Below are 71,381 nucleotides of genomic sequence, written 5' to 3' on the forward strand. Positions count from 1 at the left end.
GGCGTCTTCAATGCAAAAACGGTGGTTTTATTGAAGCACAGGGACAGGACCTGTGAGCAGAAAAGGCTGCCCTGGGATTGTGAAGGGTGACTGAGGATATACTTTCGAGTTGGGAGGGTTTTAGGGACAGCGCAGGCCTCTGGAGTATTTTGGAAACAAAGTTTCCAGGATACTGAGGGGACTAGAGGGGGCTGGCTATGGTTAGGAAAAGGTCATTTATTACTGTTTAGGAGAAACTCTGTCATGAGTCCCTTTGCATGTAGATCAGTGGGCCATATTTTGGAGGATGATTGCCAACTTGTATCTTGGGGGTAGAGATAAAGGAAGTTTCCACAGGAATTTTTAGATGGTAAAGCAGACTGACAAGGATCCTGGGGGCTTGGGGTAAGATTGTCCTTTGTCCTTAGGGAGGCAGCTAAGCTCTCAGAGGGAGGTCATTCTGCTCGTTTCAAGGACGAGTCAGTGGGCTGTCGGCAATAAGGAAATTTAATTTTTTCTCTTGTCTTTGTTTTCCACATCAGTTAGGTTCTTCCTGGAAGAACCTTCAGAAGGGTGCCTGTGCGGACTCCTGCTCCCTGACATGGTCCCCTTAAATGTAGGTTCCACCAGGCCCCCTTGGCACAGCCTCCCACACTGCCTGGCTAACATTTGCATGCATCTCCCAGAGGCCCCAACCCAGCTCAGGGCTCTTTTACACCCCAGTCCTCTGGGTCTTGCATTCCAGGATTTGTTAAGCAAATACATCTGAGGTCTGTGGGCAGCCCGGGCTTCCTTGCTGGGCCTGACCGGGGCTGGAGGTTATCCACACTCCAGCAAGCAATGGGGCTCGTTTTGGGGTTTTTTTGTTTTGTTTTGTTTTCCTGGGTGGACTGGAAAAATTGAGGCAGAGATGTCTTTCTCACGGAATGTTTTCATTGAGGCATGAACAGCAGAACGATTCAGCCCTCGTGCCGCCCTCCTACTGGGAGACGGGGAAGGAAGGGATATCTGGCCTCCTGTTTCCTCCACAACCACAGCGGGACTCACAGGAGCACAGGGCAGCCTGCTCAACATGGCAGCAACCGCAAGCCTTGGGGAAATTTGAAGGACCTCATGCCTGATGGGCTCTGTGAGGGATTCCGGTGAGCAGCCAAGAGTCCAGTGGTTGCAGATCAAGCCTTTGGTCCACTAGGAGAATTCAAAACAAAACAAAACAAAAGAACTTGGTCTCTTGACATCACACAAGAGAGGAAAGTGCACTGCCCCCCCACCAAGTGTTCGACCTGGAGACTAGATCCTGGGATGCCAGGATGGATGCAGTCCCTCTCAAAGAAGAGGAAGGAAGGCCTAGAATTCAGCCAGCCAGGAGGAGGAAGTACTGTGGGCTCTTCAGAGCCCATCCATGCTGGTGTCCATCTGTCTGTCCAGAGCAGAGTAGTAGAAGGGCTGGAGTCCACTGAGAAGCTGAGAGGATGTCTAGGCAAAGAGTGCTTGCCCAAGGGAAGCATGACCTCCACACCAACAGGCTTGGTAGTGGGCAACACCTGGTCCCCAAAAGGCCTAGGGTAAGGGGGATGCATCTGAGAGCCTTGAGGAGAAGGCTCTACCTTGGGATCATCACATTCTCTCCCACTCCAGCTCAAGTTCTCTCTTGGTTCACAGCTTCCTAGAAAAAGGACAGAGAGTCATCATTTCTAAGTCCCTCATCGAGGACTTTCCTCCCCATATTTCCACTGAGAATATCCACAGCTTCCTATATGTCAGGCAGCCCCAAGCAAGGAGCCAGGCCCCATTCTAGCCAATTGGATGCATGGAAGTTGGAAATCTCAATTTATATCAAAAAATCAGTTAGCAAATCCCACTTTATTATACAAGGGTTTTGTTTGTTTGTTTGTTTGCTTATTTGTTTTTGCAGATGGAGAATTCCATCTGCAGAGCAGGAGTTGAAAAAAGAGTGTTTGAAATGTTATTCAATTTACAAAAGTCTGATTAATATTTGGTTTTTTCAGGAAGAGGAAGGAAGTAGAGTGACCTCTTGAGTGCTGAGTGTGGTTGTGTAAACTGCAGACTGCACAAGGAGACCCTGCCAATACAGAGGGGAGGCATCTCACAGAAATATTTATGCCACAGGTTATTTGTACAGTTTGGTGTCTTTGTAAACCATTCATACAGATGTCTAGCAGGTGGCAGTCAATTGTTTTAACAAAATCAGTATGTTATCACAATCTTCCAGGAGCTGGCAATCAGGTTCTCCAGGAAAGGATACTGTTTTCTTAGTGCACAAAACAATATATGGGCTCGTGTTGGCCTTCACTATGACCAGGAAGAGGTGGGTGGGGTCAGAAAGGAAACTGGGTGGGTGGAGCTCAGAGGTCACTGCAACATCTGGGCACAGAGCAGGTAGTGTCTGGCTTCCAGGGTCATCCTGGTCAATTCCACACCTCAGGGTCGCTGTATTCCTGGATCCAGCTGGGGTGAGGCCTGTAGGTGACCCAAACTGTCTCGGAAGTGGAGAGAAGAGAGAAGTCGAGTGGGCAGGGAGCAGACCTGGATGTAAGATGCCAAGAAAGCACATGTGAGGAGTAATGATACAAAAAGGGGACAGTGGGAAACCTTGTGTTTCAAGGCCTCTTCTACCTGCTGGGTGACCCTGGGCAGTCATTGGCCCTCTCAGGGAAATTGCAAGAAGACTCCTGCAGACTGTACCTCAGAGAAATGCTGGCCTGGGGACCTGTCCATTCTTGGATAGTTTTCAACTCTGACTGTGTCATTCTGTGTAAACCTTGTAATAACTCCCTAGCACCAAAAAGTCCAGCTTTGTTAGCATGGTCCCTAAGCCAGCCTGCATCCTATCCCTGCCATGTCTGCCCATGTACCTGTAAGTGCACCTCCAGGCCTCTCCCTGCCCAGACAAAGTAGACTAGAGCCTGTGACATCTGATTCACTCCAAGGCTCCTTTTACCCTGGGAGGCTGTATTCCTTAGTGTTCGACACCAAGATGTTGGTGACAGACAACTTGGATTCAGATCCTGGCTCTGCCATCTCCCTACTCTGTGACTTTAGGCATGTTGCTCACCATCTCTGTGCCTCTATGCCTGGATCATAATAACTACTTAGTAAGTTTTAGCTATTATCATTACATTTCCATTTGAATAGGGGGAAATTCCACAGTAACTCAAAAGAGGAGCTCTCTAGCTATAGAAATGGTAGAAATCAGAGGAGTCTGACAGACTTGGCAGCTCTTGAGAGGATTTGAGTAGTAATTAGCAAGAGGGACCTCCTCCTTTTCCATTTAGAGCCTGTAGGCAGTCGCTGAATTTCTCAATCTGTTTTGCCAACCAACACAAGGCCTGTTACACAACCTGAATCAGATGACCACAGAAGTCTTATGGGAGGAGAGCCAAGGCTAGCAGAGGAAAGTCAGGCTGACACACATTTCTGAGAGCTAAGCCTAGCAGAGGAAAGTCAGACTGACACACTTATCTAGCCACAGTCCAGGGGCAGAGCGTATTTGGCATATCTTTTGGTCCTGGAATGAAAGGGACAGGGAGCAGACTCAACCCCAACGTGTAGCCTAAGCAGAGCTATACCAGACAACCCACAGAACTCTGGCAGAGTAAAAGAAACATGTATTCTGGAATCCACTGAGATGCGGGGGATGTTTGTTATGTAGCATTATCAAACAGAATTACTGACTAATACAACCAGGATCAGAGTATGATTTTGAACATCTGATTTTAAAAACACAAAGGGAGGGGCTCCTGGGTGGTTCAGTCGGTTAAATATCCAACTCTTGATTTTGACTCAGGTTGTGATCTAGGGTAGTAAGAGAGAACCTTGCATCGAGCTTGGCATCAGGCCCGATGCTCAGCATGGGGTCTACTTGAGATTCTCTCCTTCTCCCTCTGCCCCTCCACTTCAATGGTTTTCTCTCTCTCTCTCTCTCTCTCTCTCTCTCTCTCTCACAAATGAATGAATGGATGCATAAATAAATAAAAACATAAAATCTTTAAGAAACACACAAGGAGAGAGAAAGAGAAGGAGAGAGATATTAATGTATGGAACTTCTACCCTATAGTTGTTGTGTATTTTTTTAAGATTTTATTTATTTATTTGATAAAGAGAGAAATCACAAGTAGGCAGAGAGGCAGGCAGAGAGAGAGGAGGAAGCAGACTCCCTGCCGAGCAGAGAGCCCGATGCGGGGCTTAATCCCAGGACCCTGGGATCATGACCTGAGCCAAAGGTGGAGGCTTTAACCCACTGAGCCACCCAGGTGCCCCTACCCTGTAGCTTTTATTCTCACTTCTTTCCTCTTTATTGGGAGGAATATCCGCTGGAGGCCAGAAGTTGCACAGGACTAGCCCATGGATGTGACAGTGTCTCTTGTGATTGTACTCTGTTAGGAAATAAGCAGATTTTCTCTCTTTCTGGATCTCTCCTTCTCTATACCTAACCTTTCTGAGCTTCTCTTTTCTACTCCCTACCCTGGTGTTTGAAGCTCAGAGCAGTGAATTTGCATGGAATTGCTTAAGAACATTAACTGGTAAACTGCTTCCAGGCAGTTTCATAATCTGTTCTATAAAGGAACACCGCAGATGGCATGTGTGACCTACTGACAACAGGGTTTCCCACAGCTGTGAATGTTGTTTTGTTTGTTTTTATCACAGCCTGCTTTTGTATAAAGTACCTTGATTCCTAGAAGTTTATCGACCAAGGTAGCTTTGGCTGAATTGCAGTTCCACCACTCCGATGCACAGGTGGAGTCCTGGCCCGGGAATGAAGGGACTCGAGCCTGGGCCTGGCTTCCAGATGGCACTCCCAGCCCCGAGGAAGTTTCCTCACCCCCACAGCAGACCTGCCTGTGTTCTCCTGACCAAACTTGACCTTGAGCTCCTAGAGACAGAGATACGGACACTCAAAAGTCAAAGAAGTCTTGGGGCTGAAGACCAAGGAACGGAGCGAAACTAATCCCAGGATTCACTAATTCCATGACCCCAAGGGGACTGCCAACTGCCCACTGGATTACAGGATGGGCACCTTCCCTCCCCATCATTTAATCCAAAAATTGACACATGCCTCTGCCCCACTTTCTACGGTAGCTCTGGGAATCTCCTTCCCACCATACTGCTTCCCCCAACCCACCAAGTACCTACTTGCCCAGACCTCAAAGTGGGCCTGTGGCTGCTGGGGTGAGACTCTGACCCTCATCTGTCTGACACATCTCTCTGCCCACCTGGGATAGGAACAACACGGAAGGATGTCACTTAGAATGATTTGGGCATTTTTCTGACCAATGGAGGCTTGAAGCAAAGTAGATAGCTGTGTGGGTCTGTTCCAGTCAGAGAATATTTTGATAATCCAGTAAAATTGTTGTTGATTACTCCTGGCTTGGTTTGTGTTTGAAGCTGGCATTTTTCATCTGTAAGTGTGTATGTATGTATGCATGTCCCTTTAAAAAAGTAGTTCAGTAAAAAATTAAGACTTGGTTCCTGTCTTTGGTCTGAAGTTCAATTTTGGGGTAAACTCTTAAAAGGTGGGGATCAAGGGGTGCCTGGGTGGCTCAATAGGTTAAGCATCTGCCTTCGGCTCAGGTCATAATCTCAGGGTCCTAGGATCGAGCCCTGCATCAGGCTCTCTGCTCAGCAAGGAATCTGCTTCTCCCCCTCCCTCTGTTATCTCTCTCACGCTGTCTCAAATAAATAAATAACATCTTAAAAAAAAAAAGTTGAGGATTTAGTTCAATTTGCTTTCTCTAGAGCCCAGAAGAGTGGTTGGTACTCATTAGGTGCTCAATAAAAGTTAAAACTTATGGAATCAATAACAATGTAAAATAACCAAAAAACTACAAGCAACTTACATTGGTAAGGACATTTAGTTGTACCTTGGCAACAGTTTGGATCTCTTGAGGGTCACAAGGTCACACATCTGTCTAGCTGGTTTTTAAATATGAATGTGAATTCAGAAGCTGAGAAGTCCTAGTTAACCTCTGCATATAACACTAATATCTATGAAATTATTGAGTGTTAATTACACATCATGCATTCTGCAAAACAATTTACATGTTGGTCTCATTAAACCTTCACAATATTATCCCTGTTTTACAGATCAGGAAATAGAGGCTTAGAAAGATCACATGTCCTAAGCATGATCACTGAGTAAGATTATGGCAGAGAAGGGAATATATGCTGGGTGGGTCTGATTCCAAAGTCCAGCTCCTAACACCTGCTCCTACTGACTCTTCCTTGACCCCTTGTAACCTTCCTGCAGACTCTTCCCAGAGCTTTTCAAGTTCCCCATGGAACTTGAAAAACATTAATCATGCTCACTGCACTTTGCCGCTTGTTTTTTTGGATCGTGGATGTCTTGGGAAGCTTATTCTGGTGCTACTTGTCTTTTGTTTGTTCTTCTTAAACATCTTGCTCATCCAATTGGAGTCTTCAGCAGGGTTCCCCCTGGGCAACAGATGAAATAAATAGTTTGTTAATGACCTGTCCTGTGTCCTCCACTATCAGGGCCTGCTCCAGCTCCATAGACACACCAATGCTATGTCTTTTAACCCTGGCTAAGCCCCAGACTTCCCACAATAAACATTTGTATTTATAATCAATGACCATTTATCTAAGTAACATCATGCTAATGAGTCAACTGAAACGCAACTGAAATTTTGTAAGTTATAAGTCAATGCAATAAAGTTTAAACCCTGTGAACAAAATGCATAGTATATGCCCAAGCACAAAATTTTTAAATTCATGAAAACTCTTTCAAAAAGTTTTATAATTAAAATTGTACTTAATGTGAGAACCAGGTATGTTTTGATATATTTGATACAATATAGAGTTGGAACATCAAAAGGACCTGCTCTGCCAATAGGTGCCGCTGTGGCCATGGAGAACCCCAGCCACAACCAGAACTTCCCCAAGGCAGGAGGGATGAGGTTGAGGAGGGGAGAGGTACTCTTTGACCAACCTTCGGATCTCCTGCTGGTGTCTTCCATTGGCTAACCCAACTGGAAAGAAGCCAGCAAAGGGAGCCTGGGTAATGTGACCCTAAGGAACTTAAAAAAATACCAGTCCTGGGGTACCAGTCCTGGGGTACCTGGGCACAGTCAGTTGAGCCTCCAACTCTTGGTTTCGGCTCAGGTCATGATCTCAGGGTCATGAAACTGGGCCCCACATGGGGCTCTGCACTCATTGCAGAGTCTGCTTAAGACTCACTCTCCCTCTCTCTCTTCCCCTACAAAACCCCCCACGCTTCCCCACCCTCATACTCATGTGCTATCTAAAAAAATAAAAATAAATAAATATTTAAAAAACAACAACTACCAATCTTCAGGCCCTCTCAGAATGACTGTGAAGGTAAGTAATGGAGAACATGTCACACAACCCAGACAATTGATGAGTATTATAAAAAAAAGACTTTCTGAGGACAATCTATAACATAGGAATATTAGCCTGCTTATTGTGCTGATAGAAAATAATTTGTATTAAAGGAGGCCTTTGACAGAGTCCCACAATTCATTCGGCCAGGAAATGGCCTACTTCAGGCTAGGATGCAGCATGCCTGCTAGCTCCCTTGAACTGAGACACCACCAGAGAGTAAGACATGAGAGGTGGGGGTGCACGTTCTCCCACTGCACTCAGAGAAGGGGCATTCCCCAGTGAGTACAGGAAGGAGCTGACGAGAATGACACTGTGAGCACAAATAGCTCATTTCCCATTCATTGCCCCCACTGAAGACGAGAGAAATGTAAAGGGGTGGACTGTAATCACACAAACCAGAAAAGGATCCCAGTGTTGCTATGGTAGCTAAAAAGAAGGAAAATTTCATTTAGTTGGGCCCTCCTCCCCCGGCCAAAGGAAAGAATGTGTCCCTAGTTAAGGAGAAACTTACATTATGTGAGGCTTGCTGGTGGCTTCCTTCACATTAACCAAAGGCATGGCATCTTTCAGATTTGAAGAGGCAAGAGGAGCTATAGTCAAAAGTAAAAATAGAGGAGACGAGAGAAGGTGACAAAATCTTGCCCATTTCAACTCATCTGTCACCTCCAAAAAGCCTTTCTTAACCCCCCAGAGAAAAGTGATCTTAATCTCTATGAGTACTTCCAACACTCTGTGTTTGCTAGTAATGTAGTACTTAATCACTAGTGCTGTGTTTTTAAGGTTGGTATCTCTGTCATCCCCTCAGCTGCCGGGGAGATTTCCTGAGTGAGGAGCTGAGAGCTGTTTAACTTTGAAGCCTCTAGAGCAGTGCTTCTCAAACTATCTGTAGACAATACCAGTTTTAAAGAACCATCTTTTTAAAATCTTTTTTTGGAATCCAAATGGACTAGTACTTTTGTGACATACAATACAAGGAATTAGTAGGAAAATGACCAAGCTCTTGGATGTCATGGCTATAAACATTTCTAAATGCTTACTTTCAACCTCTGTACTCAGTTCATTGTGAATTAGTAACAAATAGTCTGGGGACCAGCATTGGCTCACGGAGCACTCTTGGAGTAGCTCTGCCCTGGAAGAGCAGTTATTACAATAACAAAAACCTTCTGGTACAGTAGTTCTCAATCACAGTTCTCAAAAGAACCCCCCGGAGGGCTTATAAAAAGATAGATAGCTGGGTCCCACCACCCTGAGTTAGTAGGTCTGTGGTAGGACCTGAGAATTTTCATTCCTAACGAGACCCCAGGTGTAGAGTTTGCTGTAGGTCAGAGACCAACCTTTGACAATCAGTGGATGAAAAGGTAAGAACAAAGGTCAAGAACACTGCCCCCTTGTGGTGGCCTATCCTCAAAACAGGTAGAATGGCTAAAGCTAACTGCTGACTTTACCAATGCACCCCCCAACGCAATAGTTATAGGCAACTAATGAGTTGTTGAACACTACGTCAAAAACTAATGATGTACAACAATAAATCTTGGAACACTGCATCAAAACTAATGATGTATTTTATGGTGACTAACAACACACACACAAACTAATGATGTTGGCTAACTGACAACTACTATGCTGGCTAACTGAACATAATTTAAAAAATAATAACGCAATGGTTGTCACTCCCATGTTGTGGCACACTTGCTGAGGGGCTCCAGACATAAGGAAGGTGGGAGAAGCCAGAAGGGTCCATACCTTGGGGCTGTTCTGGGCCCAGTTCCTCCACAGGTGGCTGTCCAGGTGACAGTGAAGGAGAACACAGGGGCAGTGTTTGAGATGTCCCCACAGATGAAGACCCCAGGGATGGCCTGGGTGACAGAGGTGACTGGGAGGGTGGGGATCTTGGCGGTGATCCAGTCGTTTGTACCCTCTGCTGTGGTGGTGATATATGAGACAGCACAGGTGTGGAGCTGAGTGGTAAGGGCACAGCTGGGCATGATACAGGGGGCAAGTCAGCTGGAGAATGTGATGGTGATGAGGCCAGTGGAGATGCAGGTGACTGCTCAAATGAAGAGACAAGTGGTGAAACAGGTGATTCTACAGGCCACTCATGTGTGGATTCAGGTGTCTGCACAGGTGAGGACACAAGTGGACTGTGGCAGCTCTTTCCTTCCCCTTCAGGAGCCCACTGTGTGTGAGGTTGTGTGGATTCTTCTTGCTCTGTTTGGAGGCTTGACTGACTGCGTTCAGGGCACTCACTGCCAAGGGCAAGTTCTATATTGCAGTATACTTCCACACGGGGGAACATCACTCTCTTGGAGGGAGAATTGAGGTAAGCAGCATCTAGGAAAACAATGGCATTGGGTCACCGGTGGCATTACGAGCCCCTGGCATCAGCATGGCATTTTCAAAAAGTGATTTCACAAGTTATTTTCATAAGCAGGATTAGTGCTTTTTAATGGCCTTTGCTTACTTACTCAAATTTATATTGAGTATTTGATTGTGTATTGATTCACTTATTCGACAGATGTTTATTGAGCATCTATATGTGCCAGGCATTATACCAGGTACTGAGGAGTGAGGGAGACAAAAACAGGTGTGATGGTTCTTGGCCTCTTGGAGCTTACAGTCTGGCTTGGGGACAGGCATTGATTATCCAGATAATCTCATTTTTACCAGGACAAGTTCTAGGTAAAAAAGGAACATGATGTTATGAGAGAGAGGAAAGCAGGGAGGACTTCTTCAGGAGGGTTTCCCTGAGGGAGCAACATTTGTGCTGAGATCTGAAGGGTGAGTGAGGGTACAGGGGGTGTTGGTGTGGGATGGGGAGGAGCATTTCAGACAGTACGAACAGCACACACAGATGCCACAGGTTTGAGGGAGCATGAGGAAGGCCTGAAAGGTCAGTGTGGTTGGAGCAGGGGTGGGGGCACTGTGGTGGGAGATGGGGCTGAGGAGGCCACTGGAGCCCAACTATACTTGTAGAAACCATTGAGGGCCCTTGGTTTTCACAGAGACCATGAAAGACCTACAGGCAATGGGGCTGCTGCACTATCTCTGGTTTTGACAAGATCACTGTGACTCCTGTGTGGAGACTCACTGAGAAGGGCCTAGAGGACCCAGGGAAATGTATAAGGCTGCGGTGGAGAGGTGTTTAGGGCTTGCACCTGGAAGGAGAGAGAAAGAACTAGAAGATTCTACTTAGGAGGTAAAATAAATGAGAACTGACAATGGATTGACTGGGGGGAAGAGAGGAGGGAGCTGGCTTGCACAGCCAGGTGGATGCTGGTGCTGACAGGGTGAACAGGGAGAAGATGGGTTAAGGGAGCAGTGAGGAGGACACAGGTTAAAGTTTGTTTGAGGATATGTGGATGTTAGGGGGACTTAGAGATATCCAAGGAGAGATGAGAAGTGTGGGCAGTCAGATATATGGGTTGGATCTCAGAGAAGAGTTGAGGGTTAGAGGTGTACATTTGGGAATCCGTCTATGGATGGTCACTGAAGCTGTGATGGTGGCCATGGAGGAGGTTGCCTAGGGAGAAAAAGCAGAGTGAGAAAAGGAGAGAGCCAGGACTGAGTGAGGAGGGGGAGAGGGGAACCCAGGCCAAGATTCTAAAATGGGAAAGACTGGGGTAGACCTACAAGTTTCTGGTAAGGATCCATTTGAGAAGTGGGGATTGGATATATAAAAGAGAGATGAAATAATGGATAATTCAAGAGTGCTGAGGTGGGAGGGGGTCTGAGCACAGGTAGGGGGTGGGCTCTAGGCAAGAAAAGGGCTGCTTCCTTTAATGTTCTGAGAAGGAGGGAGACAGAGCAGGCTGAGTTTGAATATTTGGTAGTACAAAGTTGAGAAAACTTCCCTCTGTTGGCTTTGTGTTTCTCTGTGAAGTTGTTTGGAGGAAAGGCCTTCTCCTGGTGATCAGGGAGAGGGGAAGTCTTAAGGTGGTGACTATGTTGCCAGAACAAATACAGCACAATCACATTTTATGTAGAAATTCACAAGCTAATTCTAAAATTCATATGGAATTATAAAGGACCTGGAATAGCCTAAACAACTTTTAAAGAAAAAAAAAGGAACAAAGATGGAAAACCAAGACTACCTGGTATCAAGATTTACGATAAAGCTTCAGGGATTAAGACAGTATGATATTGATGTAGAGACAGAGAAATAGATCAATTGAACAAAACAAAAGGTCTAGAAATAGACCCGTGACATACAGAGACAACTGACTTTACTCAACAGAAAAAGCATAGCCTTTTAAATAAACAATGCTGGAACAGGTAGTCATCTAAATGAAAAGGAAAAGAAAGCTTTGTTTTATTTCTTGAGCCATATTAAAAAATTAACTCAAAATGAAATATAGACACAATGAAAAAACAAAAAGCTATAAAACTTCTAGAGGAAAACAGGAAAAACCTTTTTGTGATCTTGAGTAAAGCAAAGATTTCTTAGATAAGACACCAAAAGCATTACCCATAAAGGGAGCAAATTAATAATATGGGCCCCATCAAAATTAAAAACTCCTTTTTAGGAGACTGTTAAAGAACTGAAAAAAGAAATCACAGACCAAGAGAAAATATTTGCAAATCATATTTCAGATAAAGGGCATTTATCAAAAATACATAAAAGCTCTTAAATAAGAAAACGACTCAATTTTTAAGCTGGGCAAAAGAGCCCACTGAGGGGTGCATGGGTGGCTCAATGGGTTAAACCTCTGCCTTCGGCTCAGATCATGATCTCAGGGTCCTGAGATCAAGCCCAGCACCGGGGTCTCTGCTCAGCGGGGACCCTGCTTCCCCTTCTCTCTCTGCCTGCTCCTGATCTCTCTCTGTCAAATAAATAAATAAAACCTTTAAAAAAAATAAAATATAAAAGAGCCCACTGAAAGAGCTCTCAATGGCCAAAGGAAATCTGAATATACAGACTTCAGTTAATAATAACCAACATTAGTACATTAATTGTCAACACTACACTAAACTATGTACCAAATTTTATACGTACCATACTATAACTTCTAACAAAAATAAGACATAATAATACGGAATGTGGAGTACATAGAAGCTCTTCATGCTATTTTCACTTTTTTTTCGGTAAATCTAAAATTATTCTTAAAAATAAAGCTTATTATAGGTCTGGGTGGGAAATGATCAAAAGAATTGAACTCTTCAACAAAGATGATATATAGATGGCAAATAAGCATATGAAAAGATGCTCAACATTAGTCATTAAGGAAATACAAATTAAAATTACAATCACATGCCATCACACAACTATTCACATGGCTGTAATTAGGAAGACTGACCATTTCAAGTGTTGCTGATAATATGAAGAAACTGGAACTCTTATGCATTGCTGATGAGAACGCAAAATGGTACAACCACTTCAAAAAACAATTTGGCAGTTTCTTAAAAAGTTAAATATACCTTTTGAGTATATGCCCTTAGTATATATTCCAAATAATTGAAAAATAAGACATTTGGAAACCTGTGCTAAGAAGAAGAAACAATTCAAATTGTTCCTCGGTAAAGAAAATGCGGTATGCACACAGGTGTATGTCTCATGCTACAAAATGGATAAACCTGGAGGACATTATGATAGCGAAATACACCAGTCACAAAAAGTCAAGTACTGTGTGATTCCATTGATATGAGGTATCTGAAGTAGCCCATCTCCTAGGAGTAGAAAATAGAGTGGTGGTAGCCAGGGCCTAGGAAAAGGAGAAAGGTGGAATCACTGAGTGATGGGTATAGAGTCTCAGTTTAGCAAGAGAAAAAAGTCCTGGAGATTGGTTGTACAGTGTAAATATACTTAACACAACTCAACTGTACACTTAAAAATGGTTAAGATGGTGGAACCCTTGGCTGGCTCAGTTGAAAAAGCGTGAAACTCTTGAACTCAGGGTTGTGAGTTTGAGCTCCACATGGGGTGTAGAGATCACTTAAAAATAAAAAATCTTTAAAAACTGGTTAAGATGGTAAATTTTATGTTATGTGTTTTACCTGAATTATACATATATAATTGTATATTACATGAGTATAGATTAAATGTACATCCACCATACCATCTAGACATTCCACTCCTCAGTATTTACTTAAGAGAAAGGAAAGCATAGGTTCATACAAAGACTCCATGAGTATTCAAAGGATCTTTATACATAATAGCTCAAGCTGGATGCAAACTAGATGTCCATTAATGGGTGAGTGGAGAAATGAACTGTGGGGTTTTCATAGATGGAGTGGAATGTAAAAAGGAATGAACTATTTATACACGCAATAACATGATGAATCTCAGCATGATTATACTGACTGAAAGAATGCAGACAAAATCAAGCCCATACTGTAAGTCCATACTGAAAATTTCTAGAATGACAGAAAGTAAATTGGGGGCACTGAGGGAAAGTGGGAAGGGTCACAAAGGAGCATGAAGACGACTTTGGGCACGATGGATAATGGTTCACTCTCTTGATTGTGGTGTTGACTTCACAGGTTGTGTGTGTGTGTGTGTGTGTGTGTGTGTGTGTAAGTGAGAGAGCGGGAACTTAACAAATTGTGTGAGCGAGGAAGGAGGCAAGAGAAGGAAGAATGCCAGGAAGGAAGGAAGGAAGGAAGTGGGGAGAGGGAGGAAAGGAGGAAGGGAAGGGAAGGAAGGGAGGGAAGGGGGGTAGGAAAGAAGGTCTGGCCAGGCACGCCTGGATGCCAGATGGATAATTTTAGACATGACATCCTTTGAGCTCCAACCTCACTCAACGCCCACATCCACATGTCTGTGTGGGGAATGTGGATTTTCAAGCATACCAGCAAGCAGTGCCCTTCCCTTTGGCAGGAGGCTGCTGCCTGGGGAGGCCAAGGGTGGAGAGGGAAGCTCGCCTGGCAGCAAGAATAATTAGGCAGATGTGAGTCCTGAGAAGGGCAGAAAAGGGGGATGCCAGGATGTGAGCTGAAGAATTCAGGGTGACATCTTGCAGGTGTGGCCTTCTGCCAGAGCTGACCCCCATCCAGAAAGCAGTAAGGTGGGAGGCTGGAGCGGACTCCCGTTTTTCTGTTCCCAGATGGCAGGTGGGCATTAAGAGTGTGGCTCTGGGCACCAGCCGCAATTTCTCAGGATGCGTCATACCTTCTGCTTGCATCTGGTGCCGAGAGGAAAATCCAGTCCTACCAAACCCAAGAGGATTTAGGGGTGGGGCTGATGGAACCTGCACTGAGAGCCATGCAAACACTGGCAATTTGGAAGAGGAATCGAAAATAGCTGGTAGCCAGGAAGAGACATCTTCTTCCTTATGAGTTGGGTCCGTTCCTGCTTGGAGTGATTTTAGGGCCCTGGAAAAACCCACCATCCTCCATACATTGCCCTGATTCTTCAGCAGATGCTGAAATCTCCTATTAGAGTCTCACCCTTGGGTTTAAGACTGTCATTTATACAACGACGTCCACATCAACTAAGGGGGGAAGGGTGGGGAAGCATGAAATGGCGCTGAGAGAGACCAGAGATGCTAAAGCAAGGCACTTTGTAACTTACCCACCCACTACCCTCCCCACCACCCTGGGCTTGCCCTGAGAGGAAGAGAAAGAAGTTCTAGGAGAGAGACAGGGACATTTGGTAACCAGGCAGCCAGGTGCAGAGGGGTCTCCTGAGGCAAAGAATATGTCCCAAGTCCCAGTTTCAAATCGGGGGATCCTCCAACCCCATGTCCCCAGTATATACCACGACTGAGGAAAGAGTGAAGGGGCTTCCCAGCTGGGGGTGGAAAGGACCTCGGGTCCTTGCCAGCTCCTCCTCTTCCTGAGACTCCGTAGGTGAGACCCCATCCCTACCCTCCACTGACACTCCTCATGTGGTCCCCCTTTTGGGCACTTGGAGCTTAATTTTCACAGCTGTCACCCATGTAAATGTGTAGGAGGTGGGGAGCTGTTCAAGTAGAGTCAGGGTCAGGAGGAGTCTGTCCAGCAGAAAGGCAAGAGGAGGGCCCTGTCTCCTAGATCAGAGGGTCAGTGGGCTGGATTGACTGGGTCCAGGAATAAAACTCTGAGGTGGTTCCATGATCAGCCCTATTATACAGATGAGAAAACCAAGGTCCCAGGAGATGAATCCCTGGTTCAAGATCACACAGTTAGCAGGTGTCAGGAACCAAGATTTACCTTTTTTACAGATTAGGAGCCAAGACAGAGAGGGCAGGTGATTTCCCGGAGTTCACACAGTCAAGGGGGATGAGAATCATGGCCCAGGCCTACTTGCCTCCAGAACCCACATTCCTTCCATCCTTCCTCCCATCCCCCAACCTTGTCCAGAGAATGGCCCCACCTCGTACTTACTCAGTCGCCTCAAGTAAGAAACGGTGTCTTCATACCCTCGGTAGTAATAGTTGTGCAGGATCTGCAAGGGGGGAGAGCAGGACAATGACAAAGGCTGCAGCAATGGAGAGAGTGGAGTCCCCTCCCCCAGAGCAGCTCCTTTCATTGCCTTTGAGCTTTATTTTAATGGATTTTTAAAATGAACCCATCCAGTGTCCCATCCCTCACTATCTCCTAAGAAGTGGGGAGCAGTTATGATCTTGTGTCCATTAATGGGACAGGTCATTAATGTGTTAAATCATTTACAGCTGATCATCAGCTTCCCCTGGGTGGGAGAGGGTGAGATGTTTGTAGTAGAACCAGAAAAGGTGCATGAGGGCCATATGAAGAGCCGAGTTTAAATCCCAGTGCTGTTACTTTTTAGCTGTGCGGCTCTATGGCTGTAACCTCTCACAGCCTCAGTTTCTTCACCTGTAAAATGGGAACAATGGTCGTATCTATTGCAAAGGATGCTAGGGGGTTACATGAGATATTGCTCACAAAGCTTTTCCATAAAGGGCCAGAGAGTAATATTTGGGGTTTAGAACACCACAGATAGTCTCTGTCTCTTCTTCCCGTTCTTCTTGTTCTTGTTCTTGTCCTCCTCCTCCTTCTCCTCCTCCTTCATCTTCTTCTTCTTCCCTCTTCCTTCTCGTCCTCCTTTTCCCTCTCTTTCTCCTACTTCTACAACTATCTAAAAATGGAGAGCCCATGCTGAGCTCACAGTCTATATGAAAACAAACCACCTTGAGAATGAAAGTCGAGCACTGATGGTGAGCAGAAAGTCAAGTTCGAGAGGCTCTGATGAATACAATGTATTTATTCTGTCTTTCTTGAACTGCCTGTTGGTGGATTGCTTTTATGAGAGTAAATAGTCATACTCTTTACCAATAAATTAGTGTAAGGCAGATGCTGGATCGTAAACAATAATTAGAATGTAAGTCACAAAACTGGCTTAGAGGAGTTATCATTCAAACAACAATTGCTGAGAACCTTCTATAAGCAAAGTCCTTTGTAGACATAGTGAGTGTAGTCAAAGAAATAAGTAAAACTTAGTGCCTACTCCCAGGATCACACTTCTTGCCAAAGAAAGACATGCATTTTGTAAAGACATGTAGACTTAATTTTTTTAGAGCAGTTTTGGAAAGGTTATGATCTCAGGGTGCTAGGATTGAGCCCCGAGTCAGGCTTTTGGCTCAGTGCTCAATGGGGAGTCTGCTTCTCCCTCTCTCTGTGCCCCTCCCCCTCACTCGTGCTGTCTTTCTATCAAAATAAAATAAAATATTTTTTAACAAGTAAAATAAATAAAATTGAAAACAAAACCCAAAACACAAGCCCCTGGCTGGATTTGGCCCGTGGGCCATGGTTGCTGAAGCCTACATTGCACGTCAGAGTGGGAAAGTTCCAGTAATGTCCTACCAGCAGTTCTGACATCATCTCCTTTTATAGGGGAGAAAATTGAGGCTGGGAGCACTTAAGGGCCTCATTCAAGGTCACACAGCTAGTTAGCCACAAATCCAGGATGCAGGTGTAGGAGGAAGTCTAAGGAGGCACGGATAGAACTGCATAGATCCTGTTGGCTCCCCTAGGCCCTGTCAGCTTCCCCCTGTTCCCCTTCCTTCCAGGCCCCTTGTCTCACCAGTAGGTCCGGCGGGAACAGGGCATGGGTCATCCTGGCGATGTTCTCCAGGGAGAACTGGAAGGAGCAGTTGAACATGCGGAAGTCATGGAAGATGGCAGGGCAGTCCCGGGGGCAGATGTCTTGCTGCCCGCTGAAGGTGGAGATGGTAATGGCATCGGTCCAGAAGGAGCAGGGCTGCATGCCCGTGAAGCCCCCGTCGATGTAACGCTATGAGGCGGGGGGAGGCAAAGTCGTAAATGCTAATGGGATCAAAGAGGTCCTCTTCCCTCTTCAGGGAGTCCAACAAGGAAATGGGTCCCCTGGGACAAGCCTGGAGACCAAGGTCCAGGTGGGTGCATGGTGTGTTCACAGTGGCCCCTGAACTCCCAGCCCAGGGCTCTGTCCTTACACTGTCTCCCCTCAGCCATCTCGAAGGTTCTGAGCCCGGGGAGGGAGGGGCATTCGTACTCTGGATAAAGCAGGAGCACATGATCCCCTGCCACAGCTCCCCATCCCAGCTGCTCCTCCTCAGCCACTCAACTGCTAAATGCAGGGCAGGGGGAATGGAGCCTGTTCCCATGGTCTTTCTAGAAGGTGAACACATGGTGGATCTGAGCAGGTTGGGCAGTTGGGCATTATCCCCTCTTCCAGACCGCTGTGAGTCCAAACTGCCTCCCTCTATTGAGGTCGGGTATCCTCAGCACTTTCCAGAACACCCCCAACCATGGTCTGGCCACCAGCCACCACATAGCCCTTCCCTCTTGGGGCTTCTGTTGCCTCAGCTGTGAACAAAGGACCACAGATTCTGAGGTTCTAACTCTCTGGGGTGCCTGGGAAGCACACGGCTGACATAAGCAATATGTGCTCCATCTCCTAGCTGAATCCTGATTTCTGGACTCATTTTCTCATTTTCTCTTTACATAAAATGAGGAAAGGGGATGTGTTAGATATGCCTACTCAGAGCGCGGTCTGAGGACCAGCAAACCTAGCCAAAGCTGGTTGGAGATAGGCAGGGTCTCTGACTCCACTCCAGGTCTAGGGGATCAGAACTTGCATTGTTTTACAAGACCTACCCCCTCCTCAACCGGTGATTCAAGTGCATTAGCCTAGATGACTTTAAAGGTCACCATCATTCACAGTTCCAGGTACCAATGTCACAGGGTCTGTATTCTATGCTCTCTGTCAAGTACGGGAAAATCCAACAAGGCTATGGAGTCCTGACTAGCCAGGCTCAGTATTGGGTTGGTGGGCCCAGAGAAAAGCCCAGTGTATGGAAGGAAAGTTCATCTGAAAGCCCCAGAAATCCATCTTTACTGGGAATTCTAAGTAGAAAAACACAAGAGTATTACCAACTCTTGGTCTTCCCACTGAATTCTGAGACCACCCCTCTACTCTCCCCGATGTGGGGCCACAGGGCACTCCTGGGTCCCTGCTCACCCTCTCCCATACTGAAGAACTCACCACGCCACGGTAAGTTGGGGGGATGAGACCACAGTACACAGGGACAAAGCAGCCGCAGTAGAGGGCCTGTAGGGAGAGAACCCGCGGAGAGTGAGGCTCTTGTGGCTGGGTGGGGAGGGCTCACCAGCAGGCCTCTGGGCCACCACCAACCTGGTCCTTCTTAAATCCAAGGCAGAGGCACCGCCCTGGGGAGCCAAGCCCCAAGTTCAATTCCTGACCTGGCCCCAAAGAGCTGGGTCCTTGTTTACCTACTTGGTAGTCTGGACCCATGTAAAGAGACAAGGCAGCCTCAGTGACCTCCAGGGTCCCTTCTGGTACCATATCTCCATGAATCCAGCGGAATTCAACAGCCATTAATGTGTGTGTGGCCAGGGCCAGGCTCTGGGACCAAAGGAGAGTGAGATGCGCCCACTTGGGAATGCTCGACAGGGGAGAGTAAGGAAGAAGGTGATGGTACACAGGGTGACAAGGGCTAGGATAGAGGTGAACGTGGGCATTGCGGCCTCTAAGGAGGAGCCCCCAACCCAGGAGAGTGTGGGACAGGCAGGTGTTGAAGGGAAGTTCCCAGGCAGAGTGACTAGTTTTGTCAAGCAGGTGAAGTGAGCTGGGAAGGGGAGAAGGGCTTTCCAGGCAGAAGTCACGGCAAGTACAAAGGTCCAGGGGTCTATTTTGTGTGTGGTTTGCTCTGGTTGGCAGAAGTAAGAGCAGGAGCTGACAGGAGGTAGAAGGGAGAGAAAATTCTCAAAGAGCTGAGTGCTAAAAAATGCAGAGGGACATGAGGTAAGTTGAGGAGGTGTCCGTGCCTACTGCCCATTCATTCCCCCAGCTCCCAGCGTGGGGCTGTGAGGCTGCATGGCAATGGTCTTGTATTTGGGAGACAAGAGGGGAGTGGGGATATGGGAGGGAAGTTCATGCCACTTAACACTTTTGTCCTGAAAGAAAACTGGGCATATCTACAACACTTGCCAACAATAATAACTCACAACTAAGATTTATATTAATGAGCACAGAATGGTGCACAGAGCACCTATGTGATAATGCATTTGGTGATAATTGAGTCTTTTTATCAAGAGCCATTGGGAAAGAAGGTACAGAATGAAGGGCTGGCTGGTTCCACAAACTGGGATCTACTCCCTGGTCTGCCCCCACACTCCTCCACAACAATACCCGGGCCCTGCCCCCACCCCGGGGCCCCACCCCTGCACCCTGGGCCCCACCCCTTGCCTCAATGAGCTCTTCCTTGGATGTGTACTCTGAAACCACGACACTCTCTCCATCTGTGAACCGGGTTAGGGACACGTGGAGCTTCCCTGTGGCAGCCTTGTAGGAGTCCTCGGGCAGGACCCTGTACAGAAACTGTCGCATCATCTGCACCATCTTGCAAGATGGCGACAAGGGCCCCAGGAAGGATTTCTTCACCTCTGCGACACCGACGTTGAGGACTCTGAGATACTCATCTGTGGAGGAAGCAGAGAAGAGAGGGCAGGTCAGCAGCCCTCCACCTTGTCCTACACCCGACAGAGGAAACCCCAAGACTTCTGAAGCAGGGCTGGTCTCAGGGATCAACCTATCATTCTGCACACATGGAAAACAAAGCACAAGAGAATTAAGTCACCGCTCATCAATGGCAGAACTAGAGCCAGCCAGGGTGCCTGGGTGGCTCAGTGGGTTAAAGCCTCTGCCTTTAGCTCAGGTCATGATCCCAGGGTCCTGGGATCGAGCCCCGCATCAGGCTTTCTGCTCCATGGGGAGCCTACTTCCTCCTCTCTCTCTCTCCCTGCCTCTCTGCTTACTTGTGATCTCTGTCTGATAAATAAATAAAATCTTTAAAAAAACAAAAACAAAACTAGAGCCAGCCATCCTGACTGAATACAAAGGATCAATCACTTGCCTACCCCACATGGTCTTTCCCCAACTTGCCTGGAAATCTACCACCAGACTATATTCTTTTGGGACCTCAGAGGGGTTTTTTTGCCTCATATGAGATTCCTATTAAAACACTGGTACAATTGAGGGACGCCTGGGTGGCTTAGTTGGTTGAGCAGCTGCCTTCGGCTCAGGTCATGATCCCGGGGTCCTGGGATCGAGTCCCGCATCGCGCTCCTTGCTCGGCAGGGAGCCTGCTTCTCCCTCTGCCTCTGCCTGCCTCTTTGTCTGCCTGTGCTTGCTCGCTCTTGCTCTCTCTCTCTCTGTGTCTCTGACCAATAAATAAATGAAAAATCTTAAAAAAAAAAAAAAAAAAAAACACTGGTACAATTGAAAGCCTTCACCAAGGGACACCCTGTGATCTTCTGCTTGGGGCCCACCAAATCTGTGGGCAGGGAAAGGGGACTGGCCCTGAGGCAGGTCCCCTACAGGGATGGGTGACCTGTGTCCTGAAACCCTGGTCTCCATCTTCCCTTTAAAGCCCCTGGCACAGTCCTGAGGGAGAGAAGGCCGAGAAGTAGGGAGCACAAGCTAAGCCAGGCCAAGCTGCAGGTGTCTCCAGGACTGGGAGAAGAAGCTTCTCCCTCTTTCTGAGGGGAGCACAGCCAGGTCACATGAGGGCCTACATGTGCCAGGTGGGGCTTAGAGGGTGAATGTGCTGCTCAGGGGATTGCAGAAGAAGGTGTAACCTGTCCCCCACCCACTACCCAGAATTCCCCTGGGGAAGTTAGGGCCGTAAGTTTGATGAGAATTTCTCTCCTGCTGGATCTCATAGCAATACTATGAGGTAGGCATTTCTAGCCTCATTTCACTGATCAGGAGACTGAGGTTCAGAGAGATAATACAACTTGCCCAAGGCCAACCACCTGGTGAGTGAACAAAGTGGGATTTTAACCTAGAATGTGTGACCCCAGAACCCATACTCCTTCCACTACAGGCCCACTATAGGCCCACTATGGGCCTATACCTGCTCCTTGCCTGTTGCTGCTAATTCCTACCCTGTGCAAGCCCTCTGGCAAAATTAGAAGCTCTGAAAAGGACTGCTAACTTTTTAAAATGAATATTTAACTGTAGAACATCCTATGAACTGAAGAACTCTCTTACAAGTAATGTCATGTAGATGGTTATTTGGGAAGTGATGCAGTCATGAACTCTCTGCCACTGGAGGTAATCAAGCCGAGGTCAGGCAAGTACCTCAGTCAGAGAACTTATCGAAAGGATTCCTGCATAAGTGTGAAGATTCTTTACATCATGGAGATTCCGGGATTCTTATGGGTGCCTGACAATATATCTGGAGAGTCATCACTGCGAGCATTATTTTCCCATTTACAAATAGAGCCGCTGAGGCACAGGAGGTTAAATGATTTGCCCAAAGTCACACACAGCAATTTGGAAACAAACAAAAGCCAGGGCAGTTCTCCTCTTCCGTGTTTTACAGTTCACAGATGATTCCTCCTTAACCCTGGAGATGGGTAGGATGAAGAGCTTCACCGTCATTTTACAGATGTAGAGACTGAAGCAGAGAAAAGCTAAGTGCCTTGCCCCAGGTCAGACAGCCTGACAATGTTTGTTCTGACTCTAAATCCCACCTTCTTTCCCTGAACTTTGGACTGATCCCAGAGTCTGAGAAAGCCTGGGTTGCCATGGTGACCGCCTCCCCCCCACCCCCCCACCAACAATCAGAATCACAACTGCCTATGTGTAGTAGGGACAGACCTGAGCAAGACAACATAACATCTTGGCTTTAACCCTGTTACAGGGGAGGGTGCTCCCGGGAGGTGAGAAGGTGTGATTTTAGCAAGGTTAGCTTTACCGTGTCCCAACTTGTACCCACAGTGTTTTCCCTCAAGGGAAACGGATAGCCAACTCACCATCGTTATGTAGTTACGAAGCAACTGAGCATTTGGATACCAAGGGCCTGGGTCACTGAGTTCTCGCCCCACAAGACCAGTGAGGATGGGGAGTCAAACCAGGGTGGGGACACGCCGTTTTGGGAATTCTTAATGAGCAGCTTGAGTGGCCTTGCATGGGTTGGTGGCCTTTCCCACAATGCCTCTGAGCCAGAAGCACCTGGTTCAGCTCATCCCTCTGCACTTGTACTCCCCACGGGAGATGCTCGCTAGGATGGATGGAAGGAGATTTGTTCCCATTCATTGCACAAGAAATACATGTTCCTTGGGAGAAAAATAATTTTTAAAAATGCAGATATGGGGGCGCCTGGGTGGCTCAGTTGGTTAAGCATCTGTCTTTGGCTCACGTCATGATCTCAGGGTTCTGGGATCGAGCCCCACATCAGGCTTCCTGCTCAGTGGGGAGTCTGCATCTCCCTTTTCCTCTCCCTCTGGCCCTCTCCCCCAGCTTATGTTCTCCCTTTGTCTCAAATAAACACATAAAATCTTTTTTTTAAATGCAGATATGCAAAAAGAAAAAAACTAAAGTGTCTTGGAATCCCTTCAACCAGAGATCAACATCTCATTTACGTCTTTCTAGACTATATGTTACTTACCTATAAGAATATTTACATGAAGTCATACGATATATATTATTTTGTAACTTGTTTTTTTAACCTATTAAATCATGTCTTTCTACATCAATAAGTGCCTATTTATAACCCAATTTATAAGCAGCATGGAAAGCTATTGTAATGTTATCCCATTATTTGCTGAGCAGGTACCCAGGAGGGGTTGGCTATGTAGTCTGTTTCTTTGCTTTTCTAAACAATGCTGCAGGGAATAATCTTGTGCTAATTTTTTTTCTCCCCTATGTCCTTAATAATTGTACTCAAGATAAATTCCTAGAGGTGGGAATGCTAGGTCAAAGGCATGCATATTTTGTCTTGTACTGCTTGTTTTAATCGTGGCTTTTATATAGCATCCATTTACAGTCCGCTCTTAGCTCATCAGGAGTGGTGATGGGTGACAGGGACAAAGCAGTGGCCAAGACAATAGGAATAGTATAGACATCTCCAGGATATTCCCATTGGAAAAAAGTGGTGCTGTCGAGAAATTAACAGCCCTCTAGCCAGGATCATGTAGTCAGAGAGGGAGGGGACAAGAGATTGTCTGACTTCTCCCACTCAGGTGCCCAGCTTCACATTCTCTCCTGCTGCTCCCTGGGGCTGTGGAGCAAAGGCTGCCTTTAACCCTAGCTCTCCTTGCTCCTTTTCAGGTCTTTCCCTGTGCCTCTGTCTTCAGAGTCTCCAACAATCCCTTTCTCTGTCTCTCTTTGTCTCTTCCTTCCTTCTTTCTTTCTTTCTTTTCTTTTTTTTTTTTTTCAAGATTATTTATTTATGTGTCTGGGAGAGAAACCACAGAGGGAAAGGAAGAAGCAGACTCTCTGCCAAGCAGAGAGCCTGATGCAGGACTCGAGCCCAGGTCCCTGAGATCATGACCTGAGCCAGAGGCAGATGCTTAAATGTGTCTCTTCCTTCTTTCTCTCTCTTTTCCCAGCCAAGAGAGAAGCAACTAATCTTCTGGTTAAACAAGACTCTGTCGGTAGAAAGTCAAGTGTTAAAGCATAGCAATTGCTGGGTTCTGGGAGAAGGGATAAATTTAGCTTGCTTCTTTATGCATCTCTGTACTTTCCAGCACCTTCTCCCATTTAAAGGCCTCCTTCCAAGCTGCAGGCTGCCGGGCTCTGAGACACAGTATCCCACACTGACCACAGCAAGATGGGATTTAAAAGCAGCACCACGGGGGACTCGAGGTTGGCTCTCCCACCCCCAACCCACGCTTGCTACATACACTTCTGCTTCCTCCCACCTCCTTTCACACCTTTTATTATCTAAGTGCGCTCTGTCTCCTAAGCCAAGAAGAAGATTCTCTGGGGGAAGATCCTTATGGTCCTCCCCTCTCTAAGTCCTATCACTGTGCTTTGCCTAGGGAAGGCCCTTCAGAAACCTTTGTTATAAGCTGGGAGCCCCTCGGTGGCAAGGACGGACCATACTCACCTTTGCCTACCAAGCCTCCCATGACCCTGGGTGGGTGCCCAGTGTTTGTTCAATAAAACCTGACAGGGAGGAAAAGCAAGTGATGGAGGTGTTCACAGGGAAGAGCTACTCAATGTCATTACCCAGTAAAAGCTTGAAGGCAAGATCATCCCAGATAGATGAATAGATAACCAGGCCAACTGTGTTGGTACCTGTGGCCAATTCATCAAGTTTAGGAGCCTATTGTGCCAAGAATTTCAATAGAAAAATAAGTAAGATCCAGGACTAGGAGATTTAAAGGGCATTTGGAAGCCACTCCAGGTCTCAGCCACTCAGAGAGTTTTGACTCTTTTCTGGGACCAGACCCATTTCACGGAACAAGCTCAGGCTGTGGAGCCAGGGGACATGATTGAAATCCCAGCTTTGCCACATACCATCTGGGCCATCATCAGCAAGTCAAAATAACTTCTTCTGGTCTCAATTTTGCCACCTATTAAATGGGAATAATAATTCCTTCAGTGGGTGGTTAGGAGGCAGATTGGTGTTTTTTTGTTTTGTTTTTTTTTTTTTAAGCGCCTGCATGTAGTATGTGCTCGCTATCAGTCAGGTTATGTCAGTAATTTTCCTCGTGACCATGGAAAAGTCTTTTTGATGTTTCTGGCTTTTGGCTTTCTCACCTGAACAGGAAACAGTGATTCTTGCCCCATATTTTTATTGAGGTGTGCTTAGGCTTACTTGGGGACGCAAAGGAGCACAGTAAATGGACTGTAGAGATGAGCGTGTCCCTCTGTTTCAGACTGCAGTGGGGTGATAGGCTGGCTGCCATGCAGTAAAGGCACTGTTAACGTCCGCACTCCCTCCCTTATCAACCTGGGGGGCCCTACAGATTTAGTACGGAAAAGGCACAGGGCTTAGAAATATCACAGAAAAGGAAGGAAGGGGATTAGATATAGATTTGTCTTATTATCTTATTAATTTGCTTAAGCATCTAATCTCCTCCACCCCCCTGCCAACATGGCATCATGAGAGCAAGGATGGTCACTGTCTTATTTATCCTTTTGTCCGTAGTTCCTAATATGGTGCCTGAAACATGGGAGGCACTTAATCAACACGAATGCCTGCATGAATAATGAATAAATGAATGGACCTCAGGAATCACTGAGGTCCAGAAAGAGAAGCAGCTTCTTCAAGGTGATCCGCGAATAAAACAGCTTCTCTTCCCCTCCTCCACATGACCTCCTGCTAAATGGAGGAAAAAAAAAAAAATCCTAGAAAGATGGGCATTTGGCAGCTGACAATTTAAACTGCTGGGGAATCTCCTTCACAGGGTGCCTGGATGGGGTCTGCGGTGGGGGAGAGATGTGCCCTGGAGGATGGGACTACGTGGCCCCAGTCTCCCGCGGACTGGTAGCCTAGCAACAACCTCTGGTTCAGCCAATCACCGCCTGGCGCCCCCCTTCTCTTGCCGCCAGCCCGGCTCCCCGACAGCAGGAGCGATAAGCGCGGCGGGGGGGTGGAGGCCGTTAAGCAGGCGTCGCAGCAGCCCCAGGGGAGACAGCGGAGAGCAGAGCTGAGTTCCCAGGAAAGCCCTGCAATTCTCAGAGTCCTTGCGTGGAGCACCTGGGAGTCTGCTCCTCCTACCTGGTCCCTAATTGCGGGCTGAATTATAGGCTGCATTTCCCTGTGGGTATATCTTGACTGCCCAACTTCACTATAATAATAAAAATTATTATTATCTTAACAACAGTCTTTTACCCAAAGCGGGTTTTCACACTTACATTCTCAGTTTATCCTCACAGTGACAGTGAGCCCCCGACAGGTAGTGACCTTCGCTTATTCACCATTTTATTTCCATACCCCACACTGCAGGGCCATTGATTGGAAAATAGTTTGGCTTGAAGCAGCAGTGTTGCCACGGGAAGACCTTCTGGGCCAGCGATTTTTCGGGCAGGGAGCCCTTGTTCCAAAGAAATCACAAGTGGAAATCCAATACATAAGACAGCTAAAAGCAGAGCTGTTCTAGGTTGAAGCCAAGTGGGGTCTCAGACCCTGTTGGGTCGCCCCCATCCCACCCTAGGAAGGTGGTTGCTGAAAGCACCACCTTGAAACTCCTAAGATTCTAGAAGCTTAGGTCAAAATATGAAACCAGACTAATTCTCTCCTTTTGCAGATAAGAAATCAAGCCCAGGATGAAGACAAAGCTCCATAAACACAGCTGGCTGGCTGGGTGGTTGGATGGATGGAGAAATGAATCAAGGTGGATAGACCCTAAGTCACACAGTCTATGTTAACAGGAACTAGAAGAAAAATGTATGAGAAAACTTGTATTTTTCTATTCTGTTCTGAATGCACATTATAGGCTTTAGCCAAAGGCAAAAACAGATCTGATCTACAGTAAATACTAAAAACAAAACAAAACAAAACAAACCCAAGCCAATACTCTTCTATGGGTGATAACAATCTTTCACACAGACCTTTTTCTAACCCTAAGAGTTTACTATAGAACTGGCTTTAAAAGTTCAAATCGGTTTATATCAGGTTGCCATGGAAACAACAGTGCCTCCCACTTGTTCTTCACCTTGATTCCTATCAAGATACCAGTGGGACTCTTTCCAGCACTTAGGGCCTCACCCAGCCCCTGTGTGCCTCTCCCCCAGAATCCGGACACCATCTCCCCAACTTTCCACTGAAGGATCTGTTGATCACCTTGAGAAAAATCAGGCAGAGAGGGAATGTATCTAGAAGGTTCTCTGGAACCTCAGAATGTTCTGAGGGCCATTGCCCCTGCTCTGTTCTCTCTTTTTCTTTGGTGAGCCCAGAAGTCTCTTCAGGATCCTGCTCCAAGGTAGAAACCAACATTGTCCCCTTTCTAGGCTCTGGCCTGTCCTACCCGTCAGACTCTCCCTTCACTACTGAGGGGACCCCAGAATAATGCAAGAGCTGTGAACTAGTCACTCTCTAGTCTTAAAAGCTGTTTTTGTTTTGTTTTATTTTGTGTGGGGGTAGAGGGGAGGGTGGTCAAGAGACCTCCAAGCGAGTCTCTGCTCTACAGACTGAAGGCCATCTCTGAACATCTCCTCATTCGAGATATGCTCAAGTTAGGATGCCACCACAGAGGAACACCCATGCTTCCATCTTCCAACACCATGATAATGAAAGTTTGTTTCTGCTGACTGGGGACACTCACTGCCCCAGCTGTCTGAGACTTCGGATGGTCGGCTCTGTTACCAATATCTCTCTCCACCTATGTCACACATAGAAACCACAGTGTCCTAGTCCTCCGTGCTGCTTACTGAACTTACCATGTTTGCTACCACTTCCTGGTTTCTCCCTGGTGCTGGCTCTATGCAAGGCTCAGAGGCCTCACGGTCTCATTTCATCTTCAAGATGCTCCCTTGAGGGTTATCTCTTCATAGATGAGGAAACAGAGGCTCATCAGTAACTCGCCCAAGGTCACACAACTGGAAAACAGCAGAGCTAGGCCTCCACATCCTGAGGGCCCCAAAACTGGTGTTCTTTCCACCACAGCTGGCTGCCTCTGTGGGGGACATGCCCTCTGTCTCTCCGAGCCTGTTTCCCACTGTGAGGCAAAGAGGTGGTTCCATGAAGGCTCTTGGGATCTGCCTTTTCAGGACTTAGTTTAGGCATACCTCCTAAGGGCTCAGATGTCCCTGGGAGACAGGAAGACTCTTTTTAGAGCAACAGAACCCAAATCACGTCTTCAAACATTTGCTCTTCTAACCCCACACCCAGAGCCCCTCCTCAGGACGGTCTGTCTCATCTCTCTTGGTTAAACACAAGTACACAATCCTACTTACTACCCTTCTACACACATCTCTCTTTTTCTTTCTTTCCTTTCTTCCTTCCTTCCTTCCTCCCTTCCCCTTCCCTCTCCTTTCCCTCCCTCCCTCTCTCCCTCCCTTCTTTCCTTCCTTCCTTCTTTCTTTCTTTCAAACCATGCAGACCTCACCCTTAAGCCCAGCTTAAGATCTGGGCCTCCTCCTTGAAGCCCTCCCTGCTCACTCCCACCATTCCCCCTCTTTTTCCCATTACTTTCCACACCATTTATCTCAGGCTGCCATGAGTGGCCTGTCCTGTTTCTCTGGCTAGCTGCATCCCTTGAGGACAGAGCCTGCATAAGAAGACCCTTCTCCCCCATGATAGCCTCGCCCAGTGTTCAACGATTAGTAGGTATTCAAGAATGAATAAATAAACTATTTAATATCTCACAAACAGAGACTATTTGTTTGGTTCCCAATTACAGCCCCCACACTTAATTCAGTACCTGGCACACTACAGTAAATGAAGGTATGCTGAATAAATTAATAATGAATATTTAACAAAATTTAAAGACTGGCCTGGAGAGGGACATCAAAGAGTGTCTTTTCTACTGTGTTGTTAGGAATCTTTCCAAATGGTGGTCAGAAAGGCAAAACCTTCAGTGACTCAGCCGGACCTAGAATTGTGAGAAAGCAAACCACAGAACAGTTTTCTCTGTCAAGCCCAATCCTGATCCCTATCAAGGCCCTGAGCTGGAGCTAAGGAGGAGAATTTTCCTTAAGCGGTGGTTTTATGAGGACAGAGTTGGAGCAATGGATCAAATCCTGACTCAAAGGAGGTTTGGAGGTTTATCATTTGTTTGCCTGTTTGCCCTATAGAATCAGAAATGGAGCTCACCAATCTTTGCTGAATTTACTCCCAAAGTAAAGCAAGGAAGACAATACTATCTTAGTATTAAGTGACCGGGTTTAGAAATGAGCCACCAAATGCAGGGAGGGATCCTGGATTAGATCCTGGGACAGAAAAAGGATGTTAGTAGAAAAACTGGTGAAATGCATCATGAATAGTAACGTGCAAGTGTTGATTTCTTAGTGTTGACAAGTGTACCATAGTTATGAAGATGCTCACATTAGGAGGGAGCTGGCTGAAGGACATGCCAAACTATCTGTATGATCTCAGCAATCTTTCTGTAAATCCAACAATACTCCAGAATTACACATTTATTATAACTGAAGTAAAAACAACAAAACAAAACAATAAGCACAGATGACCACAGCTGTCAGACACACAGAGCCTGCCACTTAGGAGGGGCTCAGTTAATGCCTGCTGATGTTGGGGGAAACGGATTGCAGGAAGGGCCCCGCATGAGTTGTTTTCTAAATTGTTCTAACAATTTGTTTGTCGGTGCAACCAACACACTCCGCGTCTGACCAGATTTGCCATTCAATTCTCTTCAACTTAAGAGTTTGAGAGGATTGTTTGGGGAAAATGAACCTTTATCCACTTGGCTGGAGAGGTTAAACATGTAAAGCACATGTTTACTTTGAGCGACTTAAAAGATGCCAATCTCAACATGGTCATTACAACCAACCATTGCTGTGTAGTGATGTGATGTCTACGGCATTTTATTAAAAAGTCCCTTTTGCATTTATTACATCATTGGATCTCAGTTTCTTAAGCAATGTGCAAATAATTGCTTGGCCACAGAGTTTGGCAGGAAAACAGTCGAGTTGCTTGCAAAGCAACATCTGAACTCGTTGATTTAAGAGGATGGAGGAGGTAGAAATTAAGAGAGCTCAGTCTTGGCTCTGCTGTATAAACCCTGGCAAGTTATCTAATCTCTCTAAATACCTGTTTCCTCCTTTCTAAAATGGGTATAAATATAGTGTCTGCCTCATGGAGTTGTGAGAGAATTAGAGTAAATGATTCGTGCAAGGTGTTGAGCACAGTGCCTGGCACATTCTAGGTGCTTGATAAATGGCTGTTAATAGCATGACACCAAGACATGAATCAGAGCAGAGTGACTTTTTACAGGAACTGTTGCCATCTCAGGCAGATAAGTAACTGAGAATGATATCCGAAGAAGACATTTTGAATCTGAAAGCGCACCCAGTACCCAGGACCGAACTCGAGGTTCCGCCTGGGATGCGCACACATCTATGCGCATGCGTGCGAGCACGTACGCACGCGGGGACACATACGCACACACGCACGCAGAGGGGGAAAATGGAGGTTCTCATTCCTGTCTTTAAAGAAGTTTGGAGAGACGTTCCGCTCCAGCAGTCCAGGAAACTTTCCAGCTTCAGGAATAGCAACGACAACAACAGAGAGCCTGATATAAAAGTCGTGAGATACGGTTGAACTCACAAGAAAGAAGGGGAACAAATGAAGGAATTGAAAGCCAGCACCAGGAGAGAGAAAGCTGATGATGTGGTTATCAGACCAGAAACCGGAAGGGATAGAGGCTGTGGTCCTGGGATGTGTGAAGGGCACTGAGACCCCTGCTGAAAGCCAGGATGCTACATTAACTGCTGGGCCAGTGAAAGGTGCCAGGAGCTTATTTCTGCCCAGGGCTCTGGGTGGGGTGGGGGGGGGGGAAGTCACCCATAAGAATTCAAAGCCCCTTGCCTACTTTAGGCAATTGATCCTGAGTTGGTGATAACCCTAGGGTGCCTGGGGTTCGGGGGAGGCAGGTTAAGGCCAAGGCCAACCAGCTCAGGTAGGTCCGGTCACTGCCCAGACCACACAGAATTCCCACAAAAACTAAGTCCTCGTGCCCATGAGCTCACAGTTAGAATATTAATAATATTAACTGGACCAGGTTGCAGTCTAGTCATCTTTGTTTTAGTAAGTTTTAACAACGAAGGACATTCTTCAGTGAAGTTTGAAAAAATGCTGCTTTATCTATGCTTTTCTATTTCAAGATAGTTTTATTTTGTTTTTTGTTTTTGTTTTTTTTTTACTTGTTCATCCATTCACTCAGCCTCATTCACCAAAGACTTGTTTTGTGACTAATATTTGCCAAGCACTGTGCCAGTAACATCCATGACTTCTTTGGTCCCTCACTACGATGTCCAAAGCATGTGCTCCCCACCCCAGCCTAGGTTAGAGATGGGAAAACCAAGGGAAGGCAGGTCACTGGCTGGCCAAGGACTCACCATGATTAGCAGGAGGCAGACCAACACGCCTATAGCTGACTCTATCTCCATGGGAGGGGGCTTGCTGGGACCTATTGTGTACATGTATGTGGGGCAGGGCCCGTGCTGCTCCTCTGGCCCTGTTGTGTACTTTGCAAGGTCCTTTTAAAGCCTATTCCCTGCGCAGAGGGACAGCTTGCCTTCCTTTCTGAGAATTCAAGTGCGTTTGTGCCACTGGTCTCTCAGTTGGAACACTCTGAGCTCACGTGACTCTTCCTCCCTCCCTTCTGCCTGGAGAGGCCTCCTCTGAACTTTACACCTGAAACTTCATCCCTTAATCGTTCATCACACCCTTCTCCTGCTTTATTTTCCCCTCGGAGTATGCATGCTGATGTTTTTCTATGAGTTTGGTGATTTAGGGCTTGATTTCACCAAGACAAGGTCAGCTTCATGAGGGCAGACAGCTGTTTCATTCACTGCTAGATCCCTAGGACCTAGTATGAATGAATGAACGAATGAATGAATGGTCTATTTTATCACCGTAATTCATTAAAAATATGGCCCTCAATTTCTTTGTCTGCACATTACATAGATAAGATTCAAACAGCGGCTTTCAAACTTAAAAAAAAAAATCGTTGGAAAATTTACTCTAAATGAAATTTTTAAAAAGAAGGGACAATAGCAGGACTATACTTTTTGAAGCTGGGGAAGGTCCCAGGGGCTTCAGTGTGTGTCCTTTTCCTGTTCCCTAGCTCCCCTGCCCCTCAACCTCCCTCCTTCCCATAGAACTTTGGGGTTTCTCAGAACACAGTTTGGAAATCACTGGCTTAAGCAAGGTCTGCCTTCAGCGCTTACTTCCTTTCCCAAAGCCTAAATACAATTATCTATAGAATGAAAAATTTGGACTCACCGACCTTCCTTCTGTGAAATTCTATCCATATCCATACCCATCAGTGCAGAAAGTTGTCTAAGAGTCAGATAAACCCCAAAACAGAAATTGCAGAAATACATTCAACATCATACCTGCCAATGGCCAGCAACCATCAGGAACTTATCAAGCATTTCTTGTTGGACAAGCAGTTTGTGGAGCCAGGGAACCCATGAGATCTCAGATGGCTCACCCAATCTAGCTGATGAAATAAGACCCAGCTTCTGAAACAATTAAGACCATATATATCATGAAGCACTAGGACAGGCGGACAGATTCTGTGGGTAAACTAGAGATCATGGAAAGAGATACAGTGGCGTACAATGGGAAGGTGTTTGGGGAGGAGGTAATATTTCTCGAGAGAAAACCAGAAGGTCATTTTTGGTGGGGGATGTAAGGGGTGTCGTGGTGCTCCCCCCAGGCCCCAGTAGCAAGACTGAGGCACTCACGCCCCCAGGTGCCATGGAGGGGTGGGGGAGCCTACTGATGGCTCAGAAATGAGACCCTCCCAGCCAACACACTGGACTTGACCTGGCAATTATGGAGTCATGGTCTTGGTCCCAGACAGGGACTGAGTTTTTCCATCACCACCATATCTCCAACTATGGTGGCTGTGGCAGAGACTGCTAGTTGTTCCCACCATCCATTCTCTTCTTCTCCCTTAGAAACTGGAACCTGCACTTTTTAGTGGAAACATGGCATCCCAGAATAAAGTCTCTATTTTCCAGTCTTCCCTGTGGTCAGTTGTGGCCTTGGGGGACTAGAGTGCAAAGACCACGTGAGTGAGCAATGCTCTTCCATCTTGTGGAAGCCTCTGCTACCCAACCAAAGCAACTAGACTATCAGTCCCTTAGTTTGCAATGCTCCTTCATAGAGACCACTGTGATTGTCAGGGGAGAGGCTGTGGAGAGGGGGAGGCAGGCACTCTTCTCCCCTGTTGTACAGTAACTGAGCTGAGCTCAAGGTGGCTTGTCCAAGGTCACTCACTGCTGAGTGGATTCCTGGGACCAGAGGGAAAGGAGGGATGGACAGAGTTTGGATGTTGGGGTCACACCAGCTTTGGCTTGAACCCCACCTCCTTCCTTACCAAATCCTACTGTGAAAGACCACGTGAAAACAATGCGTGTGGCCAGCTAGGCTCATAATCTGGCCACGGGACACTTTGGTTCTCAGAAATCTCTGAATCCTAGTCAGGTGCTCTTTCCCGTAGGATTCTGGCCTGTGAGACAAGCGCTATCAGAGAGCCGACTGTGGGAGCGCGAGGGATTCAGTGCCTGAAGGGAATCAGGATTCACTCTCAGGGGAGGTGACGTCTGAGGTAGACTTTGGAGGCAGGGGAGATGTTCCATGGGGAGAGAAGCAGGGACGCATTCCTCAGGGAACAGCTGGAGCAAAGAGGCAGAGAACAGAGGCATCCTGAGTCTACCTGCTGTGGAAGCGAAAAGAAAAGCTCCCGAAGCCAGCCCTGATCCTGCGCCCCACACTTTTACTATTTTATTTAGTGGTTTGGGTGTTTGGGGTGGTGCAGGCAAGGGTGGGGAGGCCAGAGTTATCATTGTTGGGAAGGCAGTGTGAGAAGTATTGGGAAATAATTACTTTTAGAGGCCGAAACAAAGTCATTTGATGAGCTCAGCTAAATGTCAGCTCTGTCTGCTGGTTACTCCCCTCACCCACTGAGAAGAACTGGGGAACAGCTTTGGGAGCAGGTGCCTGCCCCTCACTGTCTGGGCTACGAGCAGTTCAACAAGCCCTGTTCCCTTGGGCTTCCTTGGGCTCCCAGTCCTTATCTGCACAGAGACACTTGCTCTGGAACACTGGCGCGGAAAACAGAGCCCAGTGAGGCTCCCTGCAATTTCCATGTGAGCTTAAAATTATTAGAAAACAAAACAAAAAGAAAGAAAGAAAGAAAACAAAACAAAGCCAAGCAGGGCAGGGAGTCTGTGGCTGAAATCCAGCTAGTAAATGCTGATAATTACTGGAGTTATAGGATGGGTCCTTGGGAAATCATGATACTGCGCTCTCTGACAGGTTTGCAATCTTTTCATTAAAGAAAAGTTATTAATAAGTATTAAAAACATACATGAGGTTTTTTTTTTTTTAAAGATTTTATTTATTTATTTGACAGAGAGAGATCACAAGTAGGCAGAGAGGCAGGCAGAGAGAGAGAGGAGGAAGCAGGCTCCCTGCTGAGCAGAGAGCCCGACGCGGGACTCGATCCCAGGACCCTGAGATCATGACCTAAGCCGAAGGCAGCGGCTTAACCCACTGAGCCACCCAGGCGCCCCCATACATGAGGTTTTTAAAGCAGTGTTATTCATAAAAGCCCAAAGCAAAGACAACCTGAATGTATATCACGTGACAAACAGATAACTAAAATGGGTGATAGCCACACAATAGAATATTATTCGATAATAAAAAGTATGAAACAGTAGCACAGGCTATAATACGGGTGCACTTGAAAATACTCTGTTACTTAAAGATGCCTACGGGCACCTGGGTGACTCAGTCTGTTAAGCGTCTGCCTTCAGCTCAGGTCATGATCCCGGGGTCCTGGGATTGAGCCCCTCAAATAAATAAAATCTAAGAAAAATATTTTAAAAAGTATAAAAAGAAGCTGAACACAAAAGACCACATGTTGTGGGATCCCATTGGTAAGAAATGACCAGACTGGACAAATCTATAGCGACAGAAAGTAGATTAGTGACTTCCAGACCCTTGTTGGGGGGTGGTTTGCAGGAATTCAAAGGTGACAGCTAAAGGTATATGGGCTTTCTTTGGGGGGTGATCAAAATCTTCTATAATGATTGTGGCCATGGATGCACCGTTTTGTGAATATACTAAAAACCATTGAATTATGTGATTTCAGTGGGTGAATTGGATGGTATGTGAATTAAATCTCAACAAAGCTGTTTTTGGAAGTTAAAGACCAAAGTGGGGAGAAAAATAAAAATTTTTTTAAAGTAAGTAAAATAAATAAAAAATAAAATTTTAAAAAAAAAAAGAAGAAGAGAAAAATAAAGACAGTCAGGGGCAGCTCTGGGCCAGGGGCATCTACCAATTTGTCCAAAAAGTGATTTCAACATGTGGATTGGCTAAGGGGAAGGGATGGACCAACAATCCCTTACCAAAAATCAGTCTTCCTCATTTATGGCCAGTTAGAGGAATTCACAGAATCTAACACAACCTAAGGGCACTCTAGTGAAATGGTTTCTCTTTATCCTGGAAAAAGCCATTCCCCATTAATAATCAGAGAATTGTCATTAGTCTAAGACCATGATGGGCCTTTGGCAGGTTTGCATAGGAAATGCCCAAACCATTTCCAGTGCCTGGTCAGAAATTCATCAGACATTCATTGAGTCTTAGGGAGGTCATACATCTTAGTTTTTCTTTTTAATATATTTTTTAAAGATTTTATTTATTTATTTGAGAGAGAGAGAGCGCGTGAGAGGGAGAAGATCAGAGGGAGAAGCAGACACCCCACGGAACGTGGAGCCTGATGCAGGACTTGATCCCAGGACTCTGGGATCATGACCTAAGCTGAAAGAAGTTGCCTGACAACTGAGCCACCCAGGTGCCCCTACATCTTAGTGTTTCAGAGCGCACTGGGTCTCCCCCTACCCACAGCTGAAATAGTGGAAACTTCTGAAATTGGAATGAGCACTACTGCCTGGGTTCCATCCTGGAAGATCATGATTTATTTAATTCGCTTGGTGAAAAGCCTGTGCACTGGACATTTTAAAAGCCCCCCCAGGTGATTCGCATGTGCAGCTGAGAGGACCACTGATCTTTTTTTTTTTTTTAAGATTTTATTTATTCATTTGACAGAGAGAGAGATCACAAATAGGCAGAGAGGCAGGCAGAGAGAGGGGGAAGCAGGCTCCCCACTGAGCAGAGAGCCCGATGCGGGGCTTGATCCCAGGACACTGAGATCATGACCTGAGCTGAAGGCAGAGGCTTTAACCCACTGAGCCACCCAGGTGCCCCAAGGACCACTGATATAATGAAGGTTGTTTTAATAACTGGAAGAAAACAGTAAAATTACGGCAGTAGAGCATGGTATCCTATCATGAAAAAAATTTTTCTTTTTAGAATTATGTTTATACTGGGTTTTTAGGAGCGGCCATTTTGCATCTTGGGTAACTCTCACAGAGTCTAAAGCCGCTTCTCTGACACTGGTACAGGGTCCCCACCCCCTGAGGGCATCACATTTCCCCATGTGTTATTGTTGTGTTGTAATGCCCTGTCCTCACTAGGACAACCTATCCCTATCCCACTGCCCAACCTATCCCTCCCCGTGAACTTCTCCTCACCTCTCAAACACCAGCTCAGATGCCACTTCTGTGAGGCTTCCAACCATTGGAGGTGTTGCTCCCTTCCTCTGCATTCCCCTGCCTTTGAATTGGTCAGCATTCAGTGGGAACTCTCTTGTATTATACCTACTTCGTATCTGCCTTTAAGTTTGAGTAGGCTTTAAGTTCCTTGAGGGTGAAGGTGGAGTTTCATTTTGTGTTATAATTCTGTGTCCTCTGCAGAGCCTAGCATGTGCTCAGAAAACACTTGTTGAAGGGCGCCTGGGTGGCTCTGTTGGTTGGGTGTCTGCCTTCAGCTCCGGTCATGATCCAGGGGTCTAGGGACTGAGCACTATACTGGGCTCCCTGCTCAGTAGGAAGCCTGCTTCTCCCTCTGCCACTACCCCTGTTTGTGCTTTCTTACTCTCTCTCTCTGTCAAATAAATAAATAAAATTTAAAAAAGGAAAAAGAAAATACTTGTTGAAGGAAGGAAAGAAGGAAGTTCTTACCATATAGTCTTTATTGGGGGAAGGTGCCAAGTAATAGCTAAAGCAGAGATGGGTTTTAAATCCACCAAATCCCCATTATTTAATAAGAAGCTATTTTATTTTTCAAAATTATGCAACTGCAGCTGGAGGCAAGTTCCCAGACCCACTTCTGACCAGATTGGAAATTCTGAGTGCCCCCACCAGTTGTCACAAAGACCATCTATTCTTGGGTAAATGCATGAAGGAACAGAAACCTTTACTGCATCACTAATGAAAACCAGGCACTGTGCTAAGTGTTTTTACAAACATTTTCACATACCCCAAATTGGTCCTATCACAGGGCTTGGCACGTGTCTCCAGAAGGTGGACCCATTGCTGCCTCTGTTCTCACGGGAAAAAAACATGCAATCTCAGGGCACAAAGCCCAGACTGGAAGAAGAGGAGGGAGTGTGACCAGGAGAGAGGCCCCACATACCACGTGTTGAAGAATTTTTATTTTTTAAGAGAGAGAGAGAATGTGCATACAAGTGGGAGGGGAGGGGCAGAGGGAGAAGGAGAGAGAATCTTAAGCAGTCTCCATACTCAGCACAGAGCCCAGCATGGGGCTTGATCTCACAACCCTGAGATCATGATCTGAGCGGAAATCATGAGTCGGAGGCATAACTGACTGAGCCACCCAGGCAACCCAAAGAATTTTTTTTAAAAAAGAGATGAACCTCTGGTTCTATGGAGATATGGTGATTGTTTACATACAAAATATGAAATTATCTACCAACAAACTTTTGGAACTATTTAGAGTATTCACAAGTTTGCTCAAAACAAGACTGGTATGCAAAAACCATCAACATTCCTTTATATCAACAGTAATCAATTAGATTAGAAAATGCCATTGGAAAAAAGAACCCATTCTTCAGAGCAACAAAAGCTAATAAATCCAAAAAAAGACACAGAATCTTTCTTGATTCACAAAAGGCCAGAAGAAAGAGACTGGATTTATAAATGAAAAGATATAATTTCAATTAAAATCCCAACAGAGTTTTTTCTCAAGGAGAAAGAAGGGTCATGAATAACAGAGGCAATACTTGAAGAAGAAATCAGAAAAAGAGCAGAGGAGAGGAATTGCCATGTGTAACAAAGCTACAGTGATCCAAACAGTGACCTGTGGTGCAGAAATATACAAATTTGCCACGAAGAGAGAAGAGAGACTCCCGGGACAGACCCTTGAGAATCCAGACACTTGAGTGAGCCAGAAGAGAGCATCTCAAACCACTGTGAAAAGGATTGCCTATAAATGGTGTGAGGGCATCGGTTATCATGTGGCAGAACAATGAAAACTTCTCTGACTTCTGCCTCAAACTAGCCACAAAATAAAATCCAGCTGGATTAATGAAGGTTAATTAAGAGGGAAAAAAACCCTAGAAACTTGAAAGAAAATACAGAAGAGATCATTGTAACAAAGTAAAGATATGAAAGCACAGAAATTGTAGGAGGAAGTGACTGATACATTTGACTGTGCTTAAGATTTCTGAATGACAAAAGAGATCCTAAATAAAAAGACAAGCCACCGAGTGGAACAGAAGAGCTGCAATGCTTGTGACTGACACCTGATTCGTGGGTAGAAAAGCTGCAAGTTAAAGAGAACAAGGCAATGGTGGAAAAAGAAAACAGGATAAGTTCAAGAGCAGACAGGCAAGTCGCAGAAGAGGGCACACGGTAGCCAATAAATACACAGATAATACATACAATAAATCCATGCTTAACATGACTACCATCAGGATACGAAGATTAAATAATCAAAATTAAATGAGATGCAGTTTCACACTCATTAGATTGACTTAGAACTGAAGTCTGACAGTTCCAGGAGCTGGTGACATTGTGGGGAAATAAGTACTTGTACACCCTGCTAGTGTTTAAATGGGTACAACCACTTTGGAGAATAGTCAGGTTTGGTAATTTTTTTTTTTTAAGAGATTTTATTTATTTGACAAAGAGAGAGCTCAAAAACAGGGGGTGGGCAGTAAAGGGAGAGGGGGAACCAGGCTCCCCACTGAGCAAGGAGCTGGACACAGGGCTCGATCCAAGGACCCTGTGATCATGACCTGAGCCAAAGGTAGATGCTTAACTGACTGAGCCACCCAGGCACCCCAGGTCTGGTAATGTTAATGTGAATGAATATCCTAGGGAAACATTCTATGTGGGCTTGAGAGACATGAACACAGATGTTCATGTTGTGGCCATCCCATCTACAGAATGGCTAGGTGAGCCGTGTTATAGTCTTAATGGAACATACACGGAAAGAGGTAAAGATCCTCGAAGAAAGTCAGGAAATGGAGTCCTCCTTCTTGCTCTGTTTCTGACTGATGACAGGGAGTTACATTAGTCACCTGTCCCTTTTTACAGAATGCTGTCCCCAGATATTCCTGTGGCTTACTCCCTCAGCCTCTCCAGGTCCAGGTGCAAATTCCCATCTGCTTCGAGAGACTTCCTTGACCCCAGGATCCGTACAACCAGTATTTGTACTCCCTGACCCTGCTTTGTCAAGAAACAGAGTGGTTTAAAAGGTGAGGCCAGGGATGCCTGCGCAGCTCAGTCAGATCAGTGTCCAGGTCTTGGTTCTGGCTCAGGTCACCATCTCAGGATTGTGACAGTGAGCCCTACATGGGACTCATGTTCAGCAGAGTCTCCTTCCTGCCCCCTTTCTTTGCCCCCCACCCCGCTTGTGCATACTCTCTCTCTAAAATAAATAAATCTTGGGTGCCTGATTTATTTATGGCTCAGTGGGTTAAGCCTCTGCCTTGGGCTTGGGTCATGATCTCCGGGTCCTGGGATCGAGTCCCACTTCGGGCTCTCTGCTCGACAGGGAGCCTGCTTCCTCCTCCCTCTCTGCCTGCCTCTCTGCCTCCTTGTGATCTCTGCCTGTCAAATAAATAAAATCTTAAAAAAAAAAAAAAAATAAATCTTTAAAAATTTATTAATAAAAATAAATAAATAAGTAAATAAAAGGTGAGGCCAGACCATGTTCTTTTTTTTTTTTTCAGACCATGTTCTAATCCCAGATTTACCTTGTGCTTGTGTGTATCACTTTAAAGTTAGTTAAGCCTTCTGTGACTCAGTTTCCTCCTCTGTAAATGGAGACAATAATAGTTTTCACCTCGGGGGATTGCTGGGAGGACCGGGTAAGTTAATATGCCGCAGACTTAGAACAGTGCCTTATACAAGGAAGTGCTAGTTAACAGTAAATTATGTGGCGGTTAAACCGAATGACGTGGGTAAATCTCATAAACTGGTTGATGAATGACAAGGGCAAGTCCCCCGTGCATCTCACTCCTCCTTGAGCTTCCATCCTGATTACGGGCATGTGCGTGGTCCAGGCCTTGGTCACACCTACAGTGAGGTGTCCCCATGAGTTCCAGTGCCTCCCAACTGCTGTCCGTGCCTCCCAGAGCCTGTCCGAGTCCATTTTGGGCTATATGGGTTGAACTGATTGAAACGAATGCATTTTGACAAGTCTGTGAATGTCAGAGGATGAAACTCCACTGACTCTCTCAGATGGTGTATTTTAAGAAGCCGCAGTAAAGACGTGAAGATGGAGGGAGCAACAGAGCAGGTGAGTGACACAGATACCCGGAAAGGGAGAGTATCCTAGAGGCAGGCTATTTCCAAGGGCAGGAGTTCTGGGATTCCCAAACAAGACACCATGTGGGCTCTCACGCAGCCCATTTCTGAAGGCTTTTCTAGGGTCTGTTGTGTGACTGGAGCATTAACTGCCATATTCAAAGAGGGCTCTGAGCATTTAGAAAACATGTAGGGGTCCAACAGACACATGAAAAGATGTTCTACATCACTCATCATTGGGGAGAAATGCAAATCAAAACCACAAGGAGACAGCACCTCCCACCTGTCAGGAGGCCTAAAATCAAAAATACAAGAAACAACAAGTGTTGGTGAGTATGTGGGGAAAAGGGAATACTTGTGCGCTGTTGGTGGGGATGCAAACCGGGGCAGCCACCGTGAAAAACAATATGGCGGTTCCTCAAAAAGTTAAAAATAGAGTTACCATCTGATCCAGGAATTCCACTATTGGATATTTACCCAAAGAATACAAAAACACTAATTTAAAAGAATACATGCACCTCTACGTTTATTGCAGCATTATTTATAATAACAGCCCAAGTGTCCACTGATAGATGAATGGATAATTACTCAGCCAGAAAAAAAGAATGAAATCTTGCCATTTGCAATGACGTGGATGGACCTTGAGGGTATAATGTTAAGTGAAATAAGTCAGGCAGAGAAAGACAAATACCGTGATTTCACTCCTATGTGGACTTTAAGAAACAAAACAAATGAATAAAGAAAAAAAGAGACAAACCCCCAAACTGACTCTTAACTACAGAGAACAAACAGATGGTTGCCAGAGGGGAGGTGGGTGGGGGCATCGTGAAATAGGTTAAGGGGATTAAGAGCACACTTATGACGATAAGCACCAAGTAATGAATAGAACTGATGAATCGCTAAATTGTACACCTGAAAGGATACAACACTCTATGTTAACTATACTGGAATTTTTAAAAAATGTTTTTAAATGAAAAAGAAAAAAAAGATCTAGAAGGATCTACGCAGAGTCCTTAGAACTGGCCACAGGAGGGAGAGTGGAACTGGGGACAAGGAGGGTGAGCAGAGACTTTAAAAAGAAAAAAAAACCCTATATACTTTTGCATGATTTGAATTTTTTACAGTGAGAAAGAATTTATAACTTCTGAGGTATTTGAAGGAAAAAATGATCTTGCCCGTAAGGTACTCAGTGAATGGACATCACTATTATTCTTTAAAATGAAGACAGACTTCTCACCCAGCACAGAGGTCCCCAGGCAGAAAGGCAGCCCACCGGCACCCCTTCCTCCTGCATTGCCCCTGGCCCTTCGGCAAGTCTCACTGGGTCTAACCTCCAATGTACATCCTGAACCCACCAGCTTCTCACTGCCCCTCAAGACCCAGCTGCCTGCCGTGCTCATCCCTCCTTAGACCCACATGCCATAGTCTCCTGCTAGTCTCCTGGCAGCCCCACTTCCCCCTCCAACTCCTTCTGCCCAGCAGTCGAGGTTCCTTAAAATCCCCAACCAGGTAGTTGGCAAACACCAAGCAGTTGCCATGTGCTAGGCACTGTGATAAACCAGTCACTCTAGCTCAGTTGACCCTTTAATAACCCTGGGAATTAGGTACAGATAAAATCTCCGCTTCACAGTTGCAGAAACGGAGGCATAGAGCATCCAGCAATTTGCCCCAGGTCCACATGGTGGAACGGCAGAGCTGGGATCCAATCCCCCTGGAGCACACACTCTTCACCACCTCCCCACCTCACCCCCTTACAGCCTGTCTGTGCTCCTCTGTTTCTGCTCCAAGCATTGAGTGTGCGCCATCTGACCCTTGCCTGCCTCTCCAGCCTTGGCCCCCACTTCCTTCTCCTTGCCCACACTCCCTGGCTCCCCAACTACTCCCCTGCCTGGAAAGTTCTTCCTCTCATCTTCACATCACTGGGGTCTCTGTTCGAAGGCCGCCTCCTCCAAAAAGTCTTCCCTTATCACTCTTCCTAAAATAGCCCCCACTTTATTCTCTGTCCCTTTCCTGCTATCATTTTATCTGTAGATCTCATGGCATCCTGAGGTGACATCATCAAGTTACCTGCCTGAATGTTTACTTTCTGCCTCATCTCTCTAGAATGTCTGCTTCACGGGGGCACGGGCTCTTTACAGTAGCACAGTGAATGAATAAATACACTTGAGGCAGCCCATGAGGATGCTGGCCCAGACCTGCCATGTGGGACTGCCTGGCATCTGTCCAGTTCCCCTGCCCAGGGGGGCGCTTCTGCCCTCTGGGTGAGAGGTGGGACCCCATCCTTCTCTCCGGGGACCTGGACCAGCAGGAAAGAAGGTGAAGTGAGATCCTTGGGATTCCTTCCCGGTTTCTCCCCATCTGGTTCATCCCCGTAACCATGAGGCCTATAGCTCGCCAACCACCTAGAAGGTGAGCTCACAAACCTACCCTTCCAAAGTGGTAAAGATGTGAAGCATTGCCCCACCCAAGGAGATGTGCACTTTAAAAGAGGCCAAACAGGAATGACACATTACCCGGATGTCTGACTGTGCCATGACATGACTTCCAAGACCAGGATGCTGGAGGGGGCTGCTGTCTTTCCCTCTCCCAGGCCTTGGCACACAGGGCATTGCAGAAGAGTTTTGGGGAGAGTGGGAGGTGTGGGTCCACACTCACCCAGTGGGTCAGAGACTGGGATCTGGATGACCCCAACCTCAAATGTCCCATTTGAGGACTGCCTGCCGGCCACTCAACACTCCTCTTCCTTTCCCACCACGCAGAAGGCCTGGCTCTGTCCCCGAAGCGCCCCCAAATGATCCTCCGCCTCCACTTCGGGGACTCTCGCCAGAGACTTCCTCAGGGCACCCAGAACAAAGGCCTTACCCATTTCAATTCCGCAGATGACCAGAGCAGCGATCACTGCACCTGCCGACGTCCCAGCAAAACGATGGGTGGTTTCCAGCATCCGGGGGGCCAAGTCTCGGAAGGCATCCACAGCCCCGGCCTGGTAGAAGGAGAGAAATCCACTACCAGAGAAGGAGATGGAATGAGGGGTGTCTGGATCCCCCTTGAACACCTGTTCTTCCATCTCCTCGGCCCCTCGGTGCTCGCCTCTCGGGCTGCCGCTCTCCTGCTGGAACTCCGACCAAGCTTCCCTGCCAACTCAGAACCTAGAAAGGGGCCGTCTCTCCTGGGTTGGCTGGGACACCCACGGATGGCGCCGGCAGCCACTGCCTGGGCCTGTCAAGCTCCTCCAGGAGGCAGTCCCAAAGGCTGGTGAAAGGCTTCGGGCCCCCGTCGAGGTGCAGAAGGCACCTTGAATGTGCGAGCAATGTCCTGGGCGTGCGGGCGCCCCCCTGGCTTCATCGCGTGGCTAGAGTCATCTCAGCCCCTGGACTGTGCTGCGGACGACAGGCAACATTGGCAGCTGCCACAGGGACCGTCCCAGAGAGGCAGGCACTGCTCAGCCCAGGAGGCTCCACACACCGAGTTGCAAAACCTCCGCTGATGGTTATCAGAGGCTTCCTCTCTCTCTCTCTCTGACACGCTGCAACAGCCAAGGAATTTTAGGCTGGCCTCCCTCCAAGGAGAAGGTGTCCCCACCCCCACAGGGGACAGAGCCAACAGGTCGGTCATGGTTTTTGAGGGGGACACCCTCACACCACCCGTGGCCCTGCCAGCATCACCCCTCCCTGGGCTCCTCTTCCAGGCCCTGTGGGGCGTGCGTGGTGTGTTACACAATTGTTTTTATTTGTTCTTGCGAAAGAACTTGTGTGTCTGTTCACATGTTAGGACATGACCATGGGCAAAATGGCAAAGGAAAAGAAGTCAGGCTTCAGGGCCGCACCCATCACCGCCTCTCCGTCTCTCCCCACCCTTTCTCCCCAGCCCTACGTTGACCCACTCTCCTGTAGCACCCTCTCACCAAGTCCCAGACTGTCGTGTATACAAGAAAAAATCGGACTGAACTCTAGATCACTCTAACTGTCTGGAGCTTCACACAGCACACTCTTCTAATGATAAATTTGAGATGACAATATTTAACCCTAAGAATGCACAGCTAGGGAGGCCACATATGGGGACCTCGGGGGCAGAGGTATTTTGGAGCCCTGAGGGCCAAGGGGCTGGTGCCTGGGGACCAAGTTTGGCTACAGGTCATGCCCCCTCTGGAGCTGTACACAGTGGCCCTGGAGAGGAGGGTCCCTCCTCAGTCCACAAATTTCTCTGCCTCGGATTTCACAAAGCTGGCAAGATCACATCTCTCTCCTCCCCCACAAGACCATGCAGTGGCAGAAACAGAATTAGAATGGGACACCAAGTCCCCTACTCGATGCTCGGTCCAGCTCCCCACTCTGTTACAATGTGATGTCAATGCTCCCCCCAACGCAAGGAACTCCCATGCACGCTTTGCCTCCCTGGTCCAGCCTGGAATCCACAATGCGGGCAATGATCAGGATTTGGTAAGAAAGGATTTTTCTCTCTTGGGTGGGTAGTTCCAGATACAGAATCACTTCCTCCATCTGGGAAGAGACCTTTTTTTTTTTTTTTTTTTAAGATTATTTCTTATTTGTTTGACACAGAGAGAGAGAGAGGGGTCACACATAGTCAGAGAGGCAGGCCGAGAGAGAGGAGGAAGCAGGCTCCCCGCTGAGCAGAGAGCCCGATGCGGGGCTCGATCCCAGGACCCTGAGATCATGACCTGAGCCGAAGGCAGAGGCTTTAACCCATTGAGCCACCCATGTGCCCCTGGGAAGAGACCTTTTGACCAAATGAGTGTGTAACAGGGAAAACGCGTGTATCCGTGGGCACACACACATGCACATGTGTGCAGAGAGAGGTATGAAGCTTACCGCTTCTTGGGACTAAGACCAGCCACTGTGAAATAACCAGAGAAACGCATGAGGCAGTCTGTAATTAAGGACTGACTTGTGCAGCACTGAGACTCCTACCAGGGAGGCGAAGATACGAGGGCGAGGAGCATGGTTTGGGGGATGTGAAGAAGCTAGAAAGATACGGCTATAAATTGCCGGGCATGTGGTACGTCTGTTATTATTAAAGGGTAAGAAGAGTCAAGGCTTCTGGAACAGATGGACGTGGGAGATGAGGTGGGATGGAAAGATGGGGTCGGAAGAGGAAGGCGTGATCTACTTGTGACATGAAGGAGGAGCAGTCAGGGAGCTCAGGCGTGGCAAAGAGACCTGGATTGGAGGGTGAGGAAGGAGAATAGCGCCACAGCCTCCTAGAGATGTGGACGCCCAGGCTAGCGCAGCAGCAGGAGGGAGACAAGCCAATGAAACAACGGCCGCAGAGCCTCTCGTGACCAGGGGACTGGCTGGATGAGGGTGAGTCACTGCAGTTTCCGTGTGTTCAGCCTGGGGGTCAGGAAGGGGTAGGCAGCCTTTGGCTGACTTAAGGAAATGGGGGCAGAGCTGGGGAAACTGGGTAGAGGATGAGTTAACTTGGAAAAGTGTCTGAGGAGACAAGAAGATGCTGGTGCTGGAGGCAGGGGGAGGGAAGGTTCCAGAGAGGGGAGCAGAGACCCCTGTCCTTGAGGCTGCAGAGAAGCGTGAGAAGTCGGAGGGGGTTGGCACGGGGCTATGTTAAAGAAAGACAACCTCGGACAAGTATTCTTTTTTGAGGTTCACCTCGCTATCCCCAGTAAAATAGGAAGAAGACCACCTTGCTCGACACAGGCTGCCTGAGCTCGAGAAGGCTGGGGCCCACTACCCTTTCAAGGACAGTGCCTTGTCCTGATGTGGCCTCTGGTGCCCCACTCTCCGCTTCCCAGGCCTGGCTGCTGGATTAGACCACAGTCCCTATGGAGCCCACATTGATGAGGGCCCATGGGCCGCAGGTCTCTCCTGTCCTGGGCCTTGGAGTTGAACACCTGAAAAGGTTTTTCTCATCTCCCCTTGTTTCTGACTTTACACTGAAAGCCCTAAGAACTTCAAGTGGAGGACATCAAGAAAAGATCACATGCCAGCATTTCTGCATTTGATTTTTCAAGTCGGCTCATAATCCCATCAGGGGTTTTGAACTCAGTTGGCACGGCCCATGTGACTCATCAGTCCCTGAGGCAGTCCCAGGCAAGAAACAGAGACTGCTCACCACGCACGATCCCAACAAGGCAACCTGGAACGAATTTACGGAAGAACCCGGAGTTCCCATAAGTATGAAATATGTGAAGCCTGCCAGGGCACAGCTCTCGGAGAGAAAGGCAGCATCTGGATTCTGGGTTAGTGTTCAATGATGGCACACCACCCTCTGCTCAAATTCTGTAACATGTTTATTTAGTGAAGAAACGGGTTGTTTCTTGAGGTGAGTGAGAATGAAGGTCACGGCATCGCCCATGAATAACCTTGCCAATAATGTTTAACCTGAATCTAATTCAGACTTAACTTTCCAGTTCACAGTGAATACAGATTTTGAAGGAAAAAGTGAAGAGTGCCGGGTGGAAATAACAAGACAAAGCGAAATTATGGGAAGGGCTGGTAGCTCCATGGTAGCCATTCCCTGTCCACTTGTTCTTTGCCCACACCCCTATAAAGCAGCTGAAAGACCTGATCCTTGATTTTCCAGACACCCCCCCCCCTTGATCTAGAAACAATCATTAGATCCAATTGCGGTCAGTGAGAAGCAAGCGGAAATCTGCTAGTGTCTTCTAAGGAAGACTTTCCTCTTTGGTAAAAGGAGAAAGGTACATAGGGAAAGCCCCTTTTGCTCCATCCGTCATTTTTCCTGCCCGAGATGCTGCCCTGTGAGAACTCGATGTTTGGAGCTATAACAGTCATCTAGTACCCATTGGGGGAAACATGACAGACACAATGGAGTCTATGAGTTATCTATTGCCGTGTCACAGATTACCTCACAACTTAATACCTTACAGTAACACTTATGATCTTACATAGTTTCTGAGCATTAGAAAGCCAGAAATGGCTTGTCTGAGTGGTTCAACACTCCCATGGCTGTTGGTGGGCATCAGTTCTTCTCTGAGTTAGAAAGCTCTGATGCCTCACTACATGGACCTCTCCAAGGGGCTGTTTACAAGAGGGTGGTGTGCTTTCCCTGGAGTGAGATGCAAGGAAGTGAGAGAGTGGAAGAGAGAGAAAGAGAGAAAGAGAGAGAGAAGAACAAGAAATAGCGTGAACCCAATATAGAAATTATAATCTTTTTATAACCTTATCTCAAAGGTGACACCGGCCCTTCTGCATTATTCCATCGGCCACATGGGTCAACCCTGGTACAATGTATGAGGGATGTGAATACCAGAAGGTAGGAATTGTCAAGGGTTGATTTTGGACGCTGGCTACCACCCTGAGAATAGCAAAAGAATCTTTGATCGACTATTGGTGTATTCTCCGTGGTGAATGTGGTGCAAATGTTTACACCAAATGAAGCTTAGGGAGAGAGAGAAAATCTGACTCAATGGAAGTGGGGACAGAGCTTGCAGGTATCCTGTCATGTTGTCCTTTATATGACCTTGAGATAATTCATGCAGCCTAAATCATATCTTCTCATTATGAAATAGCTCCCACATAAAGTAAAGTACCCAAAATAGAACAGCAAACATCCAAGTACCTACCAGACATATTGAACAACCTTAACATTTTACCACATCTCAGTCAAATATTTGTTTGGGCTTAAAAGAGTGAAACACCGAAGGGTGGAGGTGAACCTCCTTTGAACCCTTTCTTAATCTTACCTCCCTCTCCTTCCCATGGGAAACCAGGTTCCCAGATTGGACAGAATTTGTCCATGTTTTTTACACTTTTATTACATGAATAGGATTTATTAAAAAATGTATAGTATTGTTTTCAACATATTTCTAAATTTCACTTAAGCAAACACACTGATTTATTCTGCGATTTGCCATTATCGTCCAGTGTTATGATACACAAGGCTCTCGTCTTTTCCGTTTTGCTGCTTTTGGGTAACCTATTATGGGATTGTGGGACAACATATTTATCATTCTACTGATGGACCTTCTGGTTGTTTCTAACATTTCACTATAACCAACAATGTTGCAGTGAACACTTCCTTTGTAGGGCATGGGAATTTTTCAGGTCATTGTGTGGGTGTATTAATTGTACTCACGAAACCTGAATGTTCCAAAGGGACTGAGTGATGATGGGAGAGGCTAACGCCATTGAAAGAAGTTTTCTATTACAGTGGTCCCACCTTCTGCTGGGAACATTCTCCAAGACCCCCAGGGGGTCCCCGAAACCACGGGTAGTACTAAACACTATATATATGATGTTTTTTCATATATATATATATATATATATATATATATATATATATGATAAAGTCCAATTTAGGCACAGTAAGCACAACCATAATGAATACTAACACACTTATAACAAAATCCTATAAAAAGAGTTGTGTGAATGGGGCCTCTCTCTCAAAATATCTTACTGTACCATGCTTACCCTTCTCGTGCTGATGTGAGATGACAAGATGCCCCTGTGATGAGATGACGTGAGGTGAACGTCACAGGCGTGGGACATGGCATGGGGTTACTACTGGCTTTCAGGCATGATGTCAGAAGGAGGATCATCTGCTTTTGGTCCATGTTTGACCTCTGGTAACTGAAATCACGGAAAGTGAGCCACTGGTTAAGGAGGGACATCTGCACTTACATTTCCAGAGACCAGGAGACGTGCCATGCCAGGGCTATGAACTCTAGGCGTGGTCTCTAACTGTCTGGTAGCTTGCTCTGGGTGATGAGGGCAGAGGAATGTCACTTCCCAGAGTATGGGAGCCCGATAGAGGAGGTGGGTCAGAGTCTGGGCTCTAGATGGTGTGTGCTCCCAGCTCTTTGGTCTCTCCAAGAATTGACTAGCCCTAGGGTGAGAGGTGGGATAGGAGGGCAGTCCCTCTCCAGTCAGGGAAGCCACACAGGCTAGAGCTTCCAGAATATACAAAATAAGAAAATATAGTTAATACAAAGAGCATTCCTTCAATTTGATTACTGCTGTCTACAGTGGTAGTGCCAAGTTGTGCTCCCACTGAGAGTTTGTAAGAGGTATGGCTTTGCTTCTCTTGGTATTACCAGAATGAAAAACGTTACCAATCTGAGTGACATGAAATGCTATCTCGTTGTTCAGTGGATATTTTCCTGGTTATTCGTGAGGCTGGGCATCATTTCTTCCATCCGCTGGTCAATCCAGTTTCCTCTTCTCTCAATTGCTGTTCTTAACCTTTTCTCTCTAGGCTGGGAGCAGTGTTTGTCTTTTGTCAGGAATGTGTAGATGTTGGTACTAATATGAGCTAATATTAAATGCATAGCAAATATCCCCTCCCTGTTTGTGGCTTGTCTTTTAACTTTTTTTATGATGTCTCTATGGTACAGAAGTTTAAAATGTACCATTCTTTTTCCCTTATGATTTGTGTTTTTGTGGCTTCAAGTTATGAAAATACTCTCCTATACAAAATAGAGTCTGGGTTATTTTAAATGGTTTAACCATCAAGCCTAAGCTATTAGTTCTGTCTCCATTGGAAAACTACAGTCTGGTGGGCAGTTTGGCACCACCTGTTTTAAAATAAATACTTGCAGAAATTAATCCTACAGACATACTTATACAGGAGTCCCCAGAAATCTATGCATAGGTTTGCTTGATACAATTGTAATAGCAAAAAATGTAGAAGTAACCTAAAGGCCTATCGGTGGAAAGCTAGGTAAATGAATTATGGCATGGTCATAAATGTAATTCTCCTTAGCCATAGTAAAGAATAAGGGAGATCCGGATGTACTCATATGGAAAGTTCTCCGAGATATATTGGTAAGTAGGAAAAATGAAAATAAAAAACCCAAGGATCCAAACAGTGTACTCTCATTTATGTTGAAGGGCGTTGGGGGAGGTGGGGGGAGATGGGATTTCCTATGTGTGTGCTTTAAAATTCCAGATATTACTAATGGGTGGTTACTTCTGAGGTGGGGGACCAGGGTTTGCAGGTGGGAAGGAAACCCAGTGTTCACAATCTTCTGTGCTGTTTTCAGTTACTCCTTTGACTGTAAACAAAGAAGAATGTATGGACAGCCCCGTTTTCCCATAAGCTCCTATTTGTTTTGGCATTTGAAAGATTCTGAGGTGAAGAGGGCCTTTCCTTGCAATAGCTGAGAAGACACTGAATTATTAGAAGCGGGGCAGGAGCCGCGGCATCAGCGGGACGGCTTCATTACATGTGTTCTGTCGCTGGGTCAGAAGGGCAGAGCTCTCAGCAGCATTCCCGCCAGGGTGATGAGATTCAGACTCGCCATTGTCTGGGGGACAGGGGAGCTGTCTGCGGAACAAGGGAGAGGGGAACTGAGAGAGGTGGGGGATGGGGACCTGTCTATGGAACCAGGGTCTGTGGGGGCAGGGGGCGGAGGAAAGACAAAGGAAGGTGGGGGCAGGTCTGAGCCAAGAGCCGCCACCGGAGCCCTGCGGTCCCAAGACCAGTTGTCTGAGTGCCTAGGTCTGGGCCCGCCCCGGGCTCTGAGTCTCCGGCGGCAGGATGAGATGAAGCTCTGCACCCTCTTCCCCAGGGGAGGAGAAGAGCCCCCATCTCAAAGCTGCTGGCAGGCAATTCTCTGGAGAGGAAGAAAAGCCATGCTCCAAATAGGAGATCGCTCATCCTGTAAGTGAGAACTAAAGGCACTTGAGCTTACCCTCCTTGAGATTTAAGAAGGGAAAGGAATTGGGCCAGGGGTCACAGAACAAAGACAGAAAGTGCTGCCAGGGTTTAATCCAGGGGCTGCAATCCCAGCCTCGCCATTGCACCGCTGGCAAATTACTCAACATCTCTGTCTTAGTTTTCTTATCTGTAAAATGGGAAAATAATATTTACCCCACCGAGGGTTCTCCTGGCATATGGTAGATGCTTATGAAGCGGTAACCACTGTTAATTCTGTCTGCATTTAGAAATTTTTGTAAATTTCAGCGCAGCAGAGACCCTGGCTGTGCCAGGTCAGCACCTGGAGGCGGGATTTGGGTCTGCAGGGCATGCGCATTAAGGACATTCACAGGCCCAGTGAATAAGCGGTGACCCCACTTGTTGCTTTACACAGGCCAGTGCCCTGGATGGGTACATCACAACCCTTCTCTCCGCTCCGCATGTGGGAGCCCAGACTGTACTCAGAGGCTCCTTGGGGGAATGGAAACACTTCTGGGCTCTTATTTATTTCCAGAACGGCTCCAGCGGCTCCAGCGGCTTGCCTGTCTGCCCCTTGGGGGAAAGTCCTTTGGTACATAGGAGGAGCACAATTGTTGGTTGTCAAATAAATACTTGCTGAATGAGTCCACGGTTATAGCGAGTGCCCTGTCAACACTGCAAACAATCTGGATGCTCAACAACAGAGAGTTCTTATTAAATGTGGCCCAGCCACCCCACAAAATCAAATAGTCATCGAAGAGGATAATTACCGCAATTATATAGGAAGATAGAGATATGCTTGTGATGTAGCTTTAGAAAAACAAAAGAAATCAAAATGGGCTGGACACGATGTTGATCCATCCTGATGATATTGTATTAAGTGAAAAAGCAATGCTCAGAGAAGAGAGTATAAAAAGCTACGATCTGTATTATAAAGGGGGCAGGGAATCTAAGGTTTCACTCGCTAACCTACCTCTGAATGGCACGCAAGAGGCTTGTAACCCTGGGGGCCTGAGGGAGGGGAAGAGGTGAGCAGTGGAGGATAAGCCACTGACAGTTCGTTTGTACCTTCTGAACGCTGAGCCATGTGAGAATGTTTCCAATTCAAAAATCAAATAAAACACTTGTTAGGAGAAGAAAAAGAAAAAGGAAAGTTTAGGGGACGTTTGGCTGGCTCAGCAGAGCATCTCACTCTTGATCTTGGGGTCATGAGTTCGAGACCCCTGTTGAGCATAAAGCTTACTTCAAAAAAAAAAAAAAGAGAGAGAGAGAGAGAAAAGTAAAATAAAACCCTTGCTGATACATAGCAAAGTAAAATAGATCAATATTTTTTTCCTGCTATATTCCTCAATCCTAAGGCATGAGTTTTGCCCCTTACAGTTTAAAGTTTTTGATCTTAGAATGTATCTTACAATCAATGGGCATTCTTAATAGGTTCTTGTGGTGGTTTCTTTCTCTTCCTAAAAAGCTTTTAGTAAACTGATGCTGCATCTTAAAATTGATGTTGTTTTAGAATCAAGGAAAAGCAGTACATAAAAATGTGGCAAGTGGAAAGGGACTGTAACAGTGAAACCCATTGTGTGGTGGGATGGCAGGGATCTTTCTACTTTCAAATGGTCCTTACCAGTCTTTTTACATCATCTTTTCAATAGTTTTTTAAAAACATATTTTAAGGGGCGCCTGGGTGGCTCAGTGGGTTAAGCCGCTACCTTCGACTCAGGTCATGATCCCAGGGTCCTGGGATCGAGTCCCGCATCGGGCTCTCTGCTCAGCAGGGAGCCTGCTTCCCTCTCTCTCTCTCTGCCTGCCTCTCTGTCTACTTGTAATCTCTGTCTGTTAAATAAACAAATAAAATCTTTAAAAAAAAAAACATATTTTAAACTGTTTTTAGGACAATCAGCGTTTTTTAGAGGGAGGCGGCATTCCCCAGCACCAGAGTCTAGATAACCTGCAAAGTAGTAAACCCAGGAAAGTCACCACTTCCTCAGTTTATTTTATTTTATATTTTAAGATTTATTTATTTATTTATTTATTTAACAGAGAGAGAGATCACAAATAGGCAGAGAGGCAGGCAGAGGGAGAGGGGGAAGCAGGCTCCCCGCTGAGCAGAGAGCCCCGTGTGGGGCTTGATCCCAGGACTCTGAGATCATGACCTGAGCCAAAGGCAGAGGCTTAACCCACTGAGCCACCGAGGCACCCTAGTTTAGTTTAGTTTAAATAATTATCAGAGCAAAGCCCAGGGCCCTAAATTTAGCTGTTACAAGGAAAAACTCATTTTCTTCAGATTTTCCTGGAGAAACCCACCTTCCAGGAACAGTTCATCAAAAACTGAGACAACACGTACTTGGCCACTTTTGGTGTTTATTTCAGCAATTGGTTCAGACTTCAAGTTTTGGTCCAAACCATTGCCATAGTTCAAAAGCAGCTGTCGAGTTGAAAACACTGATAAAACCTATGCCTGGGGGTGCCAGAGTGGTTCAGTTGGTTAAGCGTCTGACTCTTGGTTTTGGCTCAGGTCATGATCTCCAGGTCATGAGATCAAGCCACATGTCAGCCTCCAGCTCCACAGTGCAGAATCTGCTTGAGACTCTCTCTCCCTCCTCCTCTGCTCATCCCCATGCTCATGTGCGCGCGCTCTCTCTCTCTTTCAAATGAATAAACCAAGAAACAAACATCTCAGTGCTGGGTGAAGCACACATGAGGGTTGTAGCCAAAAGATGGTGCAGGAAAGTTGTTGTTTCCAGTTGAGACCAGTACTGCAATACCCTGCAGAACTCAGTTCTGACACAAGCTCGGTGGATAGAGGATTTCTTAATCAAATGATCAAGTTTAAGAAATACTGCAGGTGAGGGACACCTGGGTGGCTCACTTGGTTAAGCATCTGCCTTCGGCTCAGGTTATGATCCCAGGGTCCTGGGGTCGAGCCCCGCATCAGGCTCCTTGCTCAGTGGGGAGCCTGCTTCTCCCTCTGCCTGTTCTGCCTGCTGCTCACCCTGCTGTGGTCTCTCTCGTTCTCTCTGACAAATAAATAAATAAAATCTCTAAAAATAAATAAGTAAAAGTTAAGAAATACTTCAGGTGAGACTGGGATAAGAATTTGGAGATCAGGATGCCTGGGTGGCTCAGTCAGTTAAGTGTCTGCCTTCAGCTTGAGTCATGATCCCAGAGTCCTGGGATCAAAGCCCACATGGGGTTCCTTGCTCAGTGGGGGACCTGCTTCTCCCTCTCCCTCTGTCTGCCAGTCCCGCTGCTTGTGCACAAGCGCTCTCTCTCTCTGACAAATAAATGAATCATAAACAATCCAACAGAAACCTTAAAAAACAAACAAAAAAGAACTTGGAGATCCACAGTGAAAACCTTCATATTAAAGGCTCTGAAAAATCCTTGGAGGCAAGTTCCTTTGGTTTCTGGCTTAACAGAGGTTCTCAACTTCCTAGCTAATCAAACTCTAATTCTGTTTACCCTCTTCAGGGCAACAATGTCCCTTCAGGGCAAGCAAGTCCCAGAACAAAGGGGATTTTTAAAAAATTTTTTAAAGATTTATTTATTTATTTGAGAGAGAGACAGTGAGTGAGTGAGAGAGAGCAGGGGCGGGGGGACAGAAGGAGAGAGAATCTTATGCAGACTCCATGCTGAGAATGGAATCCCATGTGGGGCCTGATCTCACGACCCTGAGACCATGACCTGAGCCGACACCAAGAATCCAGACACTTAACAGACTGAGCCACCCAGGCGCCCCCAAGGGGAATTAAGAAAGAGCAGATGAATGTAACTCTGGCCAGTGAGACAGAAGAAACCTGCTGAGGAATTCTGAGAAAGGCTTCTTTGGTTTTTAAAGAGAGACTAACAAAAACTCTTCATACAGGATGACATGATATTACGAAGGAAAATCCTTAAGGGGCCCCTGGCTGTCTCAGTCAGTAGAGCATGCTACTCTTGATTTCAAGAGTTGTTGCGTTCAAGCCCCACATTGGGTGTAGACATTATTTAAAAATAAAACTCTTGAAGAAGAGGAGGAGGAGGGGGAAGGGGGAGGGGGAGGAGGAGGGGTGCCTAGGTGGCTTAGTCTGTTAAGCATCTGCCTTCAGCTCAGGTCATGATCCCAGGGTTCTGGGATGGAGCTCACATCCTTGTCCTCTTCTCCTTGGCTGCTACTCAGCAGGGAGCCTGTTCTCCCTCTCCCTCTGCCCCCTCCCCGCCACCCTGCTGGTGCTTTCTCTCTCAAATCAATACAATCTTTAAAAAGAGAAAAAAATGAAAATCCTAAAGAATCCACCAAGAAACTGTTAGATCTAATCAATGAATTCAGTAAAATTTCAGGATACAAAATCAATATATAAAAATCCATTGCACTTCATTAATGATAACCTATTTAATAAGAGAAATTAAGAAAACATACAATTTCATCAAAAAGAATGAAATATCTAAGAATAAATTTAACCAAAGAGGTGAAAAACCTCCTTGAAAGGTGAAAGACTGAAAACTGTAAGACATTAATGAAAGAAATTGAAGAAGACATAAATGAAAAGAAATTCTGTACTCATAGATTGGAAGAATTCATATTGTTAAAATGTCCATCTAGCCAAAGCAATCTACAGAGTCAATGCAATCCTCATCAAAATTCCAATGGCATTTTTCATAGAAATGTAACAAACAATCCTAAAATTTATCTGGAACCATAAAAAGCCCCAAACAACCAAAGTAATCTTGTGAAAGAAGAACAAAACTGGAGGCATCATGCTCCCTGATTCAAACTATACTACGAGCTGCAGTAATCAAACAGTATGGACTTGGCATAAAAATAGACACTTAGATCAATGGAACAGAACATAGAGCCCAGAAATAAACCCACACATACATAGTTAATTTATGACAAAGGAGCCAAGAACATACAATGAGTGAAGGACAGTGCCTCCCATGAAGGAAAATTGGAAGGCAGACAGGCAGGGACAGTGGTGAGGGGGCACCCTAAGAGAAGACCACCCTTGGAAGGATTTTACAACGCCCTGAAAGGAGCCCTCTACCCCTTCCCTGGTGATAGATTGGTGACATAAACCTGATTGGATAACAGGCACAGGGAGGGGTCATCAGATGAAAACAGCCTGCTAACAAGCCCATAAAAACATCTAGACTTAAAATCTCCAGTGGCAACCCTCTTCAGGAGCTTTGTACTATCACTCTGCTATCACTCAATACACCTTGCTTCACTGCCTGCACCTCTGTCTGGTCTACCTCCTCATTCTTTGAAGCAGTATGACCAAGAACTGCAGGCACTGAGGGAGAAAAAAAAATCCTGTAACACCTCCAACAAATGGTGCTGGGAAAAATGGACTGTCGTGTGCAAAGGAATGAAAATGGATCATTATCTTACACCACACACAAAAATGAACTCAGAATGGATTAAGGACTTGAACAAAAGCCCCTGAAACCATAAAATTAAAAGAAAACATGGGCAGTAGGTTCTTTGACATTGGTCTTGGTGATAAGTTTTTGGATTTGACACCAAAATCAGATGCAATGAAAGAAAAAAATAAATAATGGGGACCACAGCAAACTAAAAAGCTTCCATACAGCAAAGGAAACCATCAACAAAATGAAAAGACAACCAATGGGATAGGAAAAATATTTGCAAATCATATGTCTGAGAAGGTATCCAGAATATATATATATATATAAAAAAAAACTTATACAACTCAATAGCAAAAAAAAAAAGAAATCTGATTAAAAAACAGGAAGAAGGTCTGAATAGATATATTTCCAAAGAAGACATACAGATGCCAACAGGTACATGAGAAGGTGCTCAACATCACTGAAAATTGGAGAAATACAACTCAAAACATCCATGAAATATCATCTCACACCTGTTAGAATGGCTATTATCAGAAATCAAGAAACAACAGATGTTGGCAAGAATGTAAGAAAAAGGAAACACTTGTGCACTGTTGTGGGGAACGTAAATTAGTGCAGCCGCCATGGAAAACAGTATGAAGATTCCTCAAAAAATTAAAAACAGAAATACCATATGGTCAAACACTTCTGGGCATTTACTCAAAGAAAATTAAAACAATAATTCAAAAAGAGATCTGCACCCCCATGTTCACTGCAGCATTATTCACAAGAGCCAGGATACGGAAACAAGCTTAGGGTCCACCAGTGGATAAATGGATCAAGTAATTGTGGTGTGCATATGTGTATACACATAATGGAATTTTATTCAGCCATAAAAATGAATGAATCTTGCAACGGCTTGGATGGACCTTGAGGGCAGTATACTAAGCAAAATAAGTCAGACAGAGAAAGACAATCCCATATGACCTCACTCCTATGTGAAATCTAAACAGACAAAAACAAAGAAACCCAACCAAGGCCACAGATACAGAGAACAGGCTGCTGGGAACCAGAGGCAATGGGTGGGAGGTGAGCAAAATGGGTGAGAGGGCTCAAAAGGTATGAACATCCAGTTATAACATAAATAAGTCCTAGGAGTGCACTATACAGCATGCTAGGTATAGTTCATGCTGTGCTGTCCATTTGAAAGCTGCTAAGAGAGTAAATCTTAAATATTCTCATCACAAGAAAAAGAAATTTGTAACTACATGTGGTGACAGATGTTAAGTAGACTTATTGTGATGATCGTTTTGCAAATACATACAAATATCAAATCATTATGTTGTGCCTCTGAAACTGACATGTCAGTTATACTTAAATTAAAAAAAAAAAAATTCTGCATCCAGTAAGGCTGAGCAGCACCTATTGGACCACACATGATCTTCATGACAATATCTAAAAAACAACTATGAAGACATTGAAGAGTGACCAAAGCACTCAGATAATGGAAAAAAGGAAGTAGCACTGGATTCATTTTTAAATTGTTGTCACTTTTTACCTGAGGGAAAGCCCTAGTCAGGTGCATGTGGGGTGGTTAAAATTGGGATAGAAGCCCACAGTTGTGCTGGCATGAAAAACCAGAAGACAGGGGTGCCTGGGTAGCTCAGTCGGTTAAGTGTCAGCCTTCCACTCAGGTCATGATCCCAGAGTCCGGGATTGAGCCTAACGTCAGACTCCCTACTTAGCTGGGAGTCTACTTTTTTCTCTGCCCCTCTCACAGCTTGTGCTCTCTTACTTTCTCATTCTCCTTCTCAAATAAATAAATAAAATCTAGAAAGAAAGAAAGAAAGAAAGAAAGAAAGAAAGAAAGAAGGGAGGGAGGGAGGGAGGGAGGGAGGGAGGGAGGGAGGGAGGAAGGAAGGAAGGAAGGAAGGAAAAGAAAGACCAGAGGATAGAGTTCTGGTAAAAACATGGCTGGAAAGTGAGAAGCGAAATCCTGGAAAGGAGAAGGAGCCACAAAACGAGAGCCCCAAACTCTGTGTGTAGACTGCATGCATCTCTGAAGCTCGCTTGTGCAGGACAGACAGCAAGCAGCACAGTTAAGAGTAAAAGATCTACACTAAGATGTCTGCTCATGTCTGCCAGTGAGGAGACAGTGTTTGCAGTTTGGGAGTTCAGCCCACTCCACTGCCTGCTGAAACAAACACAGAAAGCAACACTCTTTAGAAGAACAACAGAAATCCAGTTTCTCTACAGCATAACACTTGCAATATTCAGGATACCATCCAAAGGTGCTCGACATTAGAATAAGCAGGAAAATATGGCCCATCCGACAAAGAAAGCTCAATCAATGGAGACCAGACTCAAGATCCCCAGATGGAAGAATGAGCAGGCACAGATTTTAAAGCAGCAATTATAACTATGTTCAAGACTATAAAAGAAAACATGAAAAAGGAAAGGACTTGAATGAAAAGATTGGGAATCTCAGCAGAGAGCAGAAACTACAGAAAGACCTTCATGGAAATTCTAGAACTGGAAAATACCTGGAAGAAAAAGACTAAAAGAAGAAACAGCCCATTTTTTTTCACCCTGGGCCAGCATCAAGATGTGATGCTTCTTTTGACATCATTATCTTCTGATCACGAGGATACCTAGCCTGAGTTTGGGGCCCATGTGCCGTGTGTGGTGGAGCAAGAAGAGGGACAGGACCTGGGTCCTTAATGGTATCAGTCAGCCACTGGATTAGCCAGCCTAGAAACTTCTCTGGGGCCAGAATTCTTGTATTGGGGGAGGGGGAGGGAGAGGAGTGTTTACCTAAGCAATTTCAATTTGGGTTTTATGTGACTTACACGAGAAAGAAAGCATCATAAGTTATAACACTACAATAAAGAACTTGGGCTAATTTTGCCTAACCTAAGGTTCACCAAATATATGTGACCACATCTTTTTTTAGCTAGTATCTATGCAAATGTCAAGTGCACTTAGGGAAGTCCTGTATAAACTCCAGTTTCTCCCTCCTAAATCTGTGCCATTCAATTATATCACCTGTAGGATATTAAAGGCCACAGGTTGTTTTGATCATACAATGTGGAAAGCATAACGACTGTGCAAACAGATGATTTTGAAGTCAGCCTGGAATCTACTATTAGAAAATGTCATGCTTGCAAATTGCAGCAAACCCTTGTTACTCAAAGTGTGGTGTGTGAGCCAGAAGCAGCACCTCATACCCCAGACCCCCTGAAAATCTGCATTTAAACAAGACTCCCAGGGGTGCCTGGGTGGCTCAGTCATTAAGCCTCTGCCTTCAGCTCAGGTCATGATCCCAGGGTCCTGGGATGGAGCCCCTGCATCGGGGTGCCTGCTCCGAGGGAGGCCTATTTCTCCCTCTTCCACTCCCCCTGCTTGTGTTCCCTCTCTTGCTGTTTCCGTCTTTCTGTCAGATAATTATATAAAATCTTTAAAAATAAATAAATAAACAAGATTCCCAGAGGAGTCATACACACATTGGAGTCTGAGAACTACTATAGATTATACACTGCAGGATAGATGTTAGTTGTCTTATTATGAGTGAAAACAAAACATGATACTTAGCTAATTTATTTTTTAAGATTTATTTATTTGAGAGAAAAGAGTGCAAGCAGGGGATGGGCAGAGGGAGGGGGAGGGAAATCTCAAGCAGACTCCCAGTGGAGTGTAGAGCACGGAGCCTATTTTGGGGCTCAATCCCAACCCTGAGATCACAACCGAGCTGAAATCAAGAGTCAGACCCTTAACCGACTAAGCTTCCTAGGTGCCCCTTAGTAAATTTCTTAATCTGTTTTCAGAGACCTTCAGATAATCATCTCATCTGGCTTTCACAGCGATACTGAGTTAGAAGGTTTTTTTTTTAACCCCCATTTACAGAAGAGAAAATGAGGGTCAGAGTAACAAAGTGATATTTATTATATTCAGTTTCCCTAGTCCTATAGTAGGCAAAAGGTGGCCAATTCATTGTTGGGATGCTGTCACGGTTTTTGATGATGCAGACCTTTGCTGTCTAACCAAACTGGGAAGTCAGTCCCTGCCACCCCTTTGAATATTCTTTCCAGCCTCTGCTAGGGTTGTGCTCCTCTCTCAATGCCCAGGGCTGTCCTGTCCCTCAGGAGGAAATATGACAATCCAGTTCACACCGCTAGCCCCTCCTGTCTGCTTAGCCAGGGCTCAGAGAGGGCTCAAGCCCCAAGTGGTTCAGAGCCCAAGGCTGAAGAGCCAGGAAAGCAGATTCCAGGTTCGGACGAGCCAGCCAAACAAGGACTTTTAAACTCTACTCCGGTTGGAATGGCCCATTCTAACCAATTAGAGGATCAAGACGAGGATGGTATTGGGCTATGACTAAGAACAATCCAGGGTTAGTGAGAAAAGAACAGAACACTTTTCCATGTTCTTATATTTCTCAGGAAACTTAGGTATTATTTAAACCTAAGAGGTTTGGGGCACCTGGGCAACTCAGTCATTGGGCATCTGGCTTCAGCTCAGGGTCCTGAGAGCCTCCGCTTCGGGCTCCCTGCTTATTGGGAAGCCTGCTTCTCCCTCCCCCACTCCCCCTGCTTGCGTTCCCTCTCTCACTACGTCTCTCTCTGGCAATAAATAAATAAATAAAATCTTAAACAAACAAACAAACAACCTAAGAGGTTTTAAAAAATCATAATGTTGGATTATTTGCTTGGCTATTTAATGGTTACTTAGCTGTTCGATAAAGGGTTGCAATTTTGTTTTTTAGAGGAAATATTTTGCCTTCTCGCTCAGTTAACAATATCTATAACTGAAGCCCCATATTCAGACCATATGAGCTTAGAACCAGAGCAGTATGTCCTGACTGTAAGTGTTGCATGTGTAATGTCAAATAAAATTCTCATATGCAACAACAGAACCATTTTTGGTTCTACCATTTTGCAAAAGCAATTTAGCTCTTTATCAAAAATCGTAGGGTGCCTGGCTGGCTCAGTTGGCAGAGCGTGCAATTCTCGATCTCAGGATTATGGATTCGAGTCCCACACTGGATGTAGAGATTACTTAAAAATAACGTTTTTTAAAAAGATTTTATGGATTTATTTGACACACAGACAGAGAAGGAGACCTCGAGAGAGAGAACACAGCAGGGGGAGTGGGAGAGGAAGAAGCAGACAGGGAGCTGGATGTGGGGCTTAATCCCAGGACCCTAGGATCATTTTCAATGGTCAGGGCACCAGGGGCAGATAAAGAACAAAGATCCATTCCAGCTCTCACCTGCTTCCGCCTACCATCAACATATATCAATTCTGTTCATATTTTATTGGCTAAAGCAAGTCACACGGACACACCTAACTTCAGAAGGGCATAAAAGTGAGATCATCCTTTGTGCAGGGTAAGCTGCCCTCACAGTTAACACATCAACAAATATTTATTGAGCACTGACTATATGCTAGGCAAGGCACTGGAGGGGTATCGGTAAGAAAAAGTATCTGCTGTGAAAACATTTACAGTCTAGAAAGAAGTCCTTCCTTTATGTCCTCGTGCTAACACAGAAGGACATCAACTGTAAGACCTCTTACATTTTCATTGTATTAAAAAGAAATAAAAAGGGACTCCTGGGTGGCTCAGTTGGTTAAGCCACAGACTCTTGGTTTCAGCCCAGGTCATGGTCTCAGGGTCCTGGGATCCAGCCTCATGTCATGCTCCATGCTCAGCAGCGAGTCTGCTTGTCTCCCTTTCCCTCTGCCCCCCCCACCCCCACTCATGATTTCATGCTCTGTGTGTGTGTGTGTGTGTGTGTGTGTCTGGAATAAATAAATAAATCTTAAAAAATATAGACTCTCCTGTTGAATAGATTGTAAAGCCTTAAGGATGTCTTCTCCCTCCCCATAAACTTCATACCTTGAATGGGGCTTGGCACCAGTATTAACTTAACCAGTGTTTATTGAATGATATATGAGCGAGGACAGGCTCAGCTATAAAGAACAGGAAGCCCAGCTGATAGCCGCCTAAACAAACAGGGCTTGTATTGTTAAATGGTGACTAGTCTAACAGCCAGCAGCTGCTGGACCCAAGCTCTTTCCAGCTATACCCTATGATATGCTTGGCTTGTTGGCTTTTTCTCCTTGTGGTGTGCCTCATGGTTACAAGAACGCTGCCACTGCCCCACATAATGTATTCATATGTAAGGGGAGAAAAAAATCAAAAAGACTGTGGCAGGGGGCTCCCCTCTGGTGACTCCTTTATCACAGGGGTAGAAAGTTCTCCTAGAAGCCATTGGTAGCTTATGTCTCACAGCAAAACATGGATCATACGGCCACCCCAAGCTTTGAATGAGGCTGACAGAGTATCTGTGTTTCCAGTCTCTGTGGCTGGACGTGCCAAACAAGGGGCTGAGAATGGGTATAGCCAACTGAAAGGGTTCTCCACAAATGCAAAATATGTGTTCAATAACTATTTATTGGTGGAAGTTCAGATATTTATGATCTGGTTTTTGTTTTTGGGTTTTTTTTTTTAGGATTACTTATGTATTTATTTAACAGAGAAAGAGAGAGCAGAACTAGCAGGAGAGAACAAGAGTGGAGGGGGAAACACAAAAGAGAGAGAGAAGCAGGTTTGCCACTGAGTAGGGAGACAGACAAGGGGCTCCAACCCAGGACCCCAAGATCATGACCTGAGCTGAAGGCAGATGCTTAACCACTTGAGCCCCCCAGGCGCTCCTTGTGCTCTGGATCTTTATGGATTTCCAAGAACACAGAAAGAAACTTCATCATTGTCGTGTCATACTAACTTGAGTGCATCTTCTGTTCATGCCAGCTCCCTATGCCAAGCAAGTTAGATGAATTTTCTGAAACAGGCTTTGCCACCTTATGACAAAGTCATTATCAATCTCTGTTTTACATGTGAAGAAACTGTATCCCACAGTAGTTAAGCAACCTGCCCAACCTGCTCATGTACCAGTTGGTAATGATGAAACAGGGCTTGAACTCCAGTGTCTGAGCCCAGAGCCCATGTTCCTATCCTAGAACTTCGGGTCTAGAGGGGAATGGAGAGCTCATCAGAACCACACCCTTCATTTCCATGGTGTCAAACCCCAGAGAGGGGAGGTAACTTCTCAAGGTCACACAGCAAGTCCAGATCCTGACTCCCAGGCCACACAGTTCTTTCTATCCCCGTGGGCTGCTCTAGTTAGAAATCTCACAGATTCGGGGCACGTGGGTGGCTTAGTCGGTTAAGTGGCCCACTATTGATTTTGGCTCAGGTCTTGATCTCAGGGTCCTGAGATTGTCCTCCATTAGGGCTCCTCACGCAGTGGGGACCATGCTGGAGATTTTCTCTCTCCCTCTGGTACCGCCTTACCACTGGTGACCTCTTTCTCTCTCTCTCAAATAAATAAATCTTTAAAAAAAGAACTCTCACAGATTTAGTAACCTTTAAAAAGACAAAATGCCAAACTCGGGATCCCATAGACAATTCGGTTTTCAAAACAAAGCATTTGACTTAAGGTTTGGCAAATTAGAACAAATTGTTTCCTTTTTTTGGAGTCAAAACTTGATGACAAGTGGGTTCAAACTCCTTTCCCCATCTCAGGGGAAAACTCCCGTCAGTCCAATACTTTCCTGTTCTCAAGGGATGAGAAAGGCAAGAGCAAATGGTCAGAGCTTCAGCTCCAAGTGTTGTTGCTGTAACAAAACAGCCTCGGGAGCCTCTCAGTGGAATAAATGTGTCTGGTTCGAATCTCACTTCCATGACTGGCTCACTGTGGAAGTGTGTGGTGAGAATCAAGCAGGGCTGAGATGCAGAAAGCCCCGGCCCAAAAGAGCACGTGGAAGGGGGCAAGCCCCTCTCCCTGATCCTCTGCAGCTTCCCCTTTGGACTTAGGACTGAAGTGCAGCCGGCAGCCAGGCCCGCCTTGCCCATACCACACCCTGTCTCAGAAGGGTCAAGTTCCTTTTGCAGACAGGACTCAAACCTGTTGGGGGCAAAGCTTGCTTAAACTGACAAGTCACTTGGGTGTGACATTTCCAGCCCTGAAGAGAGAAGGTTATGGGCCCAAGGCTTTTGAAACAAGGTGGTTTGGATTTCAGCCCTGATCCTTCCTCACTCTGTGTGTCCTGGTGTAAGCTCCTTGTGCCTATGTTTCCCTTTCTCTACAATGGAGGGGATGACAGTGCCTCCCTGGGGGATTGTCTTGGGGGTGAGATGAGGTGTAGACAAGAAAGGAGCTGTTAAGGGGTGCCTGGGTGGCTCATAGTCATTGGGCGACTGCCTTTGGCTCAGGTCATGATCCTGGAGTCTCAGGATCAAGTCCCGCATCAGGCTCCTCACTCGGTGGGGAGTTTGCTTCTCCCTCTGACCCTCTCCCTTCTCATGCGCTCTGTCACTCATTCTCTCCCTCTGTCAAATAAATACATAAAATTTAAAGAAAAGAGCTGTAATAACTAATGGTGGAGTTGAGGCTGGGACAGGAGGGGAGGCGGGCTTGAAGGGCACTGTGGAAAGGCGATGAGGTCAGTGACTATGGGGCCCGTAGGACCTGTGAGGCTTGAAGGAGTGGGCTGGGAAGAAATTTGAATGTGGGATCTTGATCTTGGGCTTGTCCAGGGCTTGACCTTGGGACTGAGTAGCCCAGACATTGCAGGAGAGGAGATCAGGGAAACGGGAGGCCAGGACATCGGTGAATGGCGAAAGCACCACACTCAGAGAATCAGAGCATCGTGGGCAGGACGAGTGGAGTGAGGACAGTGAGCAGGGAGCTCAGACCTTCAAGGGATCTGCAAAACTGACAGGGTGAGTGACGGAGCTTATAAAGACATATTTAACAGTGCAATTTAATGTTACATTCAGGGATGTCCTCTCCTGTTTTTCTAAGAACTACAGGAAGGGAGAGAGCTGTTTTTGTCAGAACAGACAGACCTGAGCATTAAAAGGGGGAGGGGTGGGGGGACGTACCTGGGAGAATTTCATTTCCTCAAGGATCCAAGCTGTCAGCCTAAGAGACGCTGCTCTCCCCGTGCAATCAAAATCAGCCCAGAGCTGGTGGGAAGGTAGTTCATTTTTTAATAGGTGAAGGGTCTTCTTGCTTCCCCTGAAATACCAAGGAGGGGGCGCCTGGGTGGCTCAGCCAGTTAAGTGTCTGACTCTTGGTTCTCACCCAGGCCATGATCTCAGGGTCAAAAATGCATGTGGGGCTCCAGGCTCAGCGTGGAGTCTGCTTGGGACTCTCCCTCCCTCTGCCCCTCCCCTCATGTGCATGCATGTTCTCTCTCTCTCTCTCTCAGTAATAATAATAATAATAATACAAGAAATAAAAAAATAAGAAAAACGTCAAGGAGATAGCCACCATTTCTGGAGAAGTTTGAAATAATATGATAATGATAATTTATGAGTGTCACCTATCGAAAGCTGTTGTTTGAGAGGCCTTGGTATAGAGGAGTTAAGAATATGGGCTTTGCCTGGGTTTAAATCTCAGCTCTGCTCCTTTCTACCCCTCATTTCACCTCACCTGGACAAGGGGGCAGGGGAAGAACAGCACCTCTCCTCCTGGCCTCTGAGAGGTAAATGAGCGAATGGGGGCAGAGGGAGACGCCTGGAGTGTGGGAGGACTAAAAAAACGTTGGCTCGATATTCTGATCTTTGTCATCTCTGTTAGCAAATAAACGGGCAAATAAAAACTGACTTGAGGGGCACCTGGGTGGCTCAGTGGGTTAAGCCTCTGCCCTCAGCTCAGGTCATGATCTCAGGGTTCTTAGATCGAGTCCCTCATCAGGCTCTCTGTTCGGCAGGGAGCCTGCTTCCTCCTCTCTCTCTCTCTCTCTCTGCTTGCCTCTCTGCCTACTTGTGATCTCTCTCTGTCAAATAAATAAAATCTTAAAAAAAAAAAAACCTGACTTGAAAGGCCCTGTGCCATTCCTATTGTTGTGTGGAAAACCAGCCAGAGTAAAGCGAGCATGTCATTCCTCCCTCCACTCCTCGCAGTGTAAGAGCGGCTGGGAAGCAGTACGGCCCTGGGGGCAGTGAGTCTGCTGGGAATCAGGAGCCCTGGGTTTTAGATCCTCCTCAGCCTCCGAGGCCTAGGCCAAGTGTGCGCAAGCCTCCCCTGGCCCCGCTGCAAAGGCGGGGGTGGGGGGGCGATCATCCCACTAGGCCCACGAAAGGTTTTTTCGACCAAATGAGGAAAGATTCCATGAGGGTAAATGGAACTCTCCGGAAGAGGGCCTGTGGCTCACTGTGTTGAGCTCCCACCTCCCGTGTGCTGGGCACGGGGGTGCAGTATCCAGCCTGTGGCATTTCTCTTTCCCAGAGGGACCCAAAAGACAGGGGGTATACCCAGATGGCCAGAGTCTCCGAGAGAAAGTGCAAGGGAGGCCAGATTACTGGAGAAAGAAGTGGTTTTATTGTTAAGTCTATGAGCAGATTTGGTGATAATAGAATGATGGTGCTCAGTGTGGTCAGCAGTTCCCCTTCTAGACCATTATCCAGCAGAGGTTCCTGCTCATGGAAAATGACCCTAGCTCGGGATGAATATGGGCTATAAAGCAGGATAAGGAAAATAAATTCTCTTGGTGAACTGACATGGAAAGACCGCTGAGAAATACTAAGTAAAAAAAGAAAAAAAAAAAAAAAACTAGGTGCAAAACAGTATGTAGGATGCTACCACTTTTTGGTCCAAAAAGAGCAGGGGAGAGTCTCTATGGAGTATATGTATTTATATAGGCGCGGAAGATGCTAAAACTAGTTGTTATAAACTCTTCCCATTCGTTGTCTCTAGGAAGGGGATGAAGAGGAACATCACCGCACATCCGTTTGAACTCTTCAGTTTTGAGGCCGTGTAAATGTAGTATCCAGGGGGGCCGGTGGAAGGAAGGGGAGAGGGGGCGAGAAGCAGCATGTGGGCTCTAGAATCAGGTGGCTGGGCATGAGTCCCAGTTCCACCACTTCCCAGCTGTGCGACCTTGTGCACGTCACTCGATCTCTTTGAGGCTCAGTTTCTGCACGAAAGGCACATGATAAGAAGCATGGTAATGGCTCCTGGTAAAACCCACTTGGACTCATGAGAGGCCGAGGCTGAGTTCAAAAGCGCTCAGAAGGAAAATGGTTGCTGTAGCTGTTTAACTAGCCAGGGCTTCCCACTCTCCAGATCAGCTTCCAAACTTCCTGAGGGGGGGATTCACAGTTCTTTTCCATTTCCATGCATTGCCCCAGGCACCTGGCCCAAGGGAGTCCCTGTGCCTCCAGGGTACCAGGTCAACGCTGGGTGGGTGGTGGTGGGTAGCTGCGGAAGGGTCCTGAGTCAAGTGTAATGTACAATTCTTCCTCCCCGAGGAAACCCCTGCAGACCAGCTGCGGGGCTCTCTGATAACTGGGTTCAGCTCCACTGAGCCCCACATCCCTTCATGCGGGGGTGTAGGCCCTGACTGTTGAAAACAGCAATTCTCGAACATAAGCGTGAATCGGAATGTCTCCTGAGCCCTCCCCAGGACCTAGCATGCCCAGTGAGGCCTCCAATGGAGCTCCAGCCACATCCCTGGCACTCAGTCCCACACTGTTTACACCCCATGTCTCTCCCCAAATCATTCATCTGTCCTCAAGCATATTCAAACCTTTCTTCCACCCTCCACACTCCTGATTTCAAGAATCCCTTCCTCCAGAGAGATTTTCCCACTTGCCTAAATGAAGCCTGTCTTGGTGGAGGCCACAAAAATACCTCCTCCTCCAGGAAGGCCCTCTGATTTGGGCTTCCTTCCCCTTCCTCCAGGCATCTCAGATCCAGAATTTGCATCTGTCAGAGCACCACCAGGGCATCCTTGAATTAGAAGTATCCTTGATAATGAGGAAAGCTACCACTTCCAAGTGCATAAATGTGGGGGTGCTCTGGGTGCTCGGTCCCACTCCGTCCCCAGCCCCAGAGACATGTTAAGTGAGGGTCAGGGTCATGGGGGTTTGCTCAGGGTGTCACAGTTGTTGGATGCTGGGCTGTGACCCATCCTAGCCTTTCTGGTAGTTTCTGTGTATATGCTGCCTGCCCCCTTGGAGACTCATCCTCTCTAAGGGTGGCGGGAAGTTTCTTTCCCTCTCTTACAGGGCCTAGATCTGAGCTGGGGATGGTCCTAAGAAGGAGATGCTGGGGGGCAGGGCCCATCCCTGAGGAATCTCTGTGAAGGTGGGGGCAGCAGTGTAGGGCCAACAGGATAGGTCTGGGTGGGGCAGGGTCTGGGTTGGGGCAGAGGGCAGAGATGAATGTCCCCACCTTCTAAGGAAGAAGACCGTGCGATGGCACAAGACAGGACAGATACAGCTCCTACCTGGGGGAGCTCGGGGAATTAAGGGAATGTGCTGGAAATAGCCAGGCGCACTGCCAGAGGGGAGCAAAAATGGGCTTCCATTTCCATCTCAACATTTCAGAAAGTTCCTGAATATAGACTCTTCTACATCGGGACACCCTTTACCACCGAGACACAAAGCTATTCATTGAAGAATTGTCTGGGAAACACTGGAACTGACTCCATGCCTTCTACCAACAAGGAGCTGGTAAAATCAGTCAGATTCTCATGCGATAAAACACTCTCCAGCCCAGGCAAGGAAGAGGAAGTCCTCATTGCTCTGATATGCCACAATCACCAAGATATATTTTAAGTAACAAATGCCATGTGCATCATCAGGGAGATCAAATTTTAAAGCATGATGAGTTATGATTTCACACATACCCGCCTGGAAATTTTAAAAAACTTAATTCCAAGTATTGGCAAGGAAGTGGGGCAAAGGGAAACCTCGAGCACACTGGCAAGTGTGTGAATTGTCACAAGCACTCTGGAAGACAGTTTGGCGTCAGCTACTGAAGTTGACGCTGTGAATTCCGTGGGAGCCTGCAAATCCCCGAGGGCGACCTGAACCCAAGTTCCCACCAACCCCCACGCCCCCCAACATACACACCAGGAAAGAAGTGATAAAGAGCATTCACACCAGGACTGTTCCTAGAAGCCAAAAGTGGGAAGCAACCCAAATGTCCTTAAATAGTGCCATGAAAAATTAGTGGTGTCCTCTTAATACAAAGGAATTCTGTACCGAGTGACGACGAACCAAGCACAGGCAGGCACATCGACCAAATCTCGGATCATACTCACCGGTGGGACAAAAGCAAGTTGCATAAGACCACATGCGTGATACACTTCCTTCTCTTTGAAATCCCAAAAGAAGAGACAGTGCACCATATTTATTGTGTGCGGATTTAAACATATGGCAGGACTATAGAGGGAAAAAGGGGGGGCATGATAAGTACAACATTCAGGATAGTATTGGGGGAAAAGGTGGGGGGTGGGAAGGGAGGTCCACAGAGATTTAAAAAGCTCTGCTTTTTTGTCTCTGACAGGTGGTAGACACCAGATGTCTTACTATATTTTTTTATTTATATGTTATTGTATAACTGCTATTTTTGTAGATGCTCAATATTTAATAAAAATGATTTTCAGAGAAGGCCTAGACTAGTGTGAAGGTATGTTACCACATGTGCAAAAGGGACACACCCAAGCATGTGCATGCACACTGGTGTTCACGGATTTCTGGAAGGTTACCTGTGCACGGGACAAAACTAGTTGCCTGCGGTAGGGGAACTGGGGGACTGGGCACAAGGAAGGAAATTGTCTTGAGTTTTTAAAATGTTGAATCCTATCAACCTACTTAAAAATAATAAAGTTCTAAGACAGAGAAATGGGGGTGGTGGGGATGGGTGGGGAAACGGGGAAGAAAAGGGAGGGTGTGAGGAAAGGAGGAGGAGGGGTTGGGCGGGAGGAGGGGCTGGACTTGGAGGGCCAAAACCTGGGTGTGCCCAGGGTTGCACAGGGAGCCAGAAACCCCACTGGACAGCCCTGCGGAGTCTGTGTCCTCGTCCCACAGTTCAGGCCTAGAACCAGGTCACTGTCTCACCCCTAAGGACACGGCCGGCTTCAAACAGTTGCCCACATCAGTTCTGGCTCTGCAATCTTTTGATTCCCCCGGTCTCTTTCCCCGACCCTGCCTTCTTTTTTTTTTTTTTTTTAAAGATTTTTTATGTATTTATTTGACAGAGAGAAATCACAAGTAGATGGAGAGGCAGGCAGAGAGAGAGAGGGAAGCAGGCTCCCCGCTGAGCAAGAGCCTGATGTGGGACTCGATCCCAGGACCCTGAGATCATGACCTGAGCCGAAGGCAGCGGCCTAACCCACTGAGCCACCCAGGCGCCCCCCGACCCTGCCTTCTTATCTCAGCCCTTCGTCCTACTGGTGATTTGAACAACTTCACTTCACTCTTCTGAGCCTTCATCCTCGATGACTCTAAAATGGGCTTGTGTGTCACCAAGGGCAGTCAACGGCAAACAGGCTCTCTTCATTCCTTTTTTACTCCTCTCCTCCAGGACCTCATTGAAACCTCCCGGCACATTCTTGGTTCACGCTAACTCAACAGGAACCAGGGTCATGAACATGTTCCCGAGGACCCCAGCCAGAGAAGTAAAGGCACAAAACAGTGGCATCAGCCAGGGGACACCTGGGTGGCTCAGTTGGTTAAGCAGCTGCCTTCGGCTCAGGTCATGATCCCAGCGTCCTAGGATCGAGTCCCACAT

At 46.4% G+C, this 71,381-nt stretch overlaps 1 protein-coding gene across 5 annotated transcripts; it reads right to left on the reverse strand.

The window, feature by feature from the left end:
- Nucleotides 1-468: 468 nt before the first annotated feature.
- Nucleotides 469-49,430, reverse strand: PNPLA1 (patatin like phospholipase domain containing 1). 5 transcript variants are annotated; one of them, XM_044254784.1, is made up of 11 exons: nucleotides 49,261-49,430; nucleotides 43,715-43,835; nucleotides 19,985-20,217; nucleotides 18,761-18,826; nucleotides 17,318-17,527; nucleotides 15,661-15,721; nucleotides 9,103-9,690; nucleotides 7,871-7,949; nucleotides 6,307-6,432; nucleotides 2,421-2,526; nucleotides 469-1,645 (listed from the first exon to the last, which is right to left on the reverse strand). In XM_044254784.1, exons 1-11 carry the CDS (start codon nucleotides 49,336-49,338, stop codon nucleotides 1,619-1,621), a joined length of 1,695 nt encoding a protein of 564 aa, XP_044110719.1. In that variant the 5' UTR covers nucleotides 49,339-49,430; the 3' UTR covers nucleotides 469-1,618. The 5 variants fall into 5 exon arrangements, with proteins under 5 accessions (XP_044110719.1, XP_044110716.1, XP_044110721.1 ...); XM_044254781.1 differs by lacking the exon at nucleotides 49,261-49,430 and having other exon boundaries at nucleotides 469-1,167; nucleotides 1,587-1,645; nucleotides 43,715-44,444; XM_044254786.1 differs by lacking the exon at nucleotides 43,715-43,835 and having other exon boundaries at nucleotides 49,261-49,274.
- Between the last annotated feature and the right edge of the window lie 21,951 nt (nucleotides 49,431-71,381).

The sequence above is a fragment of the Neovison vison genome, chromosome 1, assembly GCF_020171115.1.
Source record: "Neovison vison isolate M4711 chromosome 1, ASM_NN_V1, whole genome shotgun sequence".
In the NCBI taxonomy this organism is placed as follows: domain Eukaryota; kingdom Metazoa; phylum Chordata; class Mammalia; order Carnivora; family Mustelidae; genus Neogale; species Neogale vison.

Bases quoted from the DNA above. Each gene is read 5' to 3' on its own strand.
- PNPLA1 (XM_044254781.1), bottom strand. From the start codon at position 43,919: ATGGAAGAACAGGTGTTCAAGGGGGATCCAGACACCCCTCATTCCATC. The intron at 17,528-18,760 runs GTGAGTTCTTCA...CCCGCCTCATAG, and splicing joins CCCCAACTTACCGTGGCGTG to CGTTACATCGACGGGGGCTT. The intron at 2,527-6,306 runs GTGAGCATGATT...TCTTACATCCAG, and splicing joins AAAACAAGCGGCAAAGTGCA to GTCTGCTCCCTGCCCACTCG.